General features: G+C 43.0%; 6 protein-coding genes across 9 annotated transcripts; 4 read left to right on the top strand and 2 right to left on the bottom strand.

Annotated features, from left to right (window-relative positions):
- Window positions 1–275: 275 nt before the first annotated feature.
- Window positions 276–4,978, top strand: nipsnap1 (nipsnap homolog 1 (C. elegans)). Its single transcript, XM_083674212.1, has 10 exons — window positions 276–395; window positions 1,506–1,627; window positions 2,081–2,126; window positions 2,312–2,406; window positions 2,655–2,725; window positions 2,971–3,111; window positions 3,666–3,697; window positions 3,837–3,931; window positions 4,501–4,584; window positions 4,822–4,978. Exons 1-10 carry the CDS (start codon window positions 322–324, stop codon window positions 4,884–4,886), a joined length of 825 nt encoding a protein of 274 aa, XP_083530338.1. The 5' UTR covers window positions 276–321; the 3' UTR covers window positions 4,887–4,978.
- Window positions 4,979–6,019: 1,041 nt separating this feature from the next.
- On the top strand, window positions 6,020–18,589 carry castor1 (cytosolic arginine sensor for mTORC1 subunit 1). The gene is made up of 9 exons (XM_083673854.1): window positions 6,020–6,295; window positions 11,105–11,175; window positions 12,296–12,489; window positions 13,178–13,313; window positions 13,847–13,970; window positions 14,333–14,443; window positions 14,763–14,845; window positions 15,047–15,141; window positions 17,374–18,589. Exons 1-9 carry the CDS (start codon window positions 6,183–6,185, stop codon window positions 17,440–17,442), a joined length of 996 nt encoding a protein of 331 aa, XP_083529980.1. The 5' UTR covers window positions 6,020–6,182; the 3' UTR covers window positions 17,443–18,589.
- Window positions 18,590–24,930: 6,341 nt separating this feature from the next.
- On the bottom strand, window positions 24,931–27,881 carry spring1 (SREBF pathway regulator in golgi 1). Of its 2 annotated transcripts, none has more exons than XM_083673771.1 (5): window positions 27,165–27,881; window positions 26,901–27,060; window positions 26,084–26,235; window positions 25,816–25,929; window positions 24,931–25,594 (listed from the first exon to the last, which is right to left on the bottom strand). In XM_083673771.1, exons 1-5 carry the CDS (start codon window positions 27,255–27,257, stop codon window positions 25,511–25,513), a joined length of 603 nt encoding a protein of 200 aa, XP_083529897.1. In that variant the 5' UTR covers window positions 27,258–27,881; the 3' UTR covers window positions 24,931–25,510. The 2 variants fall into 2 exon arrangements, with proteins under 2 accessions (XP_083529897.1, XP_083529898.1); XM_083673772.1 differs by having other exon boundaries at window positions 26,901–27,057.
- Window positions 27,882–27,991: 110 nt separating this feature from the next.
- On the top strand, window positions 27,992–35,880 carry rnft2 (ring finger protein, transmembrane 2). 2 transcript variants are annotated; one of them, XM_083674138.1, is made up of 10 exons: window positions 27,992–28,072; window positions 28,273–28,350; window positions 28,868–29,364; window positions 29,511–29,587; window positions 29,801–29,901; window positions 30,124–30,151; window positions 33,353–33,502; window positions 34,157–34,222; window positions 34,710–34,811; window positions 35,134–35,880. In XM_083674138.1, exons 2-10 carry the CDS (start codon window positions 28,304–28,306, stop codon window positions 35,266–35,268), a joined length of 1,203 nt encoding a protein of 400 aa, XP_083530264.1. In that variant the 5' UTR covers window positions 27,992–28,072; window positions 28,273–28,303; the 3' UTR covers window positions 35,269–35,880. The 2 variants fall into 2 exon arrangements, with proteins under 2 accessions (XP_083530264.1, XP_083530263.1); XM_083674137.1 differs by lacking the exons at window positions 27,992–28,072; window positions 28,273–28,350 and having other exon boundaries at window positions 28,593–29,364.
- A 2,330-nt stretch (window positions 35,881–38,210) lies between these two features.
- On the top strand, window positions 38,211–53,727 carry fbxw8 (F-box and WD repeat domain containing 8). 2 transcript variants are annotated; one of them, XM_083673530.1, is made up of 11 exons: window positions 38,211–38,824; window positions 38,936–39,040; window positions 39,310–39,474; window positions 39,625–39,713; window positions 41,433–41,590; window positions 41,945–42,141; window positions 42,504–42,719; window positions 47,411–47,532; window positions 50,666–50,839; window positions 51,087–51,203; window positions 52,122–53,727. In XM_083673530.1, exons 1-11 carry the CDS (start codon window positions 38,306–38,308, stop codon window positions 52,285–52,287), a joined length of 2,028 nt encoding a protein of 675 aa, XP_083529656.1. In that variant the 5' UTR covers window positions 38,211–38,305; the 3' UTR covers window positions 52,288–53,727. The 2 variants fall into 2 exon arrangements, with proteins under 2 accessions (XP_083529656.1, XP_083529655.1); XM_083673529.1 differs by having other exon boundaries at window positions 47,405–47,532.
- Window positions 53,593–60,819, bottom strand: tesca (tescalcin a). Its single transcript, XM_083673531.1, has 8 exons — window positions 60,622–60,819; window positions 57,477–57,546; window positions 56,464–56,544; window positions 55,764–55,903; window positions 54,628–54,689; window positions 54,141–54,248; window positions 53,958–54,005; window positions 53,593–53,723 (listed from the first exon to the last, which is right to left on the bottom strand). The coding sequence occupies exons 1-8, from the start codon at window positions 60,680–60,682 to the stop codon at window positions 53,640–53,642; spliced, it is 654 nt and encodes a 217-aa protein (XP_083529657.1). The 5' UTR covers window positions 60,683–60,819; the 3' UTR covers window positions 53,593–53,639.
- Between the last annotated feature and the right edge of the window lie 129 nt (window positions 60,820–60,948).

Raw genomic sequence — 60,948 nt, 5'->3', positions numbered from 1 at the left:
ATAAAACTATTTTGAAATGTTGGTCTCATCAAATAATTATTGAGTATGGAAAGAAGCTGAGCAAGTCATTAAACTCTGTAGGTATTGACCCCCGATACCCCAACCCCCCAATCAATGTGGCCAACCCCATTGATAATATACTATGTGCCCAACCAACCCCAACGCAGTGCGTCATCGCGCAAGCCGCATATATCTTTTTTAAGCACCCTGCGCGGCGTACGTGAGGTGCAGCCAGATAAGAGTACCTGTGAGCTAAACATTACCTCTGTTTACCTGTCGTTATAACTTTGGTGAGGGGTTTTGATACAGTTCCTGAAGGGGATGGCGGCGACGTGTTCAATTTTACCAAAAGGCCTGCTACTGTACAAGAATGCTGTCAAGTTGCAGGTCGCAAGGTAAAGCGAAATCATGTTTAATTTTGAAGATAAGTGATTTGATATCCTAAAGAGCATTTGTAATGTGCCAATGCGTATTCTTACACAGGCTCACTGACAACTGCAGAACTTCAATCATGCTGAACATCCAATAGGCCTAAATGTTTGATAAAATAAAAAAAACGCCAATGCATTTAGTCTCTGCATTTATAATGGAACTTTGAACTGGAATGTCAGTAGCCAACAACCTACTGTTAAATTATGAAAAGTTGCAACACTAACAGTGTCCAACTTTTAATCATTTGCTCGGCAGCACTGAACTTTGACCCGTTTCGGATTTTCTATTTTGCAGCGTTATCAGTGTGACAATGTAACCTAGACAAATGGCTAAAACCTAAAGTGTTATAACATAGCAAAAGAGGACGTGTTTTTAAAACATCATAAAACTTTACCTATTCTTTCCTCAACTGCACAATAATGGCTATCGGCATGCACTACCAGCTGTTAACACCATACAGCTTAAGGAAAACCCATATCTTGGGGAGTCTTTCTGTCTGCGGGCCTTAGTTAATCTATCACTTAAATTAAATGACTTAATCAATCACTAATTGCTTTGAGTCAGTGACACCAGAGTAGATTAACTATTTCTAATCAGTGAGTTCCTTGATTTAATCTTGTGCTATTGAGCCACGACCAAAGCCAGAGATCACCGAGAGTCTCTCCGAACTTGATAATGGGGATGACATCTTCTTCACACAGTTTACAGCGTATCAATAAGCTTCTTCAATGCTGGTGCTCGGTCATCGTACCTGGCGAGCGTAAATGTCTATTTGACTACAGTCCTACCCGTAGTGTAATCCAGGGGAGGCTGGTGGAAGTAGAAATCAGAGGGAGGGCTCATTGTAACGCATGGATTGGAATGAGGAATGATATCAAACACAATGGTGTAACCCTTTCTGCCGACTGTTGACCTACGGTGGGTACATGACCCGTACTGTTCAAAGCCATTCTTTCTTTCTTTCTTTCTTTCTTTCTCTCTTCTTTCTACAGTGGCCTTCGTCTACCTACTCTTCGGTGCTTTGTTGTTTCTGATCCTTCCAAAAACGTTTTGTTATCTCTTTTATTGTGTAGGAGGTATTCAGAGAAGAGTGACAAAGGATGGTTCAGTTCCATGTTTAAGGTGGATGCCAGGAAAGATGCCCACTCCAACCTGTTGTCCAAAAAGGAGACGAGCAACCTGTACAAAATGCAATGTGTGTATCTTCCATTGGACTACCTTTGTGTGTGTGTGTGTGTCCATAGAAAACACATGGATTAACACTAAAGGGGTTGTTAAGATATCAAATGTAACCTAATGTGGTACAATTACAACAAATTATATTAAATTGGACTTGATTTTACATTTTAGCTCAGCCTCTGTGTGACATTAGATTTGTCTCTGGTAAACAGTGAAATAATTAACTTAATTGGATGCTTTTGCCCAGAGGGACCTTAAAAAAAACAACAACAAACGCAGTACAAGGGCCGAACTAAAGGATATAAATATCCAATGTCAACGTGTCGTTCTATCTGCTTCTAAAGCAAGATTCGCGACAACATTGTATATATTAGGAGTTTAGCTGTGAACGTATTTTTGGATTGCTGATTCTAATTTCACATATTTAGATTTGATTGATGTTGGTTTGTGCTTCTGTACTTCCTCTCAGTTCACAATGTCAAGCCAGAGTGCCTGCAAGAATACAACAATCTCGAGTGAGTACATTTTGACGCTTTTTTAAAATTTTACTCATATGTGCTGTAAACGTTCTCTCTCGTTGTTCACACTGTAGCATTTGATACTGTAGGTGTCCATCTTGGACTGTGATAAAAGGGTGATACAGACGTAGATATATCGCTCCACTAATCATTTTTATTTATTTCTTCTCCCATTACCCCAGGGCTGAGGTGCATAACAAACTCCACGATGACCAGGACTATCCCTGTGAGGTAGTGGGCAGCTGGAACACCTGGTATGGAGACCAAGACCAAGCAGGTATGGGCCAGACAAAGTACAGAAACTGAGAGAGAAATCTAACTATTTAAAAAGAGGAAATTGTATATCTTGAAATCCCAAATATAGTCTAATGTAGTGGTCTATGGTCAAATAGTGCTATTTAACACATACTTTTAAGATGTGAGAGCACCAGTATGATGATGACACTGTAGAAGAAGTCCCTCTTGCTGGCACAGTCTAATGGCTTGGATGATGCAACAGTGACATCTGCTGTCTTTTTGTTGTAGTGCACCTCTGGAGATATACTGGAGGCTACCCAGCCTTGACTGAATGCTTGAACAAATTGAACAATAATAAGGTACTTCACAATAATAAAACATTGTATTTTTTAGGCCTAGAATGGGTTGATACAGCAAACAAATTTCACACCAATATCTGAAAGCATATAGAGGAGCATTGAAATCAATCATTGATTACTTTTTTATGATGAGCATGTTTTACATAATAAAAAATAAACATTTTACTGCTAGCCTCTAAGATGTTCGTATCTTCTGTGTTTTGATGAATTTATCTTTTTTTCAAACCATGTGTTTTCCTATGAAGGAGTACTTGGAGTTTCGTAAGGAGAGAAGTAAAATGCTGATCTCACGGCGGAACCAACTTCTGCTGGAGTTCAGCTTCTGGAACGAGCCAATACCAAGACCAGGACCAAACATCTACGAGATGCGCACATACCAACTCAGGGTAAGAAACTAGCCTGGGTAGGTCTTCCAACACAAATGTTAAATCCCTTTTATTATCTAGTTCAAAAACATGGAGACACCATAAAGGCCTAAATGTACTTATACAAATATAAATGGTGATTGAACAATACGTATTGTACCTACCTAAAAAAAGTTATTCTTCCTTCTTCTAGGATTGTGACTGCCAATCGCCCCTGGTCCTACCATAGATTACTTGTTCTTATGATGACTGATGGATAAATGATTCATTTACTTAAACAAATGTATTTGTTGTAAGTCGCTTTGGATAAAGGCGTCTGCTAAATGCCGTAAATGTAACGTACACAGTATACCTGCTCCCAAACACGACCAACTGGTCTGACTGTGTGTCTAAGCTTCACACACCATTGTGTGCAGTATGTTTTGTTTACGAGTATAATTATCTGCTCTTGCATTCAGCATCTATAGGACACAGGGTGGCTTCAAGTTCAAGTTCAAAGCCATGTCTGTTATAATACTTCAATATGATAATTCAAATAACGCCATTCCTGTCATCTATCTCTCCACCTCTTCCAGCCTGGAACCATGATTGAATGGGGGAATCATTGGTAAGGCTTTACATTTTGCTGATACTGCAAACAGGCCTTTGTTTGGAAAAAAAAGAATGCAGACTATCAGAGTACATTTACTGCATACAATGCCTAACCAGTGAAGGCCTCAGTGAACTATACTATATTTTCTCTATAGGGCACGGGCCATCAAATACAGGCAAGAGAACAATGAGGCAGTTGGGGGATTCTTCTCTCAGATAGGCGACATGTATGTTGTTCACCATTTGTGGGGTGAGTTGGCAGGCAGATGTCGTGGTCCTCTGTGGCTCAGTTGGTAAAGCATGGTGCTAACAACGCTTAGGTTGTGGGTTTGAATCCTGCTGGGACCATATATACTGAAATGTATGCACTCACTGCAATGTAAGTCGCTTTGGATTAAAGCATCAGCTAAATGGCATATATACAGTACCAGTCAAAAGTTTGGACACACCTTGCCAAGAGTGTGCAAAGCTGTAATCAAAGCAAAAGGTGGCTATTTTGAAGAATCTAAAATATAAAACATATTCTGTTTGTTTATCACTTTTTTGTTTACTACATAATTCCATATGTGTTCCTTCATAGTTTTGATGTCTTCAATATTAATCTACAATGTAGAAAATAATAAAAATAAAGAAAAACCATTGAATGAGAAGGTGTCCAAACTTTTGACTGGTACTGTATGTCAAATCGCAGTAATGCTATGTATTGTAACTTAGTGTAACGTAACAATGGCTTAGCACTATTTGTTAGTTTGTGACAGGCACACTAGCCTACTCTTCATTCATAATAATTATTTATGTTTTGTCTGGGTCCATCTGCAGCCTATAAAGACCTCCAATCCAGAGACGAGACCAGAAACTCTGCTTGGTTGAAGGAGGGCTGGGATTCCTGTGTTTATTACACAGGTAGGGCACTCACACTCACACTCACACTCACACACACACACACACACACACACACACGGGGTCATGCTGGTTGTCAAATCAGACTGTTTCTGAAGGCTGTTTGTAAATGCTTTAGATGGTCATGTATTGTATGACTTAAGCATAAATACAAACCTGCCTTGGGAGATTTTAAGAAATCGATCTTGACGTTAAACCATAACTTGACTCTAATCTCTAATCTCTGGCTCTATCTCCCAGTGCCTCTGATCAGAAGCATGGAGACCAGGATCATGATTCCCACCAAGAGTTCTCCTCTGCAATAACACAGATGGCTCAAGTTGTGCCTCTCTGGACGATCAAAGGAGGAGAAGATTACCTTGTGTTCATGGGAGGCTGGTGGAGGTAGAAATCGGAGGACGGGCTCATTGTAATAAATGGAATAATATTATTATTATTATTATTATTATTATTATTACTACAATGAGCCTGTCCTCCGATTTCTACCTCCCCCATCCACCACTGCTTGTGTTATAGATGTGATAAAGATGTTGTTATCCACCGTCAACAACCATGCTGAAGAGATGAGGTGTGACAAATGACAGATTGGTTATGTTTGTAGATGTTCAGACCCGCTGGACCCGTAGTAAGTCAAGCATGGGAAATAAAGTACCAGTGGTTGGAAAGAAACTTGTATTATGATTGTAATGCTAAAATTCATACAATACACATGGCTATGGAATGCAATTGTATCAGGTATAATAAACATACTATAGGTTAATGTGAACTAAGCAAATGCTGTATGCTGAAGCCCAAATACTGTATGCCAAACATTGTATAACTATATGTATGTCTATGTGTATTTGTTTTGGTTCAGTATTTTGTCATCATGTACATTGTTTCATATTAATTGATTGGTGTCACATTTAAATGTTTTATAAAATGTTCTAAGTGGTGCCAACATTGAGTTGTGTTGTTGTGATGTGAATATGCATGATTTGATCTGTCAAGTGGGAGTCAGTAGGTGGAAACATGTTCGAGGCAGACCACGAGGTAGACCATGCTTTTTCATGGTTGAATTCATACACTTAATTTGAAAAGACATGGACCGGTTTGGAGCTTTAATTGTGTGTGTGTGTGTGTGTGTGTGTGTGTGTGTGTGTGTGTGTGTGTGTGTGTGTGTGTGTGTGTGTGTGTGTGTGTACGCGCACGCGCACGCACCTAGTGCAATAGATCTACAGTGTTGCATGATAATTTCAAAAACAATTTGCAGCAACAGCAACTCATTTGCAAGTGTGTCCAAGGCGCCGATCCGTATGGATATGAAATCATGTCATCTGTAGCTTTAAGACCAGGGGGCGTGTTACAATATGGGGCCGTCTTTTATTTGAATATACAGTATTTCAGTGGAGTCGGATTGCGTCGGATTTTTTCTCTTCATCTGCGACTGATGCAAGACACAGTTCATTGACTAAAGCCTCGAGCGCATGCAGCTTGTCATTGGGAATGCAAAGTAAGACTGACAACGTTAGTTTAGGGGCGTTATTTTCAGTCGTTCCTACAGTTAGATACGCATTCAGTCAATAGCAGGGAATATTGCCCTGTTCAGAGACGACAAAGAAATGGACTTGCACATTCTGGACCACAGACTACGAGTCACCAGCATATGCAAAAGTGGGCTGGTGAATTTTACACACCCCCTGATCAAACTGATATTTCTGCGGAACAGAACAAGGTAAGATTCTCCTTTTGGGGAAATGAGGTCGCTGTCGCTACTAGTCTGTTTGCTAATCTAGTCACGCATCTGACATATAAATATGAGTTTAGCCATAACAGCGACGCTTTCAATCATCAATTACATGCCCTAGGACGCCATAGAGTTAGTGTACCCCTCGTCTCACCCCTGCATCGACTACCCTGTATCCCCTTTCCAATGTGTTCAAAGCAGAGGCCAGTGAAATGATGGAGAGATGTGTGCATTTATTGGCAACATGTAAGCACTCGATGACAATACTAATAATACAATTAGTTATGTCGATTGGTGTCTTCCTTACTCAAATGCAGGATTGTCAATAGGAAACAAGTATAATGGCTATAAAGTCTAGAATAAGTTACAATGATTTGCTATAGTAGGAACCATAAGCAGAGTTCTACAGCCTAATGGTAAACTAAATAAAACAGCTGATTAGTTATTAGAGAGTGCATGCATGTGGCAAAGCAATTCAATAATCAACCTATCCCAGATACATCCAGCTACTTCCACTTTCCCTGTTCAGTGTTCAGGCATCCACTCCCAAATGTGATGACCAAAGCACTTCATATTCAACGGGACCAATCGTTTCTGCAGGACTCTGCCCCAACATGAATGTGCAAAGGCAGACTCTAGCTGTTTAGCCTTAAGGGGTCCGGAACTGATGTCGGTGGCTGCAGTGGCAATTTTTAGTTAATCCCTGGAAATCCTCTCTTTGTTATGCAATTGTTTATTGCTCGGCCTGTCCTGCATACAGTATGCATGGCCCGGAAGAAAGGATCAACATCTGGCCACTATTATGCCTCGTCTATACATGACCAATGGTACAGAATAGAGAGGCTCAACTTGCACTGTGAGATGGTTTATCCATTTACAGTAAACAGCCAGCTACAGTAAATGCAATCCATGCCAAGCCAAGTTGAAGCGCCTATAATTCTTTAATGGTGTCTGAAAAGGTCAGGGTGAAATACATTTTATAGAGCTCACATTGTGCGACATCAAAGCAATACGATCAGCTGTCCTCAAGGACTGGCTTACTGTGTCATAAAAGTCTCACGGATCAATTCAGTTAGCCGTTTATAAGGCCTAACTCAAAGCATCATCTACTCGGCACCATACCGACAGTAGTCTTCTCCTCTGAAAGGCTAAAATGACGCTCATAAAAGCAAGAAATTGCTTGAGATAGAGATTGATCACCCTTGTTGCAATAGATTTGACAGGGCGTTCACATTTTCAAACCATTACAAATTAAATGGGCCATAAAGGTTCTGTGATGAAAGAGTTAGCCCTATCTCTCACCAAAGGACAAGTAGAAAACAAATCTAGCAAATGATCTAATAGGTTGACACTTCCTCATGTTTTAACATTGGGGATGTGTTTAGGCACGTGAGCTGCACTCTGACAGGACACATTGCTTAATAGCACCTTCTAAAGGCCTTAGTCACCCTTTCGGGAAAACAAGTTTGTCACCCTCTTTCAGTCAGACAGTCATGTTTGAATGATGTAGGTCTATACAGTAGGCCTAATGTACATGAGTGTATCTGGGCCTAGGTCTATAGGATATACTGAAGCCAAAGAACAACCAGAATGCACCAGAGTGGCCCTGCAATAGCAGTTCAGGGTGGACGTTATGTGGGTTTTTGTCTGTGTTGGCGTGCTTTGTAGTTATGTCATATTGTCCTATCCTTCTGTTGAGGCCCTGTTGTTTTTCCTGTTTTTGGGAGGGGATCAGGCTATGTGGGAAGGGGGGGGGGGGGATTGTTTCAAGTTGCCATAAATGCAATTGAGGAACATAACAACCCCAAAATGTAAACAACCTGTTTAGAGACGGCCTCATAATGGCCCTAGTTTTGGAGTCGTCCCCCCAGCCCCCCCCTTCATTAATTATTGTGCTCAAGAAGGACCACAAAATCGTTCAAAAGCAAAGTACCATGGCTGGAATCTTAACGAGGTAACCACCCAGTAGAGTGCATACAAAGCAACTAGCTGACCTCATCTGACCGATTCTTGAGCACCTTTCTCATTCAGAAATGAAAAAATAAAAAATAAAAAAAACATTCCAGATGAGCTAGTATTCAACAGTATTAGTTGGTTTGTTGAATACTGAGTAGTGGTGGTCAGTACATTATAGTATTTACGTTTTAGTCTTTGTCACTCCTGTATCCAAACTAGAGAGCTTGTGAGGACTGGTGTGATGCCTGGCCACCATTTGTCTTCACTTGTGGTGAGGAAAGAGTGACGTGACATTATCTCTCTGCTCTGGACTGAGTGTCTGCTACAGTGTCACTAAGTGAAGGCCACCTTTCTCTGTCTATCTGTCTGCACAAATGTTGATTTACAAAGGCAGTACACTGTGTATGAGTATATAACCCTGTATCTCTACCCTACGTGTGTGTTTGCCTGCCTGCATACAGTCAGTCAGTCAGACCAGGCCGGCAGGCTAAGCTCCCTTTCCTCTGCAGCTTGCTAACGAGAGGGCATGGGTCGCAACAATGCTGCCTGTGAGCCAAAAACAATGGGAAGTTTTCCACTTGTCTGCTTCAGTAGGCAGTCAAGGTTGGTGCTGCAGCTGCCTGTCTGTGCTGAGGGGGAGCAGTGGGGCTGGGAACGCTGGGTAAACTTTACCTCTATTGTTCAGGAGACCCTCTGTGAAAGTAGAACACTCATTTGGTCAGGCAGGCTTCAGCCAACTGTAAGGTTGTTGCACACACGGTTGTCCCCAAAAATGACACGAGGCGGTTTAGAACACACAGCATGTCTGTGACATCACCTCACTCTTATCACATTTCCTCAGATTAAACGTCAGTTGCAAATTTGTCTCTCTTTCTCTGTATATTGCTGCCAGATCAAAGACCAACCACCTTGTGCCCCCCACCTCTCTCTCTCTCTCTCTCTCTCTCTCTCTCTCTCCCTCTCTCTCCCTCTCTCCCCCTCTCTCCCCCTCTCCCTCCACAGATTAAATCACTTTTTTTTTTCTTGCTCATCACTGGCTAATCATAACAGTATTGTACCGACAATACAGGGTTCCACTCCATGCATCATGCTATAGAGACACATGAAACAAGAAAGATGGCTGGAATAACAAAACCATGAATGTCTGCTTGTCAATGCCTATAAAGTATTTTTTTTTATATTGCACATGTTTGCTGAACATTGCACAAACAGGAAACTAGATTAGCAAGACAAATCACAGTAGGAAGTTCAAGACTTGGCTACAGAGGATTTAGAGGTTCCTGCCCACATACTGTACTGTACTGTACTGTACACGCCCATCGCAGTAAGAGTAAGTAGAACTTTTATACTTTTATATATATATATAATTTGTCATATACCTCTTTCCACATCTATCTTGCAGGTTTTAGAAAAGCGGAAATTGGAAATTTGGAAAATGGAATTTTGTGGGTTAAAATTAAGCGAGCTGGTCACTGGCGTGGGCTATACCTGCAGGACAGGAAGTAGCTGGATGGAGAGGGTGAGAGGGCAACAGGAAGCCGCGAGGTGACAGAACACAATAGGCTGCTGAGTAAGCTCTATGGGTAGAGCTGTATTCTCTCGCTCTCTCTCTCTCTCTCTCTCTCTCTATCTCTCTCTCTCTGGATTGATTGCCCTCCCGTCTCATGGAGAGGATTAGTTTTTGCTGAGTCGTTCCCCGTACAGGATTTGAGAGTGATACAGCTGTGTGACAGGCAGGGAGGATGGACTGTAGCCTAGCAGAGACTTTGAGGACACAGGGATGTCGAAGCCTACTTCTTAAGGGAAACACTAACACTAAGGGGAAGGATGTTGCACAAACAACACATATAGTACCAAGCTTTGACAAAATAGGGTCTGTCGGCTTCAGTGAGTGAGAACCATAAAGTGCTTGTGTTGGGCTGAAAGTGAATGGGAGCGTACTGTACCCTACTGTAACTGTCCTTGACCGCTTTTTGTTGTTGTTTTCTTTCTACTATCTAGACGCACATCGCAACAAACAGCTTCAGCTGTATGACCTCTGCTCCATCACATCGCCTGCACTAAGATAATATTCCCGCATGCACTGTATGATGCTAACACTGAGTACACTAGCACTTTTGACTCCTTTTTCAGCACACTCCTCTCCTGCGAAATGACTGTTTTGTATTCTTCCCCGATGTCCGATCGCGTCCCATGAGCCTTGTGCGTCCCCGACACTTTCTGTCCGAGCCAGGCCACAGCCTTCCACAAAGGCAAGGTTGAATAGAAGTGAACAGAGTGTCCCACAAGCTACTGTCTCTGGAACCAGAAGTATTTGGGTTCAGAGGACTGGAACTAGCAGACAGCCAGTGCAGACAGCCCCCCCCCCCCCCCCACCCCAACACCTAAATATCCCCACCGCCTGGGCTACACAGCATTAATAAGCAGCCAGCATTAATAAGCAGCCACCATTGAAGCGATGTGTCCCATCCTAGAAGTGGTCTCACTTCGAGAATAAAACAGTGGGTGGTTGAGGCAGACCCTCGTTCGATTGGGTACACACATTGTGAGCAGACCGGGGCAGAGAGGGTGGGGGGGGTGGGGGGGTGTTGGCACAGTGTAGCATAGGCAATGGGCACCAGGCCTAAATCCCCCCTCCTCCATCACTATATCCACAGCAACACTCATAATGGCAATCTGTTGTTTTTGTTTGTTCTAAAAACTGGTGTTCTGTTCTCTCCCCTCCTTTCTCTCTTTGCCTCTCTCTTGTTTCTTGTTCTCTCTCCCCTCTCTGCCCCCCTCCCCCTCTTTGTATCCCTCCCTCCCTCTCTCTCTGTCTCTCTCTATCCCTTCCCCTCTCAGATGCAAGTTTTTCAGTCTGACAGAGACTCCAGAGAACTACACTGTAGTCCTTGATGAGGAAGGATTTAAAGGTAAACACATCTACTTCTCATTACGTTAACCAGCACGGCTTCGCAACTCAGTAAACCCCCCCCCCCCATACTCTAACCCTAGAAGCAAGCATCAACGCAACTTAACACATCTTTATTTTTATTGCCCAAACTTTTGCCTCAGATGTAGTTGATATTAAAGGCACACTCCTCCGCCTCCAGGCTTTAGTCTCTCTCTCTGGATCTATTTTAAGAGGTGAAAGCTGGTGCAGACAATCCACTAGGGGCTGAACCAGAACCAGAACAGTGCCCCTTTGAAAGGGGAATAGAGGAAGACATTTTTCGCAGAACTGATCACAGGATCCTGGGTCTGCTGTTGTGAACAAAAACATTAGTTCCCCAGCCAACAAGTGTTTTTTTTCTTCTTTTTTTTCTTCTTCCACTGAAGTAATTTTGCAAGCCATTTGTAATTCAAACCAGCCTTGAAATTATAAACACTGTTTAATGATGCAGTTCTAATGCAAATACAGAATACAGGTTCTTCTAACTTGTGTCTTTCTGTGAGCCCATATCTGAGAGCACCTACCTGGCCAGCTCCAGGGCAGGTCATACCCTGTTTGAGGAAGGGGGCAGAAGCATCCTGTGGGACCATGTTGGCTCTCTGGGCCCAGGGGTGAAGACCACAGTCTTACATGCCAATTTACTGCCCGTCCTGTGTGAACTGACATGACCTGACCTGAAAGATGAACCTGTTTCGCCCCTGGGGGGCGGGGGGTTTGGGGGGGGGACAACATGCCTATGGACTGGACAGTGAAAGCATAGTGTGGTGGAGGCTAATGAGAGCCACTTCCTGGTTGTAACTCCGAGCTGATGGTTATAAATAGCATTGGCATTTTAGACCCCCATACTCATATGGAGGGGAGGGGGAAAGAGGTGGGGGTAGGGTCGGATAGACGAGGTGGTGGTGGGTCAATCAGAGGAAATATTGTATAGAAGCACAACTGTCCTCAACGCAGGGCTTGGCATTATGTACACAATGATTCAGAAAGTAACCTTTTTAGTTTTCTGTCAGTCAAAGAATAAATGTACTGTGTGTGTGTGTGTGTCTGTGTCTGTGTGTCTGTGTCCTGACTGACCCCCCTCTCCTTCCTCTCCTCTCTAGAGCTGCATCCTTCTGAGCACTTGCAGGTCGAGAGCTCCGTGTGGCTGCCACTCAATGTGGTCTCCAACGGCAACGCCTCCAGCAGCTCGCAAGCAGTGGGCGTGACCAAGATCGCCAAGTCCGTCATTGCTCCGCTGGCCCAGCAGCATGTGTCCGTCTTTATGCTTTCAACCTATCAGACGGACTTCATCCTGGTGAGTCCCGCCCACTGTACGGATCTGCAACATTCAGAAAGTTGAACAGAGAAATGCAACAAAGCTGACATCAAGCCATTGTCTAGGTACCATACACAAATAGATCATGTCTGTTCTAGAAAACACATTTCTATCTGAGAGTTCTGTTACATCCTTCCCCTCCTGAACTACAGTAACCCCTTGCCTAACCGTGACTGTTGCTAGGCAATTTGCTCTGCATTTTTGTCCATTTAACATTTGAACAGGTCAGACATGAACAACTACAGAGAACCAATATCGAGCTAAGGGGTGCTAAAAGCAGTGTAGGAGCAGTTTATGGCTCACTAGGGAAAGTATTAAGTGGACATAAAAAGTAAACACATTGCCAGACAGTCCTGTCAGCAAGTATGTAAATGCTTGACACAGTTGTCCATGAGAGTCCAGTCCGTGGACCCTTTTGACTTAACAAAAAAAAACGTCGGATCTTGCATCAGATAGTATGACTCCCTTCGCCCTACCTTGGTGTCCATGTGATGCAATCGCATTTCTGTTGCATTGCAAACTCGTTTACAATGAAGTGCCAACCAAAGTGTTGGAAGTGACACACTCTACTGTGACAACTGCTCTGTCATAACATTTGCCACCATGTGGTCCCTGTCTGTCCCCCATGTTGTCCCTGTCTGTCCCCCATGTTGTCTGTCCCCTGCAGGTGCGGGAGAAGGACCTGGCGGTGGTGATCCACACCCTGGAGGAGGAGTTCAACATCTACAAGGAGGTGGCAGGAGAGTCTGTCCCCATGCTCAGTCAGGACGTCCAGAACGGATTCCAGAAGAACGGCAAAGAAGGTATGGCCAGAGGGAGAGGGAGGGAGGGGGAGAGAGAGAGGGAGGGAGGGGGGGAGAAAGAGGAGGAGAAAGAGAGAGGGAAGGAGAGAGGGGGAGAGAGAGAGAGGGTGGGGAGAGAGAGGGAGGGAGGGAGGGAGGGAGGCAGGCAGAAAAAGGGAGAGAGGGAGGGGGAGAAAGAGGAGAAAGAGAGAGAGAGGGAGGGAGGGAGGGAGGGGGGGGAGAGAGAGAGAGAGAGAGAGAGAGAGAAAAACAGAGGCTACACAGTAGAGACGGTAAGACGGACAGGGGGACAGAGACAGATGGAGAGACAACCTATTCTCCAACCAGAATCATTGTAGAGCAAGAATGATGATGGGCAACATAGAACAAGAATAACAAATAACAAATCCCCAACATGCCATGAACATGCAGTTGAATCGCTGAACTCTACATCATTTATAATGGCTAGCTGCAATAGTACACCTCAGCTCAGACCACCACAGTGGTATAGTGATTTTAGGGTTCATTCAACATTTCTCCCCGGTTCCCCTTAGCCCCACACCCTACAGTGCACCCGGTGCTGATACCCAAGAACCAGTTCTGTGTGATGAGCCTGGACCCAGACACCCTGCCTGCCATCGCCACAACCCTCATTGACGTGCTCTTCTACTCCAATAGGTGAGCAGAACACCACCCTGACCTGCCCGCTCATTGGTCAGATATAGTCTAGTACATCCCAATAGTTTAAAATGGCTTCCTTTTCTCCATTCCATCTTAAAAGATCTGAAAATAACTTAGAGTGAAGGTGCAGTATCATGTGCTTGCACTGGTTCAGTTTATTCATATAAACAGAAAAAAATAGACAAGGAAGCCACTCCAGACACTTCCTCTTTAGTTTTACAAGGTTCAAATGCTCAGTTGTAGCTTGTAGCAGTGTGTGAATCACCTAATAACCAAGGGTTGATGATTGCTTTGGGGTGATACATTCATGTTTTTAATCCTACGATCCTCATCACATTTTGAAATGTTTTCCTTCTCAGTCCTAAAGAGGGTGCCTCTTCCAACCAGGATCTAGAATGTATCAAGTTCTTCTCCTTCTCCCTGATTGATGGCTACGTCTCTCTGGTCATGGACACAGAGGCACAGAGACAGTAAGACTCTCACACACACACCCCTTTCTGTACATCTGAGCTGCTCTTAAGCTCTCACATTCCACTCTGTGTGTGTGTGTGTGTGTGTGTGTGTGTGTGTGTGTGTGTGTGTGTGTGTGTGTGTGTGTGTGTGTGTGTGTGTGTGTGTGTGTGTGTGTGTGTGTGTGTGTGTGTGTGTGTACACACCTGTGTTTGTACCAATTTGACTGTGTATTCCCAGTGCTATTGGTATCAGTATGGGCCTATGTGTGTGCATGCAAATGTACTAGGTAGAGTAGTAATTACCTGCTGTGTTTGTGTGTGTGTTCCCTTTTAATAGGTTCCCTGCTGATCTTCTCTTCACAAGTTCCTCAGGGGAGCTGTGGAGGATGGTGCGCATTGGGGGACAGCCTCTAGGTTTTGGTAAGGCCTGCTTCTGGATTTAGAAGATTGTATAGGAGGCCTCAGATCTTACTAATAAAAGCCCTATTATACACATGTTGGCCTTCGGTCATACTCTGCTGTGCACTTGGATATTTTAATCTCTCTTTCTTTCCCTCTCTCTGTCTCTATCTCTCTCATTGGATCTGTCTGTCGGTCTCTCTCTGTGTCTGTGTTCTCTAGACGAGTGTGGCATCGTTGCCCAGATATCCCAGCCCTTAGCCGACAGCGACATCTCTGCCTATTACATAAGCACCTTCAGCTTTGACCATGCCCTGGTGAGTACAGTAAGCCTTCAGCTTCCCTACACCTGATTCACCCTCATCAACCTCTATGGAAGGGACACATCCAGAGTCTGGCCAACAGAGGGCGCTGTTCGCAAGATAAAAAAGGAGATTGTGTAAAGATTTGGGATGGGGTCATTTCTGGTCACTATTATTCAGGAGTGAATAATGAATTTTACATTCTTTAACCAGATGTTGATATGATATGGTATGGTATGTTATGTTACTTTAACAGTGGTTTTTATCATATATACAAAAACATGTGTGTCGCTTTGGATAAAAGCTTCTGCTAAATGGCTTATATTGTTATCATAATCAAGTTGATACGAAATGTTATTGCTATTAGCTTGCAGAAATAATCAAATTTTCTACACAATGTTTCACACACAGCAACGAACAAAGACATGCGTATTTGCGTCATTACTCTTGTGAAACTGAAATTATACCAAACCTTAGACTCATTGCAGTGCTTTGTAATGGCTTCATGACATTCATATTCAATGACACAACCATACAATGCATCAAGCATGAATGTAGATCAGAAGACACACAAGCCTCATCTACCACAGCAGGTGTGTGTGTGGGACTGGGGCTGCCTCAGTCTCCATCTATGGTAGGAGAGCAGTTGTCTGGAAACAGAAGCTGCCAGAATGGTGTCAGAGCTAGCTATCAGTTCAATTCCTGCCTGGTCTGTCATGGATGCAGCAACAGGGACAAAAAAAGGCAGGTGATGGTAAATCATAGGCTACTAGTAGACTTTACAACTTGTATGCAGCTGTAGTTCTGTCAGCGCTGTCTGCGCGGAGCCATTTATGTTGTTACATATAAATACATATTTCACTCTTTCATGTTTCACTTCATTTTAATCAGAAACCTTTTTCAAGTGAGATGTGTGTATATATTCACTAACTGTCTGGACACTCAATCTTAGTCATTTATGTCAAAGCATAAAGATAAAACCCTTTCCAAGTGAGGAAATATGCATCTACGCCAACATCTTTGTCACACCATGCGTCACCTAAATGGGTCACACTTAAGGTTGGCGTTGCAGAGAAACGTAGATAAAATGCCTCATCTCTTTCTTCCTTGCCAATGTGATGTCATTGAATTGTCTCTGAAGTCTATGCCAGATGGAAAAACCCACAGGAAGGCAGTTAATACCAGGTTACAGAGAACCACATCAGAAAGGATGTGGTTCATAAAGACTGTGCAGATGCGTTCCTGTGTGCAGGCCCTGTAATAGTAATGTGTTCTAGTGATGCACGGGGTCCTGGGATCATGTCAGGTGGCTTTAGGTCAAATTCTTTGGGAATAAAATGTAGGCTATGTTATGGATTTGGATTGTGTTTCCTACCTTATAGGCTTAGCCAATATATTCCTCTTAAAGTAAAATGATGAAAGATTCTATGTTCACTGTTTTATCTGGATGATGTCAGGTTGAGCGGGCTCGGGCAATGTCTATGAAACTGCAGGGCAGGTGTGGGGTCCATAAATAGCCGACACGCGCATCACTAATGTGTTCATCTAAACAGTTGTTTAAGTTAAGGGGGTAGACTAGTCTTAAAGTAGTACTAAGTGCTAGTCACTTAAGTCAGACGTGTTGCCTCCTACAGATGAAACATGCTCCCCGGCTAACCACGCGCAGAACACAACCGACTATCGTTATTCCTTCAGCCTCCTCCTCGGATTCCTCAGAAGATTTTTTTTTTTCTAGCTTTTGAGAACTTCTCGAACTTCCCAAAAGCTTGATTCACCTCTTCTAGAAGTACAGCATTAGCTGGTACGGATGGCTTGAGACTACAACAGTGCTAGCGTTTATCATTGATGACATCATTACATGCAGGGCCTATGTGGAAGTCTGCCTTTTGAACAGTAGCATAGGCTTTATCGGTAGGAAAGGACTATTGATGTTATCAGCATTCTTCAGAACCTTTATCCACCTCATGTGGTAAAAAGATAAATGCGATTCATTTTTGTGACACTTGAATCATTTCCAAGAAACTTACCCATGCTTAACCACATCTGCCAGTGGTTCGGTTGACTGATATGCTCCTATCATTTCTGGATCTAAAAATAATCTGACATTATGTGCATTCCTAAACATACAGGTGGTCTATTGAAAACTGCAGTCTTGCATGCTTGCATGCTTGACCAAGATGATCAATTCTCTTCATGTCCATTCTATTCTACTCTTCTATTTTTCTGTTCTGTTCTGTTCATCCCTAGGTCCCTGAGGAGGACATAGTGAGTGTGACTGACATGCTGCAGCAGCAGAGGAAAGAGCCTGCCTGTTGATGGAGACGGAGACGGCAGGCAGTGGCGGCTTGTTCCCTGTGTCCCCTCGGTGTGCTGGGGTGGACAGGGCAGCAGACAGGAGGAGGAAGCTAACTCTGTGCCTAGACTAGCACTGCAGCGTGAGCAGTATTAACCATGAACGTGTTGCCATGACCACCAAAAGAGGCATCTCTGAGAGGCGTCTGTGAAGAGGGCCTCTTATCTTATCCCCTTGGGGGTACGCATCCCCCCCCCCCCCCCCCCCCCCGAACCTCCACACGGCGGGACTTGAAATTTGGAGTCTAGTTGTGTTTTTTTTTTTTTTCCCCCCTAAAGTTACTCGCCTGCGTGATGCAGGGCACATTCACGTCATTAGTACTGTTAACAACACGACTGAGTCTTCCAGTGCTGTTTATATCGTAACGTTAATGCTATGTGTCACAACGACCCCCTTTGTGTCAAAGGTCATAAGTGGATTCATGTGGAAGTGAATTACGTGAAGCACAATTTTGCTGGTTTAGAACCTCTCTCTCCACGGTGCTTTGTGTTTACCTGCTGTATCTTCACAAATGTTTTACTTATGGTAGGGCATTTACGTTTCCCAGCACACCCCACTCAAGCTACCCACAGCCTACCTACAGCCCAAGTCTTATTGGGGTCATTTTAGAAAGGTCAGGCTTGAAGTATAGTGGCAAACAGTCTTATGTTAATTATAAAAAGAATATACAGTAAGCTATATATCAGAATTTTATTTTCATGAAGAGAGGGGTCTGAATTTAGTTTTACTAACAAAAACCCAATGCAGGTAATGTTGCAAAAATGCTACAATATTCCATGATCATCATAGATAAAGTGCAGCTTTGGTCAGTGCCGTGATGCAGTTACAACATCATGATGCTCATTTATTTTTTTAAAGGTCAACATTTCTGTATTTTTGTAGCATTGTATTTCCTTTAAGATCAACAACACTATGTCTTATTTCAGTTTTCTTTTCAATTTATTTGCACAGTAAACAGAACTCTTTTTCATTTCCATGTAAACTTAGAATAAAGCTACTAACTCATATCATTGCAAATATTATTTTCTTTGGTACAATGACATTTTGTAGAATTTAAAAAAGTATTCTGTCAAATACGTGTAAATGTGATGCTTTATTCAATAAAGAGTATTGAATTAAATAATGACTATTGGACTTTGTTGTACTGTACATGGATTATAGCCTTATATTGAAAATATACTGTAGATCTGTAAAACTTTGGTGCTGGTTTTGGAATTCCATTCCTCTTCACTTGAATCATTCAAAAAATTCAGTTATCTGGTATTCCTCAGGAAATCATCTGACTGCTGTGGATTATAAAGTACGCAATATGTGTTAGTCATAGAAATACTGTATCAAAGTGAAACATTTCTCAGTCTACAGCTGTTATGAATTTGATAAACATTGAATATTCAGTTGCATTCCAAATAAAAGCGGCATCCCACTGAACCACAAGGTCCGGGGATGGGTGCATGTGCTGAGTGGCCACAATGGGAAACTCCCAGTTGACAAGTCATTATTTCAGGTGTGGCGTACAAGCAAAAAAACACATTCTTTTATGGATGTCATGAAAATCTACCAATCAGGTGATTTTTCTAGTAGAGTGTTGAGATCTAATTGCAGGTTGAATAGCAGGTATAGCTAACCCTAACACCCTTGTCATTTGGTTAGCCATGATGTGCCCAAATTGTCTTTCTCATTACAAGTGGCCATTCAACTTCTTTACTTTCACTGACTTTGTAGTTGCTGGAGTAAGGGTTACGACATAATACATAGTGGGTCATAGGAGTGATAAAGTATTGTTGCGTTGTTGAATGTGTGTGTGTGTGGGGGGGGGGGGGGTGGGGGGGTGCATGTGTGCATGTGTGCAGATGGGAGGAGATTATAAGATACTAAAAATACAGAATTGATGAATTCCAAGAAAACTTGTTGACGCATACAAAGGTGATTTCCTCCTTTAGTTGCTTGTTTCGATCAAACTGTTTCCAAGACAGCTTATATATATATATATCTGTGAGCAGCTCAACCCATTGCTGATATCACTATGGCTAATCAACAGCACAGAGGATCTTTAAGGCACTATGGTAACTACTACCCTGAATATACATAACATTTGTTTGTTAAGTTAACAATCATGTACTGTATGTGTACTATGTCTTTCACTAAACTAAATTAGTATTTGACAGTTTTTGTTCTAATATTGCATGTCATAACAATTAGTTTGACAAAGAGCAAAGTTCTACAGTGTATCATGTGCTGTGTCATTTGGTGCTGATCTTTATTGCTCTGCATGGGTTAATGCACTGGTTGTATGTTGTCATATTCTTAAAATATAGCCTAGCTTTATCTCTTCCATTAAAATAACCATACTCCTCCCCAGGTTTGCTCTCTGTTCTCCTAGTCATAGCAATGGGGACCACACATGCAGCACCCTACCCTAGCACTTGGTTCAAATGTACACAGTCGTTAGAAACAGCCATAAAGCTGTCGTCATTGACGTGCCATGAAGCCCAGAAACTCCTGAAAGATTATGTAAGTATGGGGACAAACTTCAATCTGTGACCACTGTTCGAACCCCATCTCTCTGCTCACTGGTCAGAGATGACTGTAGACTACCGGCTCATGCAAATGTGACTGTGGTCATCATGTATGGGTGGGACGGACCTGTTCTGGTGAAGGTCTGATGAGTTTAGAATGATGACTGTTCAAATGACATTACATGGATATGTATATGACAGCATTTCAAACACTCACTGTAGTGTTGCTAAAAATACCTACCAGTGCTCAGGGTGTGTCCCAAACAATAACTGATCCCTAGCAAAACACTTGAGCGTTGGTCACTGCTCTAAACTTCACAAACTGCATAATGTGACATTCAATTAATTGGCTTGAGTTCCCCTGCTTTCCCTGTTCCCAGATGGATACGCATGGCTTCGAATCAGATGACCCTGATGTAACGGGAGTCCCTGAGGTGACCATCACAGGATCCACACCTCAGGAGAGGCTACAGAGCATCTACACAGGAACCAGACTCTTCCAATGGCACATCTGTAAAGTAGCGGGGCACAACCATGACCTGTCAGGGGCCTCGGACATGAATGCTGCTCAGGTCCATCTCGACCACCTCTCTACACAAACAAAGAAACTTCTAAAAGTCCTGTACCAAACCCCGCCCATTGAGGAGACCATACCAGAGGTAACCTGGGATGGGGACTACCAGAAGAAGCTGTATGGCTTGGCTGTCCTGGCCAGGCACAAGGAGTTGTCCTGGCAGGTTAGGATGCAACTTGAAGACCTCCAGAAGCAAGATGTGTGTAATAAGCTTAAAGAGGGTTAAGAAGCAGGGTTTGGGCTCTCATGGGATATTATATTCCAGGATATTTATTCATGTTACATTTCTATTTATTGTTATGTATTCAGGCAAATTATGAATTAATCAGGGACACATATTCATACCGTTTGTAAAGAATCTTTGAAGTTGGATGTATGTACAGTATTTATCAAAATGTATTCCGTTTTCATTATAATTTATTATCCCAATAGTCCATAACATTGTTGTTACATAAAATAAATAGTTTTGACTGTAAGGATCTCACTTGTACTGTCCTCTGCTCTTTTAAGCTATTGTCACTGATAGCCCAGCCATTTTCTGTGTGTGTTAACTGCTGTTGGTCAATGTATCACAGGTCCAAACAGTCCTTCCATGTCTCACTGGGGCGTTGAGGGCTGTGGTTAGTGTGTCAGGAAGCAGGATGCTCAAGAAGCTTCAGAGACAGACTTTGTAATCACTCTCATCTCATGACGTCCACTGTGTATCATCACAGATAACAGACTGACACAGTTAGTTTGGTTATGTCTGTCAGTTAGTTTGGTTATGATGCCATGGAGGGTTGAATTCACCAGTACATTGGGTTTGTGTGTGTCCAGTCTGGGCACCTTTGGTCGCTAAGCTATAGTATGTCAAGCAAAGAGGCACCAAAACTGGATCTTTTCTTGTATCAACAATACACCCAATAAATACAACTTTTGATAATCATATGCATCTATGACTCTTAATTTACTTGTTTATGTTTGTTTATTTGCTTGGATTTGTTTGTAAAGCTATGCATATCATTATGGCCTACCATACACTCACAAAACAAAAACAAGCTACGATGTTCAATGTTGTTTCTACTTAACATGATCACTACACATGATCTGCCCAAGCAGGATATGTACTTAATCTGTTTCCCCTTCTCCCCTCTCTCTTCATTCTGATACAGTATATACCAGTTAGGGTAACAGCAACAGGCCACCTAGAAAACTGACTTGTCTTATGCGTAAAGACGCCTACGCCTACAGTAGGTATGTGTGTGATAACTAAAGGGAATCCAGCATGTTAAATAAATGAGCTCATGGATGGATCATTTAATGGCAAATGTCTCAGAGATGTTTACATGAAATGAAATGATTTTGTTGCATGTATATTGCTTTACACATATAGTAAGTGCTGAAATCAATACAAGGTACAGTACAATTGTACACAACAGGCCATGAAGGATGGGCTGATTACTGTTTCTCTTTACAAACCTCACTACTGTACACCTCTTAAGCTTCAGTGACAGCTATAATATGGACATTGCATCACTAACATTTACACTTGCTACAGTAAAGCAATTCAAGCTTTTCATGAAAATTAAATACCTATATAGCAAAACAGCTCAAACATCAGCCAAGCAAAATAACCTTATGTTTGTCACAGGAGAGCATAAAAAGTCCCTTTAAGGAAACCCATCTTGATTGATTTTTTGGTGGATTGCAAGATATGAAAGTTCGTCATATCCGTGGTTTTTTCACTTTATTACTAAGCAGTGTGAATATGAAACAGTTGTCTTGGTTTTAGGAACTTTTTCAATATGAAGTCAACAGCAGGTAATTATTCAACATGTGTGTCTCCAGCTATCCTTTGTTGCAAACATTTTTACATTACATTTACATTCTTTACATTTAGCAGACGCTTTTATCCAAAGCGACTTACATCAAGGACATTATTATTTTATTTTTTTTGCAGAATAGCGACAACTAACAGCAACACACTGAGTTAAACAAGATTAAATTAATTGACTTAGTCTAGAGACAGGGTTCCTCACTCAAATCCAAATGTACTTTGTTGTAAACAATATTACAGCAACATATAGAGTATATTACATATATTTCATTGGATTTCAAATTCCACAAAGATTACCTCTTTTACAAGACATCCTATGACCTTAATAACTTTCAATTGTAAAACACTGCTGTAATAACGCATCAACGTCTCTTTTCTTTTCCAGGATTATTGAAAGCCCTGTGCGTATGTGTGGTGGTGCTCGGTCTGGATGCTCTCCCTGTTCAACCGAAACATCAGGTCAAGAGGTGCAAGGCTAAAGAACTGACAGCCCACACTAAGCACTCTGTCGAGAACAGCTTGACCAGCCTTGTGAGTACAGTACAGTGGCTGTATCCCTCTGTTATCCAATAGCCTGTAGTTGGTGGTTGCATGTTTGCTTATGACATACTGTAATGCTATAGTTGCGCTGTCATACATGCATGTCTATTCCTTCCTATCAGTGAATCCTATTCTATTATTTCCTTGTTGGATCTCATTATACTCCAACACTGACTTGATACAAAACCTATGATCTGACCAAGTAAAACTAGGCCTTAGTTAAAGACTATTACCAGAGAATCTCTGATATAACCAGGGCCCAGAGTTTTTCCTGATTAGGGTGAAACAGGGTAAAAGTGACAGAACTCCTGACATCTTTCAGAAACATTCCCTCAGCCAGCTCAGAGGTTGTTTGTGGATTATTGATCGCCCCCATTACTTCAAAGATTCAGTCCATGATGAGATAAGAAAAGGAATTTACTGCACATTTCTATCACATCAATTCATATTGACTGATGTCTGTTTTTTCTCAGGATGCAGTGAATGGAAATGACATTGCACTTTGGCCTCCGGGGTTCCCAGAGCTTAAGGTCCCCGAGAACTCCTCTTCCCCAGGGGGCAGGGCTCAATGTGGGCTGCACTTCATGTTCGAGGCCCTGGAGAAAGTCCTGGTGGACCAATGTGATGATTTGAACCCTGATGACACAAAGCTGCACAAGACGCTCAGTGACACCATTACCATTGTGAAGACCCTCCTCTTGCCGTGTGTGAAGAGAACACTGGGAGGAGACTGCTCTCCGTGGCCGGACCACCCCAAGATGCCCCGGCACACCTTTGAGAGGAAGCAGTGGAGCCATACATTGCTGAGGGATTCCAAAATATTCCTTGATTGGTTGGAATCTGTGGTTACTCCAAAAAAACCACCGCATCATCCAATCCCTGTTTGAAACGTGTGGTTGGAGGACAGTCTCGTCTGTCACAAGGCAGCTGTGGAGAGACTGTCTGTGGGATCACTCTGGGAAGGTGAATGTTCTGTGCTGTTCATTGCTATGTTTGTGAACCTACTGATGTGGAAAAGTGAATGAAATGAAACAATGTGATTATTTCAATATGTTGAATATAAATATATTTAATTGAATATTTAGTCTAGGGCTTATCAGTACTTTAGGCTATTCTATTCTATTTGAAATAAACAAATATTAATTCTCTCTAAGTATTTTCTCTAAGTCAAGTGTATATTTTGTTAGAATAAAAGGGCATAGTATATGTAGGCATACATCTATTTGATATTTTCGAAGTTGATTTTGATAATGCACTTGTTATTTGAAATGATATACTTTATATGCAGATGTACTGAATATTTTCTATTGTGAGTACTTTTTTATATAAAGAAAATCAACTTGTTTCCTAACATTGTATTTATTTATTTCATTTTAGTACTGCGCATGTTGCTCTTGCCATGCTATTGGCGCTGCTAAATCAAACAGTTTGCATGGCTAGTGTAATATACACCGTCCCCAAGTGACAGTAATTAATCAAATTGCCATGGCTGAAAATTACGAGGGACCTTGATATATTTTTTAATTACAACACAGATTTAGTTTTCTCAGCTATCAGAATGATTAATTGTTTAGCTCTGGCCATGTTTCCCATGTGAATGCTCTGCAGAAGCCTGGGGCCGAACGAAGCACTGAGCGGAATCATCTGCAGAGAGTAGCTGTTTAGACTCCAATCACTGTTCTAGTTTGTAATACATGGGCAGCTGGTGGACAGAGCATAATAACGCTGTCAAACTCATGTCACAATGAGAAAGAGGCAGTGTCACAATGAGAATGAGGCAGACACAGACTCCTTATAACTTATAACAGAAAGACTCTTTATAACTTAGCTGTATTTGTCTAAATGAAACACCAGACTCCTGTAAAAAATATGTGATGCTATCATCTTCACAACCAGATATTGAGATTTTACAGCATCACATTCAATTGAAACATACCTCTTCTAAACTAGCATCCAAAATGCAGGTTTGCATCACAGGGTAGGAAAAAAGAAAGACAAGTGAACAATTTCTTTAAAAAATATTTATTAAAACGATGATCGTTATCCAAGGAGGTCTGAGAGATGCAGCATAAATTGTGAACCAATTCATTTCACAGTCACTTTATTAAATAGCTGACCAATATGCAATGCATGCACCACATACAAATATTATGACACGTTCTTTGTAGTTTTAAAAAAGCAAACGACAAGGATTAAACTACGATAATTATTATCCCTTAGTATGTCAGGCTTGAAATGAAACCTTTTACATTATGATGGAATGGCACAAAGCAAATCCCAACTGATGAGCTACTGTTATTATGAGACCTGAAGATCATCACTGATGAAGTTATGAAGCGTTCGGTGCACTTATGAAGTGTATATATTCAATCACATATTTGTCCATTGTGAGGTTAATTAGGATAAAGTTCTCGGAGACTCCCATCTCTAGTCACTGTAGCGTTGAGACCGTCAGGAGCCTGTATCTGGACACCAAGATGGGGGGCAGCAAGTCTTCTCAAGGTGTATCAAGGTGCATCTCTTCTTGGCCTCTGATTGGACCGTTAGTGTCTTTTGAGTCTCGCCAGTCCCAGAGGATCAAACAATCATATAGGCAGGAGTTCAGGCGGACTCTCTCCATAGCAATACTTCGCTTGTGGATTTCTGTAGGTATTTTCATGCTGGACACTCTGCAGAAGCAAACAAAGGGGGCACACATTAAACATTACTAGGCCTACTCACTGAACAAAGAGAGGATTTTATATACTCATTGCAAAAGGTTGATAATAACTGTATAAGCACATTTCTGAAAACGCTGTCTCTGCAGGTTTGGGGTGAGAGATTGATCATACCCTGAGATAGATTTGAGACTCTGAACTTGTGAGCTTGCAAGTTTCCTGCCGCAACTTACTTGTGAGGAAGTCCGACACTTGGCCAGGCACAGCTCAAAGTGGTCCTCCACTGCGGTGAAGAGGTTCTGGAAGCCCTCCGCAGCTCGGTTCAGGAAGCGCTCCAGAAGAGGTTGCTGAAGAAGAGCAACAGAGACGTGAGAGATATAAAGAAGTAAAGCTGTAAGTTCATGCAACGAAGGAAGAGGAAGCCGCTTTGGATAAAGGCATCTGCTAAATGCCATGAATGTGAAATGTAAATGCAGAGACAGAGGGTCTCGACTCTGATACCTTGTCAGGCTGGAGGCAACAGGACACACAGTACTCATAGATGTTGCAGCAGCCATTGGCCAGACAGCTCTTGCAGAAGTACTGTCTGGAGCTCGGAGCGTTGACATTACAGCAGCCGTTCACAAGCAGATCTTTCCTCTCACACACATAGCCTGTAGAGACATTCACATCAGCTTCTTGTTATACAGTTATGATGTTTCAGAATATCTTTTGACAGTGTCACAGAGAGGACCATAGGATTAAGGCTGTACAACCCAGCACCAACCCAAGAGTCCCCAGCTCCAAGAGCCAAACCCGGCACCAAGTTCCACATCCCCCGTTCCACACACACTGTCTATCATATGCTGTACTGTTATCTTGATGACACTGTATCCTAGCATGTACTATTGTTTATGGCAAACTCCCACCACAAAACCAGACCTGTTATTTGACTAAGATACACATTCATCCTCTCTTTTATTGCCCTCTGTGACCTGTGTGTGTGTGTGTGTGTGTGTGTGTGTGTGTGTGTGTGTGTGTGTGTGTGTGTGTTTGAATGTAAAAGACAGAGAGAGAGACGGCTTTCTATTTCACTATTGGTCTGTATTGTTTGGGTTTTATTTGAATAGTGCTTTAATTATCTATTACCATTGCTTGTATCATGTTAGCATGTAGGCTGCTGCTGTTTATTTACTGTTTTCCTCTTTCACTTTTTTGTACGACTGTTTCTTTGATTTTTATGTACAGCACTTTGAGCTGCAGTCTCTGTACGAAAATGTGCTCCATAAATAAATGTATTATCATTAATTTATTATTATAAGTGATTGACATCACTCACCCAGTTCATCTGTGAGTAGAGTCTTGCCCTGAACGGAATTTCTGCACTGAGTGATCTGTCTGCTGCTGTTGCCGAGGTTGAAGCGGACCTTCCAGGGGATGCGATGGTCCGAGTCCCTCGCCTCCAACAGGTTGCGATCACGGATGGTTCTCTCCTCCTGCTCATGTCACAGACAGAGAGCCAAATGAATGGCCTCTCAACATCATGACAGTCTGATTCGATTTGACATAAAGAGATGCCATAGAGACCAAACAGTTAAAATACCTGTTTCAGGGTGCTGGTTAGGAAGTAGATTAATGACAGTCCAAACACTACACCCAGGACCCAGCGCTTTCTTAGTAATCGGCGTAGAACCATGGAAATGACTTTATTGGGAGATCTCTGTGACCACCCAGTCCCAGAGGAATTCAACTGCAGCAATGCTAATGGGTTAGCTGGCTTAATAATTTGTGTAGTCGAGACACGACGTTTAACTTGGGTGTCTGGCTGTTAAACAAATAGTACAATCTTACAATATATAGCTGGCTAGCTGGATCACTGCCCAGCAAACGTTGGTCAACACAACATGCAATGAAAGCTAACCCATTTTATGCTGGGTACCTAGCAAGGCTAGTCTCCCTTACTAGTACTACGTAAAGGCTAAACCTGCGCAAAAAGGCTCCCGATAGAGTGATGAATGTCTTGATCAGCAAGTTAGCCAGTAGTGTACAGGGTAAATGTACTAATCGAGGCCTTTTCTCTCACATAAAGACTGCTTTGTTAGCTAGCCTGTGTGTGAACAAGCACGCTAGCCAGCCTCTGTACTGCAGCTAGCTACTGTACTGCCTTCTGCTCCTGTTGCTCAAATGATGCAAGCTAGATTAATAGCTACAGTTCTACCAGACATCTCCCGCTGGCAGTTCGAACATCGCGATGGCTTGATAAATGACTGAGAACATCTCGAAGACACACTTAAGTTAGCTGTTGTGTTGTCCCATGAAATCTGACATTCCTCCTCATCAAAACACATTTCCAAACACGGATGTGGTATGGTGGGATACAAGGCTCTGATTGGTCGACGAACGTTTTCGCCGACGTCACACAGGAAAAACATCTTCCTCGAGCCAGCTGTCAAAACCAGAAGAATGACAACGGAATGGGAATAAACACACTAAAACGAAGTCATGATTCAGGTGAGGCCAACAATGTCTGTTTTTTAAAAATAAATAAATGTTATTGGTCATATGGATAATGTAATCGATGCGTGAAACATGCACAATGAGCTATAAATGGATGTTATATGTTGCTAGCTGGTTCGCCACTACTCCTGCCGCTTTGTGCAGAGGTGTGCAGCCACTGCTATTGCCATCTATTTTTGTCTCTGCATCCACAGTATTGAATCATATGAGGATGAACTGGATGCCATGCAGAGGAGACACAGCAGTAACACGGATGGCATGCCCTCTGAAAGGTCTGAGTACACACGTACACACACACACACACACACACACACACACACACACACACACACACACACACACACACACACACACACACAGATACACAGACATGCCGATAGTATCTGCATGCATGCATGCATATAGTATCTTTCATCATACTATGTTCATAGGAACAAGAAGATGCAACACATCATGCCAATGTCAGTTTCAGAGTTTCAGATGCATACTACTGTATAACAACTTACTTAGTATCTGAGGGTCTTAGGAGAGCTTTGCTGTCACCATTCACTCATTAACAGTTTTGGGAGATTGCACACCATTGTGTTCTTACACATTTCTGAAGAGAATGTAAAATGCTAACAAAACATACGAACACATGGTAGCTCAAGCAGCCAAACCCAAGGCAGGCAAAACTACAAACTACAAAAACTACTATACTACAAAATCAAGACAGACAGAACAGAGCCTTCAAACCGTCAAAGACTTGTCTTGTCTGTATGAATCTGCCCTCCTGAAATTGCTCCACAGGAGCCGTAGCCAAACCCTGGGATCTGAGAGCAGCCTTGACGAAGGCGGTGTGTTCGACTGCCTGAAGCCCGACTCGCCCACCTCCCCTCAGCAGCTCTTCTCTGGCCTGGTGGGTGTTCCCTCGGGGTCCGTCTCCTCCACACCCTTCCAGGCAGCCGGCCTGGTCCTGGGCTCGGCCCCGGACGTCTTCATCCAGATGACCGCCTCGTCCAGAGAGGAAGGGGGGCCGCACCGCTCCGAGGGTGGGCCCTACCTCCCAAGGCCCCCTCAGCACCACCATCACCACCATCACTTCAATCAGCCCCTCCAGCACCGGACCTCCCTGCTACACTCGGCTGCGGTGTCTGAGAGGCATGGGAGCCGGGAGGAGGCCTCAGAGGACCCCTCCACGCCGGCCCCAGCACTGTCTGAACTCAAGGCCGTGGTCACCTGGCTGCAGAGGGGCTTCCCCTTCATCCTGATACTCCTGGCCAAAGTGTGTTTTCAGCACAAGTTGGGTACGGCTAATTTGAGATAAGAATTACTCCTATTCACACATCAGCCTCCGCATCTTTAATGTATTGAGGTTCTGTTTCGTATTCAAATCGGTAAAAAATTAAAACAGTTTAAAAAAAATTATGGTTACTCTTCATCTCTCTGCTAGGTATTGCTGTGTGTGTTGGGATGGCCAGCACGTTCGCCTTCGCGAACTCAACGTTCAAGCACCAGGTGTCATTACGGGTAATGCTCACGCTTCAATGATTTTTCATAACTCAATGCTCATGTTTTAACAATTGTTTTTAACAAAGTCACTGACCTTAGTCCGTCACATACGATTTCAAGGTGTCCACAGTTGTCAATTCTCGGGCACATCATTTGAGTGTTAGTGCAGACATACGTTCATACGTTTCACTGAAAGCATGTATGCTGTCTGTCCGTCTGTCCACACACCAGGAGGAGCGGTCTGTGTTTGCAGCTCTGTGGATGATGATCTTCCTGGCTGGGAACATAGCATACCTTTACTACACATTCAGCGCTGAGGAGCTGTACAACAGGTAATATAGAGTAGCCTTGATTTAATGTTCTGTCTTGTTAATGTAATGCATTATTACTCTAACCCTACATTATCAATCACCTTGTATTTAGGCCTAAATGTTAGCAGTTTGCCTCTGTTCACATTTTCTTATTTCATTTACCTTCATGTTGTCGTTTGTGGCTTTTTTAGTTCCATTTTGCTGTGGTGTTAAAGATATGATTTTCATGCTCATTTTCTTTAGGCGTCTGTCCCAATGTACCTGTTGTCCTGTGAGTATTTTGTATTTATCATTTGACCATTTCTCCCGTTTGGTTTTGTCCTCTTATGGAATGTATGTTGAGCTGTCCCTCTCACCTTCTGTTCGGTCCACCAGTGCACCTTTGTAATTAATAGTGAGTTAACAGGAAGTACGTGCTGTTTCTTTTCCCCACAGCCTCATGTTTGCTAAGCCCAACATTAACAGCTTTGACTTCTTCGATTTGATCTGGGCTGTGGGGATCACTGATTTTGTTCTCAAGTACTTCACCATCGGCCTGAAATGCTTCATCCTGTTTCTGCCCAAGATCCTCCTGGCTTTCAAATCCAGGGTAAGAGCCCTTCACTCTTTAAAGTTCATTGGTGATGTTTGAGAGGAATTATGTAATGGACGCTTGCTTGCTAGTATCTAGGACATATTGTTCCTTGGTTCTCGGTGCTTTGGATTAATAGATATTTGAGTGCAATGCTGCATCTAGTGAGGTAACACTGTTTGAGCAGGAATAAGCTCTGTATTATGTTTTATATTCATAAAGGCTTTGGTCATGTCCTGGAGGTCACAGTGTGTATCACAGTGTGTTGGTGTTTAATATTCATTAAGGTTTAACTCATCCTGGGGTGTGTGTGTGTGTGTGTGTGTGTGTGTGTGTGTGTGTGTGTGTGTGTGTGTGTGTGTGTGTGTGTGTGTGTGTTTATACAATGCCTTTGGAAAGTATTCAAACCTCTTCACTTTTTCCACATTTTGTTGTGTTATAGACTTAATTTAAAATGGGTTGAATTAAAAGAATTTGCCATCAATCCACACACAGTACCCCATAATGACAAAGCGAAAACAGTGCTTGTGCTGCATTTGCACCAAACTTAGTGCTTGTGTAATGATTATTTTCCATTAAGGGATTCTTTTTGGCCAATTGGTTTTGGACCAATTTTGTTGAGTGACTGAGATGATGTTGTCCCATCGACTGTGCTTTTTCCTCTCCACCATTCAACTTTGTAGATTTTTGTAAGTCTCCCCAGGCCTCAGGGTCGCATTCCTGAGCAGTTTTGTTCTTCTCTATTTGTTCAGTTTGTAGTGACAACCTTATCCACACAGTGTGTAATTGATTCCTATGCAAATCAGAGACCCTATAAAAACCAAGATATTAATTACAAAATAACATTAACTATTATACTTGCATTAAGATGGACTCAATTCAACTTATTGAGTGATTTGTTGATGACATTTTTGCATTTTAGCTAACTTTAAGAGCAAAAGGTCTGAATACTTATGTACATGAGGTATTTCTGTTTTTCAATTTGAATACATTTACTGAAATTTCTAAATAACTGTTTTCGCTTTGTCAGTCTGGGGTATTGTGTGTGGATTGATGGCAAATTCTTTTAATTTGATCCATTTTAAATTGAGTCTATAACACAACAAAATGTGGAAAAAGTGAAGGGGTCTGAATACTTTCCGAAGGCACTGTATACAGGTGTTGGTGTTAGTTTATTTGCATAAAGCTTTTGATCTTGTCCTGGGGGTCACAGAGTGCGATTTGGATTTTATTTTCCGCTGACAAGCAGGCCAATCAGAGAGCGAGGCTGCTGCCACTGAGCTCATCTCCCCCTGCGGGGGGGGGGGGGTGGGGGGGGGGTGCAGGGTGGTGAGGTCATCCCTCCCTGGGGCTGGACCATTACTGCTGCTCTCTCCCCTCCCCCTCCTCCCTCAGCTGCTCGGGAAGCCCGGGCCACACAACTAAACCAACCAGCCCCACCACCACGCTTAGCTATACCTCTCTATCTCCCTACTGCCCCAAACCATGTCCTGAACCAGGCCCAAGTGGCCCACATTCAACCAGTGAAGTCATGGCCACAGCGTCAGCCATTCCACTTCATTACTGCATCTAGTGGAGGACTGACTAATGATCTCACATAAGCACTGAGCGGCACACATAGTCAGCACACCTAGGCTATTATACTAAAGCATGCAAGCACGCAACAGGCCACCAGATATCAGACCCCTTTGCATTAAGCTTTATCAGACTCCTTTTGCATTAAGTTTTTGGGTCGTGAAGTGTTTGATTTAGTTAGCTGTGTTTTTGTTTTTGGTTACCTGACTCCTTGGCTCATTTTAGGGTCTGTTAGTGCACTGCCACTCCTGGGTAATGCATTTTCTAATAGCAACTGTATACATCCACCTGGAGCCAAATTTAATGAGAACATGTTTAGTGCAGCTGAGGGAGGATAAGATAACAGTAGCACACCCAAACTGCTGGTTCAGTTCTGATTGGAGGGTTCAAGAAGTCAGCGGCATTAATGAAAAAAACAAGCAGGAAGTCCCAGGAAGGGAGTTGCCACTGTGGTGCTGCTCAAAGTTGTTGGCTGAACTCCAGTTTTAAGTTTGACACATCAAGGGGGTGTGATTGGATGTGAGAGAGTGGAGAGACAATGGGAAAGATGAATTGCCTGCTTGCGGAGGTCTCCCGCCCCCCGTCTCACTGCTAAAGGGGCTTCATCCACAGTCATCAATCTCTGTCAGGTAATATCCAGGATGTCATTATGCAAGCTGTGGATGCCATGGGCCGAGGGGAATCGGTTTCTCGGTTTGGGCCTCTGTTTGTAACCCACCCCCCTACACACACACACACACCACACACACACACACACACGCACACACGCACACACACACACCACACACACCACACACACGCACACACGCACACACACACACTTAGCATACTCTGCAGCAACAGGAACTCTTTTGAAGAGTGCCTTGGTTTCACCCGCTATCCTTCCCCCCCTTGAGGCATCCGTTGGAGAGTGAGGAGTGGCCTCTTAAAGAAGGCTGGCTGGCCCCCGCAGGTTGGCGCTAGGGCTAAGCTGTGTGGGTAGCAGGTGGAGAGAGAGGCTGCCAGTTTCCCTTGCAGTGTGGGGAAATTGCCTGTACCGCTGTGAAGCTGCACAGCCCTGGACGACAGCCATGTTTGGGCTGGAGCGTGCTGCTTTAAGCTCCTACAATGTGCTGCTTGCAAACAGGCCTTAGACGCTGTCTTATCTGTTCTGACTCTGAAAGAAATAATACAACAGTCGATTTGGTGCTACAAACCCCCAAAGTCTTTCTCACCACAACCACAGCCTTTTGATGCATGGCCATTGTGCAGACAAAGTAATAATACCTGTACTATATGCATTATGAATGGCTTATAACTGTCTTATTAACATGTCTCTGTGTTCAGGGAAAGTTCTACCTGGTGATAGAGGAGCTGAGTCAGCTGTTCCGGGCCTTGGTGCCCATCCAGCTGTGGTACAAGTACATCATGGGAGAGGACCCGTCTACTAGCTACTTCCTTGGAGCCATGCTCATCATCATATACAGCCTCTGTAAGGTAATGACTCAATCTCGCAAAGTTTGTGTGTGTGTGCGCGTGTGTGTGAGGGGGGGAAGTGTGTGTGACCTCTTGACATAGTTTCAGAATGAGAATGGTTTTATTCAGAAATGGAAAACGATGTGTACGTGACATCTGTGTGTGACGTATATAAACATTGATCAGAAAAGTTGCAAAGTGAGTCAGAGCTCTTCAGAAGGGTGTGAGCAGAGAACCTAAAGCCTGCAATTGCAAAAAGCCTAAAGCCTGCAATTGCAGCTAACAAGAGGAACTAATACGTCATGGTGTTAGTCAATGAAAACCTAATTATTATTGAGAATGCTGCAATTGCAGGCTTTTGTTGCAGTTTTACACTAACACACCTGATTATTGATGATGAGTTGATTGGTTCGATCTGGTGTGTCAGTGCTTGGCTGGCGCAAAAGCCTGCACACCGCGTTGCTCTCCTGTACGAGGTTTGGTCTGTCATGGAGCATACAAAATAGTATGTGTGCATAAAAAGATCCCAGTGACGAGTGTGCTCTCACTAACAAATGAGAAGGAGACTGATAACAGGTCGAATGTGATCGACAGGCAGATATGGTGTAGCTAGCCTGATCACACACCAGAGTAGAGGTCAAAGGTTAAAGGTACCCTGGTGTTCTTGTCTTGCAGTCGTTTGACATCTGTGGGCGAATATCAGCCATACGCAAGGCCATGGTGATCCTCTGCAGTTCTCAGGTGAGAAAATATGCACTTCTGTAGTACTTTCTGCAATAAAAAGGGTTTGGGGGGGCGCTTAGTGGCATAGCACACTAATGCACATAGCACATAATCGCAAGGTTCCTGGTTCGATTCCGACCCTCGACATGTATTGCATGTCACCCCTCCTCTCTCTCCCATCCTTCCTGTTAATCTCTACTGTCTCTAACCCAATAAAGCAGAATGCCCAAAAAACATATTTAAAAAAAAAAAAGGGGGGTTTGAGCCTTTTCTCTAACCCATTCCACTATGCATTTATTATAGCCTAAGGATTAAACCTTCATCTTTCAGTTTGTTAATTTACAGTACAGAAGCATGCTTACTAGTACTATACACTCAAGTTTCTACTATTAGAAAGCAAATCGTATGGTACTGCTTATGCACAGCTGCTTATGCACAGCATCAGAATATAGCCACACTGTAAGTTGTCTGACGACATACAAACCTGATGCTCTCGGTCCCACAGAGTTATGGTGTGAGAGCCAGCAGCCAGCAGTGCAGCGAGGCAGGGGACGTGTGTGCCATTTGTCAGGCTGACTTCCGAGACCCCATTGCTCTGCTCTGTCAGGTGAGGATGCACATTTGAAACCATAGCGTTACCATTATGTTTACCAATCTAGTTTAAACTATGAGTCATATACATCAAGATATCACGTTAACTAACCCCTTACTGTGCAGCAGCGAGCCTCATTTCTTATGCAGGGGCTGTGATAGCTTTAAGACTGAGAAGCAGAAAATAAAGCGAGAAGAAAATCCTCTTTGTTTCTCACTATTGACACCTAACTAAATAAATAATATAAGCTCAATTAAGCTCACTCCTTGTGGTAAAGCGACCCACAGTGTCTGTGAAATTAAACCCCATGTGTTTATCTCTCCCTCTCCCCCTGTAGCATGTCTTCTGTGAGGAATGCCTGTGCCTGTGGTTTGACCGTGAGCGAACGTGCCCCCTGTGTCGCTCTGTGGTCATCGAGACCTTACGCTGCTGGAAGGATGGAACCACCTCTGCCCACTTCCAGATTTACTAGTGACTTACGATGGAGCCCACCAGACACTGGACAAGGGAGGACAGGCTTTGTTTTGAGTATGCCCGTGCTGCACAATGCACATAGTCAGTCATTGTAGATAGATACCCTCTTCACACTGTCTCACTTGTCTAGGAGGTTAGCCAGTTCTTGCAAAGAAATGGACGGTGTTCACTCAAACTAGGTCTTGAATCTCAGTGTTAATGGTGCCGCAGCACATGTGCTACGGGTCTGTATCGTTTACAGTAATATATCAGTGCATAAATTGCTTGTTTGCTCGTGTACGTACTGCACAGTAGTCCTAAACCAGAGATGTCCTTCTATAGGCGAGTTTGTACCATTTTATCAAAATAGTATCAAACTGTTGGTAAGTTAATTTGTTATTTCACCTTGTTTCCACTGGAGATGCTTGTATATGATATCATGGAGACCACAATAAACCTTCTAGAAAAACTAATACTAGTTGTAGGCTACTTGCTGATGACGTGTGCTGTACCGCAAATCAGGTTTCTCAATGAAACAATAATTGAGGCAGTTGTTCAGCATGTGTCAAGTGTTTTATATTGTCATGTTAAATGTACTTATTACATAATAATGACAGTTGTATAAAAGTTGTTGGGGACATTTTTATTGTCAACTCTGCACATAATTCACAAGGTAATAAATATTACAAATAGCATGTAAACAACACATTCTTTATAAAAGACTCAGATTCAGCACTGCAATTGAAAAACTACAGTTTTGCAATATATAAAAACAGCTTACTGTAAACATGGAACAACATGCCCTTATGCGCAATTATTACAAGATTTCATTAAAATGATCTGCGTTAACACTGCCTTCAAATTGTCCAAGCCTATTACAAAAGTTCCCTAAAGTAGAACAGGTGACATAACCTTTCTTTCCTCAGTCATCAATGTTTGATACAGAGCCCCCGCCCACACCCTACTATATCTATTGGGAATTAAGACTGTAAAACATTACGCATCTATCAAATTGCATTTTCATATTCTATTAACGGAGACAAAGCTCTTTTGCATTACCTAAACAGTAGCTTATTAAGTACAGTGCAATATGAAGACTGAAGCATTTTCTCCACAGAGCACCACTTTCAAAGACGCTTATATAACAACTCCACATGACCGTTTGTTTATTGTTTCGGTATTTTTTTTTGCATACAACATTTTAGTTTATTATAACTAGTGCATTTGTAATTCAAGTGTAAGGTCAACAACGACGTACACAATGACGGTCGCGTGGCGATCTTCGTAAGTTTTTCCCTCCGTAAACGCCTGGGGAGGATGACATCACCTTTTCATTCTCAGAAGAGCCGCACTAGTATTCTCATGTCTGCTGCATCCTGCTTCCCACAGATTTAAAGCAATGTCTCAATTCTCCAAAAATATATTCACCCAATACACGATGTTAAATCCACAAGTCTGATGTAGTCATAAACAGAAAAGTGACTGAAGGTATTACTTATTGACCACCGAGACATGATTTTACGGTGTCACCTGAACCCAGGAACACGACATTTTCCTTTATTACACAAAGTACAAAGGAATTTCTAATTGGATTTTCCTTTATGAGAACCTGTTCCTAACAGTTTCGCCAATTTATTGACATGGGTAGTAGGCTATCTCTGCGCACATTCTGTGAACGTCGGCTCGCTGGCATCCTTTTTCTCAGTGCAAATATTCTGACAGCTCTCTCCATGTCCTCAGGATCTTGAAGGCACCATCTACAGTGGATACATGTTTTATTTTTGTTGTTGTTGCATCATTCATATTTATTTGTATAATACAATCAATATACCTGTTTTTTTTGGTTAATCGCAATGAGTTTTGCTTACGAATAACCCAAACATAAAAATTATGGAAATAAAGAGGACCAAATAGCCTTTCCCAACTATTAGCCTATACCAAACATGCTACTGTTCTGATCTCCCAGAAATGGGCAATTCTTCATATGTCAGTCATCTGAACAGCGTAAGCAAGTTAAAAATGCTCTAGGACCCTGGCTTGCATTACTCATGCAGGTTCATGTGCACGCACCTGTGGTCCTTACCTGTTGCTGGTTTTTCCCGCCGTAGGAACTTACGCCTACAGGTGTCGCTTTCTGACAAAGAGCACGAGGACTGTGATTTGTATTGCTGTGCATAAAAAGCATTTCATGTTGACTTTTCTGTTCAAGTCCGTTCTCTCGCTGTAACTACTGTCTCTAACCGCCCAGCTTTTCTCCAACTGGTCGCCGATCCTCCTCAGGCGCGATGCGAGCGACTGTACCACGGAACATGGTGAAGGTCCTTCGGCGCAGATCGAGTCGCCGGGAAGAAGCAACGGCTGGTCTATCGGGAGCCAGCACATATTTTCTAAATCTCTCAGTTGTTTGTTTTCGCTGTCCTCTCTCTCTCTCTCTCTCTCTCTTTCTCTTTCTCTCTCACTCTTCCGGAATATGATCCCCTTTGCTGTCCCGATCAAATCTGGACTGTGTTTGTTTCTGTCTCTCCGCTGTATTATTCATTAAAGTGTCACATGGTGTGGGGGTTTACATCATCTTTTCCCAAAAGAGAGAGGTAATCATTAACTCTTGAAACCCTCGTCTCGCCTGATCTGACGAGCCTTTTGTTTGATCGAATTGATAGGACGTAGGCTATAATTGAATACTCATATAGGATTTCAAATATTTTAACAACATTATATTTCTGAGAGTACTGCACTTAGAAATTATTCACAATCGGACTAATGTTCTTTGTGATGAGTTTCCATCCACAACATATTTACAGTACCTGTTGGTATATTTGTAAATTACAAATCGAAATCATCTTCTGCTGAACGCTGCGCCTATAATAAACGCTGCGGAATTAAAATGTGCGGACCTTTTGACGGCGAAATGTGTCTAGCCGGACCACTTTTAGTGTTGGACATCTGTTTGTTTTGTTTTGTCAAATGATGTTACCCAACAATTCAAGTTAACTCCACACCGTTTAGGTTTACAAAACAATAAGTGAAATATGTTGGGTCATCAATGCTAGAAAAATATGGAAGAAGATGAACTTCTAGCGTTCAGAGAGGATTGGAAGAAGGAGTTGACGAATACAAACGAGAAACATCAGGACTCTAACGTTACTCATACCCCCGGTGATTCTCTTGGCCTACCAAGTCAGGAGGACTCAAAAAATCGGTATTTTGAAGATGTATATCAAAACAGAAGTGAATCAGAAGGAAGACAGGATGTGTGCTCCACATCATCACAACAACAAAGGACCAGAGTCAGAATCATCCGAAGTCGCCAGAGTGCACCATCAAGTAATGGAAGGGAAGATGGTGAAGTGTCAGCTGGAAAAAAATTCAAGGACCAACCAGACTATGTGTCAATTGCAGAGGGCTTGCTAGATGGAAGGACAAGTCCCTTGCTGGACAGGATTCAGAAGGAGAGGACACAAAAGAAGAGACAATACCACAACGTGACAGACGCTTGTAGCATCTCCTTGCAACAACAGCCTCAGAGAAAAGTCAACAAGGGCGACAAATTAGTGGATCAATTCATCCAAGACCTTGTAAGATGATGATGATGATGATGATTGTAATTGTCTTCCTTGTGGAGGTCTAGGCTATTAGTTGTGATTGATGGGAGAACAGTGAAAAAATGCTTTTTCCTTTTTTTGCAGAATGAGATCAATGACATTCCCTTCTTTGACTGTGAGTTGCCCTACGAGTTAGCGCTAAAGATATTCCAATACCTCAGTCCGATTGAACTGGGACGATGTGCTCAGGTAAACCATTACGATCAATCATTAGTCACATACAACTCTCATATGACTCTTCTCACACAAAGCATGATCATCTGTAACGCTGTTGTTCCTGTGGAGGAAGAAATTGGGTTCCTCCATTCCTCATTCCATGCATTACAATGAGCCTTATCCCGCGGATTTCTACCTCCACCTGCCTCACCTGTGTTGTTCAGCCTGCTGGATGTAAGCTACAGTAGTAGCCTATAGTGAAGATCATTTGATGCATTATTTCATCTCCATTGCTTTCACAGGTGAGCAAAGCATGGAAGGTCCTAGCAGAGGATGGGGTCCTGTGGTTCAGGAGGTGTCTAAAGGAGGGCTACCATAGTGGTGCCAGTGTCTCAGACTCCCCCTGCTGGAAGAGCATGCTACGAGACTGCAGGAACTCTGAGAACACCGTCCGCTCTAACTGGAAGGTACTGGGGGGGGGGGGGTCAGGCTCAATTGGAGGGTGTAAACTAAACAAAACTAAACTGATGTACAGTACAATGCATTTGAACAATCACAATAAAAAGGAATAAAACATAATCTTCTTCTTCTTCTTCTTCTTCTTCTTCTTCTTCTAGAATCGGGTTGGATCCATCAGTCAACTGCAGTTTGAGCTGGGCAAGGTGCTGTGTGATGTCAGTTCCTGTGACAGCTTTGTTGTTGCAGGGTAAGATTTCAGGAAGCCTGTATTGGGAGTATCACAATAGAACATTGGTGTATCACAACATCAAGCTGTGTTGAGTCATACATTTATTTTCTGTCTACTGTAGATGGCCTAATTACTCAAACCATTAGCAATAGCATGGATATTGCAACCTTCCACAGCACAACTTTATGACTTGTACATTGCTTATCTGCTTACTCAAGTCAGTCAGCAGTCTCACCCTAATGAGTGGCGATGGAAATTATGCTACTGCATTATGGCTTTATGACGTGTCTTGCTTGTTCACATGATTATTTTCCTTTCCTTTGTTTTTGAAATAGTTGAGTTTAGCTTCTTACCATTTCCTTGCTGTATTACCATTGCTGTTACTATTGCTATTGATTCTCAGTGAATAAATCTCTTGTGGTGAATTAAAATAGCTTGGATAAGTGAGGTAAGGGTGATGGCGTGAGAACTCGACTCCTGAAACGAGCGTGGTAAACGCTCCACCAGGAGGCTGGGGCCCCAGGGACGGGTCTGATTAAATTCTCCCCTGGCCCCAGTCAACTCTGAGCCTCATTAGAGAGCTAGGCTAATACAACACACCGCTGCGGCTGCTTCTGCTGAGGCTATCTAACGCTGAGATCTGTATCACTATTCTGTCTGACTGACTGACTGACTGACTGACTGACTGACTCAGTCAGTCAGTCAGTCAGTCAGTCAGTCAGTCAGTCAGTCAGTCAGTCAGTCAGTCAGTCAGTCAGTCAGTCAGTCTGTCTGTCTGTCTGTCTGTCTGTCTGTCTGTCTGTCTTTCTCTCTCTCTTCATCCCTCCTCTCTCTCGTTTCGAGGCAGATGCCTGCATAGACGTGGTAGCAGCTGAGGAGGTGGTGACGGCGGTAGCCGTGTTAGAACCACACAGAGAGAGCTCAGAGAGATAGTTAAAGGGTGTATTGGACTCAGCGTATATTGGAAGTAGTATTGTAGCTTTGGCGGTACAGTCGCGAGTTAGTGACTCACACAGAGGGCTCTGTTATTCTGGAGTTGAGGTGTGGAAGTGGAGTGCGTGACACAGAGGGTAGCGGAAGGGGAAGAGTAGCATCTGATTATTGCGGTGTCACTATAGTTTAGTGAGGCAGTCTTGTTAAAGGCCACCCTGTGTTCTGGGACTGTGTTGTGCTCCTGCAGAGTGGGAGGTAGCGAGCTGAAATGGTTATTTTGGCAGTCCTTTGGTCTCACTCTGTGGTTCTCTGGAGCTCTCTCCAGCAGCCCAGCACCAGTCCTGATCCCCATCCAGAGAGGTGTGTGTGTGTGTGTGTGTGTGTGTGTGTGTGTGTGTGTGTGTGTGTGTGTGTGTGTGTGTGTGTGTGTGTGTGTGTGTGTGTGTCTGTGTGTGTGTGTGTGTGTCTGTGTGTCTGTGTGTGTCTCGCTCTCTCTCTCTCTCTCTCTCTGTCTGTCTGTCTGTCTGTTTGGTGTACTGACTGTGTATGTGTGTTGGTGTGTGTGTGGTGTGTGTGTGTGTGTGAGCCCAGGGCAGCTGGTGCTGGGGTGCCTGCTCTCAGGCCTGCTGCGAGGGACTCAGCTGCCACCCTACCCACTCTCTAGAAAGATAGTTCACTGTTCACGCCTGGAATACTGAGCCTCACAGACACTCTTGAGACACAGTTGTAGTATATGCTGGGGCCACTCCACACATAACGATTGTCAATCAACCCACTAGTGTCTTGGTTGTGTCTGTCCTGTAGGTACACTTCAGGGGACGTCAGACTGTGGGACACCCTCCACTGGGACTCCCCAGCCTCCTATCTGAGGCCCAGCCTGTTGACAGCAGACACCACGCCCAGGCCACATGTCAGTCATGTCAGGGTCAACAACACTGTGACTGTGGCAGCCTACGACGATGGTGAGTAGAAGGACTATCACCCCTTGTGGTTATAGTGAGTACTCTTCACTTCCAGGTTAACTGTTTATTTGAGGGGTTTTTTGTACGTACATGAGACATATTTTACAGATAACCTACTTACATGTTTGGTGTGCTGACTATGGTCCTCTGTGGCTCAGTTAGTAGAGCATGGTGTTAACAACACTAAGGTTGTGGGTTTGATACACTTTGGATAAAAGTGTCAGCTAAATGGCATATATTTATATTATTTATTTACATCAAACCTTGCTTGGAAGACATACAGTTGACACTACATTGATTAATTGAGATCACTAGCAGTGGAAATGTTTGCGTAGCTGACTCCCCTGTGTGTAGGGTGTGTGGATGTGTGGAGCACAGAGACAGGGCAGGAGCCCATCCACCACTACCAGAGCCCTGTGACGGTGCACACTCTGGCTCTGAGCCCTGAGAGCCCCACCATGGCTGCTGCTGCCGGGCTGGACGTCCGGCTGGACCGCCCTGATGACCGGGGCTACTGGAGGACTCTGTGTCAGGCCCAGCTGCCCAAACCGGTCAGTCTCTCTCTCTGCCACCTGGGAGTCTGGAGACTGTAGAGGCTGTTGACCCGTTGTCCACAACAAAACAGCCTCATTGTGCTTGGCTTTTATACATGTAAACCACTTACCGCTATTTTGCTGGTAAAGTGCTCTATAAAAAATGTTTGCAACCAGATTTTTCTACAGGAACAAAATAATTGCAGAATATAGAGAAACAAGTTTCATGTTTGAAACACGGAAAAACATCTAATCAGGATAAATGGTACATATTTACAGAGTGTCATGGCATGTCTTTGTTTAGGTGTTTTATGCATTGCTGAATAAAACAGATGCAAACACATAGTGAATGAATCTTTCTTATATATCCTCCATACCAGGTGGAAACCCTACTCCTGGTGCCAGGCCAAGAGGAGCGCCCCCTAGTGGCCATGTCTGCTGGGGAGAGTGTGTACCTGCTGGCCCCGCAGGACGAAGCCCCCCGGACGCTCCACTCTGTCTACGGCCACCCGGTCACCTGTCTAGATGCCTCTGGCTCCCAGGCTGCACTGGGGGTCAAGAGCTGTGGCTGGGCCATGAACGACGCAGGCAACAAGGTGGGCTCATCAAATCAAACCCAACGTTTATTTATCACAGCTGCAAACGTACAATGACATGCTTATCAACAGTCTGTTAACATAATAATACGTTCAGTTTGTGGGTCTTGAGTCTCATGGACTCAAAGCACTTTCCATGTCAAAAATATGAAAATAAAAACATATGAGGACAGTTACAGAACATACAGCCCTATACATTAAGCCTGCCTGAACAGGTGGGTTTTTTAGTAAGGTCTTAAAAGAGTCAACACTGCCAGCAGCTCTGACATTGTGTGGGAGAGCATTTCACACATGAGGGTTAGCAGATAAGAAAGCTTTGTCACCCATGGTGCGGAGTCTGGTACTGGGGACAGTGAGGAAGCCACAGTCAGCGGAGTGGAGCGGAGGGAGTGGGTGGGGCAGTATGGCAAGAGGAGCTTGGGTAGAGAGGCTGGGGCAGAGCCCTGTAGGGTCCTGTAAGTGAGGAGCAGGACTTTGAAGTCAAGCCTTTGATGGACAGGTAGCCAGTGGAGGTCCTGGAGTACAGGGGTGGATGTGATGGTGGGTGGGGGTGGATGTGAGCAGGTGGGAGGGGAGGCCGAAGAGCAGAGCATTGCACTAGTCCAAACGTGAGGAGATGAATGCGTGTATGAGTTGTTCTGCATCAGAAAAGGAGAGGAATGGGCAATATTCCTGAGGTGAAAGAAGGACAGCTGTCATGTTTTATTGATGTGGGTCTCAAATGAGAGGGTTGTGTTCAGGGGGACTCCCAGTTTTTTTGGCTTGTGTGGAGGCTGTGACCTTCCCATCCAGGCTATGGTAATGTAGGCCTTTTGTTCTATAACAGGGTCAATTTAACAGTTGCAAGCCAAAGTTTTTCTGTGCACTCATAACAAACATGTTTTTATCCAGAATACATTAGGAGGGTGATATCAATGCCCAAAGTGAGTTTTAAACCTGATTAGGTCACCAACCCTACGTCCCTAAGCAGTGCTCGAACCTGAGTCTATTTACAGTTATAATCCCCCCCGGGGTTGTGCACCTAACCCAGCCCTGGGACCCTGGGACCCTGGGAAGTCCACGTAGATCTGGAGCAGCTATGAGGGACTGTAAGTGTAGACATAACCCCAGCTCCTTCTGGGCCTGGTTCCTAATTACTACTGCAGAGTGTACTCTCATCTTGTTGTTCCCAAAGAAGCCTTTGTTTGCTTCTAATAATGTCACGTTTCTAAGGACCCTTAATTGAAGCTTATACCTTTATTTAGCCCTCTATTTCTGTGCCCCTGACACATGGTCTCCATTTGGAGCAGGTGTGGTATTTACTTTATATAGAGTCATACAGTATTTCAAGGCAGAGCTTCGTCAAGAGGGATGTGCTCTTGTGTCAATAGGCATCCTGAGTGGCTTACTGTTTCAAATGGCTACTTCAAAACCTCAGCGTTGCTCTCTGAAGTTGGATGTTTTATTTAGGTTTTTAATAACAGATGTTGTTACTTAGGTAATTGCAGAAGTGGCCAGCGGACGGTAACAAATGGAAGTGGACCCTCTCTCCTCTACTCTGTTAGACAGGTTTTTGGCAGCGTTGTCACTGACATCATCCCCATTAGAATGTCCTCATCTCTGTCCCCCTCTCTGGATGAACCACTAAAGCACGGCATCGTGGACCTAAGAGTTAGGGGAAGTACAACTTCTCTGCCGTTGTTATTCAAAAGCTTTTCCTAAAGGAAAGTTAATGTACTGTGCTGAAGTGTGCCATTGTTCAAAATTAAGAGTGATTAGTACCACAGTACCTCGATAGTATATGCCAATTCATGATTATCACGTTTTCCTCCGCTGATTACACACACACACACACACACACACACACACACACACACACACACACACACACACACACTTTAATCAACTTAACAAGTCTATCGGTCTCATAGCGTTTCTGACAGCATTTTCATACTGCGAAGGGGAAGTAAGAATTGCCAACATGCGCTGGCGAGGCAGAAAGTGTTTATGCGATATTTAATGAGAAGACATATGCCTAATTAAAACCTGTCAAAGAAATGGAGGTGGCATCCGGGAATTTTCTCTCTCTCTTTTCACACCAAAGATCGAGTCATCACTATGATTTATTGTTTTTTGGCTGATAGTTCAGATTAACCGTGACAATGTGCCACTATTGGGTCACCGTGCCACTATAGTCTCCCAACCACAAAAAATATAAAACAGAAAAGTGTCTGTCTGTCTGTCTGTCTGTCTGTCTGAGAGGCAAACAGACAGACACTGGCAAACAGATGCCAGTGTTTGCCTGTCTCTTTGCCTGTCTGTTTGCCTGTGTGCCTGTCTGTCTGTCTGAGATCGTCAGTCAGTCTGTCTCATGTGTGGCATGGCCAGAGTCAGACTCCAGGTCCTCATTACCAGTCCCCCTCCTCTGCCAGACGACCTAGGGGGCCCCGCCGGCCCAGACATCTGCTCACTAGGCTACTGGGCGTCCACAACGCTCCACCAGGCTCAAGTTGGCAAAACCGCTGGTGCCGTCTGTAGCTCTAACAGAGAGAACACAAGCAGATTAGTTGATAAGAAGCATGGCATGTTGTCATTCCTTCAGCTTAGCATGGCCATGCTTCCCATATGCCAACAACTACTAGCAGGGTTTCTCCACACTGTTGTGAGCTCATTGTCCCCCACGATGAAATCGGGGAGTTGGACTGTGGGTCTGTCTCCGTCTGTTGATGTTCGTACGGCACAGGCGATATCTCAGACACCACTGGGACAATGTTGACGAAACTTGAGTGAAGGATGCATCTTGCCATAGAGTTCCGGTATTTACAAAATTACTGATTGGTAATTGGTAATTGGTAATTGGTACACTGATTGGCCCAAGGGGGGTGCTGTAGTAAACCACTGAAATTCCGAAATTACACTGATTGTCACCAATTCACACAAGGAGGGACTTGTTTATGTTCATGGTCATGTTTGTTCATGCTTTTGAAACTAGAAGTACTCTTGTTTTTAGCATTGGCCTAAAAATGGCACCTTGAAGTAAAGTGTAATAATGAAATTGAGTGTAACAACATTTGTCTCCATTTATAAACAAAGGGAGTCGTGATGGCAGCATCTTAATAAAAATTACAGATAAGCATTTTTTTTTTTGTCTAAATACCCCACAAGGAATCGAACAATCACGTTAACCCAATTACTTTTTAGTAGCCAAACTCACGATACCTTCAATGAAAACCACGCCGATCTCTCTAAGCTGTTTGGACATTAGCTTAAACTGCCCCTCTGCCCCCCTGCCCCCCTCAGTGACAGCTCCTCACCATATTGGCTGGTTTGGGGTGCTTTTTAATCAAATCCCCTCCCAAACTCTGATGATTCATCGAAAAAAAGACGACAGCCCCCTCTCCCTTTCCCCTTCCCATGTCCAAATCCTATCAAGCTGTCATTTCAAAGTCCTGTGTGTGGTTTTGGCTTTGCTTCAGTGCAGCTCACAATTAAGGCTGCCTGCCTTGCCCAAATAGGAGACACAAAACAGCTGGCACTTTCTCAAGCCTTGCATCATGCCGCTCCCTCTCTCCTCTCCTCTCTTCTTCTCTCTTCTCCTCTCTTCTACCCATCCTTTGTTTAATTTCTTTATCTATCGCTTCAATTATTCATAGCCAATTTTGCCTGACCGCGGGCTAGTTTTTTTTTGTGTCTTGTTTTTCTGATAACAGCTACAGCCTCTAATTGACCAATTATTGTGCTGCCAGATTACATCATTTTAACTAATTTAAACAACGTTTTTATTATCAAGCTGGAGAGGGCACGATGGATCGTTCTTTTTAATTAGAATATGCTCTAGGGCCGACACCCCTCCTATCATTTTGAAACATAATACTGCAGTCTTACAGAAATAGTAAACTCTTCACACAGTATATACAAGGTCGTTGTTATGTTTATTGACAAATGACAGGATTATTTTATCAGAATGTGTTTATATTTCACAGCATTTAAAAACAACTTCTTGGCTGAAATTCTTCTACAGTGTCCATGGTGATTGGTTTATTGTCTCGCATCCTGATGACCTGTTGATAACAGTGCTCTGCTGGCCTCTCAGAACCCATCCTGCAAACCCAGAGCCTGGTGTTACACAGCATCGCCCGCCTGCCTGGTAGCACTGCTGCAGACATTAATTCACGGGGAAATGTGTGGGGAAGGAAAGTGTTTTGATGAGTCTACAGTAAAAACTCTGATAGATAAAGTGTTAAGAGATTCTCAGCGGGCTTTTGACTCTGCACACTTCTGAAGGGCATCTTGGGAGATTCATAATGGCATGCATTATTCAGCAGCGCTAAGACTGCCACTAGCTCTGGATTGTGTGTCTGTGTGTGTCTGTGTGTGTGTCTGTGTCTGTGTCTGTGTGTGTGTGTGTCTGTGTTTGTGTCTGTGTGTGTGTGTGTGTGTCTGTGTTTGTGTCTGTGTGGTACTTAAGCCTAGAGAGTCGTGAGGAGCCTTCATCTCTCACAGTCACTGGTTTGGACCTGCTGGTGGACTAAGAGCGCATCTTGACCCGGCTCTTGCCAGGACCCTGCTCTTCCCAGGAGCCATTTCTATAATGACTCACTCCGTGGAGCTGAGCCTAGTCATATTTAGATGTACTAGTTCGTAGCCAGTCCTGTCTTACTGACCGACTCTTTCTCTGGTGTTGTTTGTTCTGTGTGTTGGTTCAGATCCAGGTGTACAGCTTGGAGACGGGTCAGTTGGAGGTGTCCGTAGGGAACTCGGCGGGAGACTTCACATGTGTCAACCTGAGAGACAGTCCGCCTCACCTGCTTGTGTGTGGAAACAAAGACAGGAGGTATGGGACTGAATGTGTCACTACACCTGCTTTTTACGCTCTCTCATACACACGCACGCACGCACACACACACGCACGCACACACACACACACATATACACACATACACACACACACACACACACAAAATCAATCCCTTTTAATGTACAGTGCTTGTGGCTCCCCTGGGTAAACTCACCAGGAGGTAGTCTCAAACAAAACTGTTTATCACAATATTTCTCAGCAGCACACAATTACACCTGATCAAGGCCGTTGGAGAGAGAAGGTAGAAATCACAGCGGATATGCAGGGGAGATCAGGTGTTTGGAAAGTTGTGAAAAGGAAAGCCACAATTCAATCTTAGTGTTTTTCTCACCTCCTCTGGCTTACCTTGAAAAACAAAGCATCAAAAGGGTTTATGAAAGAGAGAGAGAGAGGGAGAGGGAGGTAGGGGGAGGTAGGGGGAGGAAGAGGGAGAGAGTGTGAAAGAGAGAGGGAAAATACATAATAAGTAATTGGAAGTAAAATGCTGGGCTCTTTGTAGTGAGCGATGACTGTGGAGGGTGTCTATTATCTGTAGCCCATCACCCGGGGGCGTGTGTGTGTGTGTGTGTGTGTGTGTGTGTGTGTGTGTGGGAGTCAACGGGAGGCAGGAGCTGCCAGCCTGGGCACGGCTGTCCAGCGGTCCTTCCATTGAACCGTTAACACACACACAAACACACACACATACATCTGCAACCTGGCCCTCAGAATGAGGAACAGACACAAAAAGAGCCATTCTCTTCTGCACTTGTGTCTGACAGCGGGGGCACGGGTTGGCAAGTAAAGAAAAAAAGCTCTGGCACCGACTTTCCTTTCCCAACCAACTCCTGCTGTGGCTTCTCCACCAAATTCATCAGGCCTTTAAGTACAGTCAAGGGGGCCAAAAACAAAGGTGGGAAGCCGGCAGGCTCCCACATGGAGTTGGACTGCTGTATTCTTCCTGGTGCCCCCCCACCTTCTCCCTACAACCACAGACAGACAAAGCAGGAGCCTCTTACCTTTGTTCCTCACCCTGATGAAGTAGTCTTGTAAACAAGGAGTTGGAGGCCAACTTGGCTTTGTCTGTTTGGCCCCCGTCTGATGTGCTCTGGGGCTGGGGACAAAGGGACACCAGGGAGGAGGGATGTCAGTGGGTCTGGCCCTCCATTAGGGTGGCCAAAGGCCAAGGCCTAATGCATCTCTTCCTTTCCTTTCCTCCCTCGTTTTTTAGTTTCCAGGCAGCAAATGAGGGGTCCTGATAAGGCTGCGGCCGTCTGGAATAGTGCCGGACCAGGCTGGGCAACATCTGAGCAAACAGGAAGCGTCCACACATTTGTGGGTCGAGGGAGAGAGCGAGAGAGTGCCATGCAAAGTCACAGTCGTGCCCAGTGGTCCTCTGCCCGTACGGAAAAAAAACACGACAACAAAACAGAGCTAAATAGCCATGGCTTTGTCTGCTTTAGTTGTCTTTGTGTTTACTCTTCATTCACTAGCATGTGTGTGTTTCAATGTCACATTCACCGCGTGGCGAGAAAGGGACCGTTACCTAGCCTAATTATCACCTTGCCTCAAATGACCTCCGCTAATGTGAATATGACATGTAATATGAACGTCTTACAGAGGTACCAGCCGTATGATATAACTCCATTCTAACCTCCAAGTACAGCTTCTCTCTCTCTCTCTCTCTCTCTCTCTCTCTCTCTCTCTCTCTCTCTCTCCCCCTCCCTCTCCCTCTCTCTCTCCCTCTCCGTGTTCTAGTAGAAAACCACCATGTTGATTAATTGAAAGTAGCTTGTTTACTGGCAGCTCAGTGAAGACGGGGATCGCTCCAACATTAGATTGATGGCCCTCTGAGCCTGCCAGTAACTTTTAATCCCCTTTGCAACAGCGTGAGCCTCCGTGAAACAGCACAGCACTCAAACAGCATGTCTAGCCGCACGTCTATAGTTACAATGCTAATGGCCATTTAGCCGTGCAACCCCGATTCGTTTAATTTCTTGATGCGGAAATTAAATCGGTTCACCCTAAAATGAATTAGATTTCGGTAATGAAAGTTTGGAATGCTTTAGCATGGAGTCATCCTCTGGCTGCTCTGGGACCCAATAAAGCCATGATGACAACAGATGGAGCAGAAGTCCATTGGGCATGTGTGGCTCGTCAAACCGTACCCAAGAATCCTCCTCTTGGTATTTTATTAATGCCACCGCCACCGTGTTTAATCAGCTCAGAACCACCTAAAGTGTTCGTAACTCATTCGGTGGATAATGTTGGTAGCTAAAGTAATTAAATGTTTGTTCGTAAGAGGAACAAAGTGGATGAGAAGCTCTCAATGCCACCAGCTGCTGTCATTTCTACTTGTCTTTATTGGCTCATGTTTTCTCTCATTATCCTTGACTGACTGTCTGTCATAGCTTTGTTATATTGTTCTGAAGCACGAATATCTGGTATCCTAGACAACATGCACCGTTTCATGTCTTCACTAGACTATGTGAGTTTCCCGCCTGTGTCTGAGTTACAGTACGTAATCATTTACGGAACAGACGTACACTCACTGAGCACTTTATTAGGAACACCTGTACACCTTCTCATGGTGGAGGTGGTGTAATGGTGTGGGGAATGTTTTCTTGGCACACTATGGGCCTGTTAATATCAATCAATCATCGCTTGAATGCCACAGCCTATTTGAGTATTGTTGCTGACCATGTGCATCCCTTCATGGCCACGATTTACCCATCTTCTAATGGCTACTTCCAGCATGATAATGCACCATGTCACAAAGCAAAAGTCGTCTCAAACTGGTTTCATGAACATGACAATTAGTTCAGTGTTCTTCAGTGGCCTTCCCAGTCACCGGATCTGAATCAAAAAGAACACCTTTGGGATGTGGTAGAATGGGAGATTCACAGCTTGAAAGTGCACTTGAAAAATCTGAAGGAACTGCGTGATGCAATCATGTCATCATGGACCAGAATCTCAAAGGAATGTTTCCAACGTCTTGTGGAATCAATGCCACGAAGAATTGAGGCTGTTTTGAGAGCAAAGGGAGGCCCTACCCAGTATTAGTATAGTGTTCCTAATAAAGTGCTCTGTGAGTGTATTTAAAGATTACTTTCCGTTCCCGTTTTCGTGTCAGGGTGAGGGTGTTTGACCTGCGCACCGGCTGCTCTGTGACATCACTCTACGGCCACCACATGGGCGTGACTGCCGTGCAGGTGGACGATTGGAAGATCGTGAGCGGCGGAGGCGAGGGATTGGTCTGTGTCTGGGAGATGAGGATGGGGGCCAAACTGTGGGAGATGCACAACAGGTGGGTTAGACTTTTTTTTAAATTCTGCATCAATTGATTAATCTATTTCCTAGCTCCACCAAAAGGGCAGGGAGAATACAGGCTGATTCTTAAGATATTGACTTTTTTTTTTTTCAATATGTTAATAGATATTCATGCATCGGTAGTTCATCAAGGTAGTCCAGTGTTTGTAGCGAAGCAAACACGTATTGATCCCCTCCCCAGTCCCTTTCTTAATGTGTTTGTTGTTTTGGCCTCTTGATTGCAGGCACCCTGTCAGACACACACGGTTCAATACCAGCACCCTGGTAACGGCCAACATCCCAGACGAGAAGTCTCCACGCGGAGCCTGCATCACTGACGATGACCTCACCGCCCACCGCAGGTGACTGATCACCCCCCCTCCCTCAGTCCCTCTCTCCTCCAACCCCAGCAGACTGGGTAATGCCTATGCTAATCACTATGTCCCATCCCTTGGTTGGAGATGAGACCTGTCCTCATAGCATTACCTCACTGCCTTTGTTAGACTTTTTCTGCCTCACGCTGCTTGTAGTCTCCTGAACAAAAGAGGGTTAGCTTTCCCACTTCTACACCATAGCTTCTAACAGAGAGACTCCACACCTAGAACTCTCTTTAGGCGACACCCTGGCTCCTCCTCCTCAGACCTCTTCACCTCTTAACACTCTATTGTACACTCTATTTTACACTCTATTGTACACATACTGTACACTCTATTGTACACTCTATTGTACACTATATTGTACACTCTATTGTACACTCTATTGTACATGTATTGTACACTCTATTGTACACTCTATTGTACACTATATTGTACACTCTATTGTACACTCTATTGTACACTCTATTTTACACTCTATTGTACACATACTGTACACTCTATTGTACACTCTATTGTACACTATATTGTACACTCTATTGTACACTCTATTGTACATGTATTGTACACTCTATTGTACACTCTATTGTACACTATATTGTACACTCTATTGTACATGTATTGTACACTCTATTGTACACTCTATTGTACACGTATTGTTTTCTTCCTTTCTCTAGCACTGTGACTGCCGATGGCAGTTGCTCTTATTGAAGGTTTTATTGTTGGTGACGGATGTATAGTGGATTCACTTACTTGGACAAATGTACTTATTGTAAGTCGTTTTGGACGAAAGCGTCTACTAAGTGACTTAAATGTAACTGTAGACAGAGCACAGACATGATATGTCTCATTCTATTTCTATGACACATCTTTCTCCTCACCTCGTACTGTGTGTCCTCATTGCAGACACAGGGGAGTCATCTGCCACTATGACTTCTCAGAGGACTCGTCCTACCAAGATCACATTCTGCCCATCTGCCGGTCCAACTACACTGAGTCCTCTGGGTACAACTACAACATCGGCCTGTCCATGCCCTATGACATCCTATCTGGCTCTCACCCATCCCACTGACCCCTGCAGTACAACCAGCCCTGCAGACTGTGTGGGCGCCTGGACAATAAACAATGTGTAGGCCTGCCTGGGCATACCAGCATACCAGCTTGAATTATATCTGTTTGATTTTCCAAACCGAATTTGATTTTTTAATTCTATTTGTGAGGGTAGCTAGCTGCCCATATTTTAAATAAGAAAGATCATGTTTCTGTTGAAGATGTATGGTAAAGATCTGTTTGTACAATTTTGTTTTAAAACTGCTCTCTACAGTAAGTACAAAGTGATGATCTAAAATCAATTAATTGTATAATGGATGTGGTTATGAGGAAGGGTATCATGTTCTGCTAAGTAGATATTAAACTTGATACGAAAATTCACAAACAATTATGTCATTGGTTTGTCTCATTGACCTTAACGCCACTGCTTACGGTATGCCTGTTTTCACAAGATGAAAATAACAACAAAACACCCTCAACTCATCATTAATTTATTTTACATACATGTTTGTGTAAATTAGTGCACATGCTGGTACAAACTCTGGAGATAAGGCACACAATCCATTGTTTTCAAATAATTACAGGAACAGTTATTTTACACAGACAAAGTACAAACAAGTGGTTCCCCTTTGGTTTTCAAGGTCAGGAAGGCGATTGGCTGTAGAGATAACTGTGATTGCTGGCCCTCATGTTCCAAACAAAAGCAGCCCAGTGGTAAATGTTTACTTTTAAGGGGGTACAATTTAAAATTGTTAAAAGGCACAGAAATAATTAGGCTCAGTGGAATAGATAAATTAGACCTGATTCTATTCTCAAACCCTGTAGGAATGCAATGTGCCCCCTGTCTCACGCTCTGAATGGGTGCCAGAATAAATGACCCCTAGATGCCACCGCTGATCCACACAGACGATCACACAACATGTCATGTGAACCTCTGTAGCCTACAATACATCTTCTAGCTGCTCACATGTACAGAGCTTTGACGTGTGTGTGTGAGAGAGAGAGAGAGAGATGTAATTTAAAGTTTTAGCACAGTTTTGGCCACTCACATCAAACGTATATTTGTCAGTCACATTAGTTTGTAAGTCACATGCAAGCACGATAAGCACGATACTAGATCTAGAACCTCAGTGAAAATGGATATCTTTCTAATAAGTAAAAAAAAAAATGGTTTTACAAAATGTAAAACGTCAGTTATATTGTGCATTTGTATATGTTTACCTTTGGATGATCAATTCTCATGAATTATTCAGAAATACATATGAAAACATTTTGTGCATATCAAAGAAATGTGTCTTCATTCCAGAGGAAGACTGGAGAGATTCTGCTAAAAACAGCAGCTCCATAAATATTTCTTTAAAAAGAGAAAGAGGCTCATTTTCCACAACGCATAGTTGTAGTGTCCATGTTTAGAAAGCGGATGTGCATCCTCGACTCAATCTCAATGTTTTTTAAAATCTGTGGAGAAAAGGACAATATGTGGAAGTTAGGAACACACAGTTGAAATGAGGAACGCATAAAAGAATAGTTTTATGAAGCTCCATTGTGTCATGACATTTTGATGGTTTCCTCTCTTTGAATAGACTGTATGTAAAAGTAATACAATTACATTCTACTTTAGCAAAAGGGAATTCAAATGGCCAATAAGTTTGGAAGAGAATGAATAGTATTGGATATCATACAAACACACACCTGTATAAAATGATCAAAAGTGATTCCTTCATAGACTTCATCTGGCTCCTGAAAATGATAAGCAACAAATAAATCCACTTAAAAATCATATCCATGTTATATACACATAATCATTTATTATGTGACTTATGTATTATCGTAAAACAAATGTACTGTAATAAAGTCAGTGATAAATTCTATTACCATGTGTCTAACGTTGGTGCTTGCCACCTCCAACATGGCGGCGTCAGCAATGGCCTTGGCTGTTTCTTGTCCTATGGCTCCACTTTTAGACAGCAGCTCCTCCACCACCTAGAGAGAGAAGACACAGTCGTAATGTTATAAAGCTTCATTAATAAACAGTCGTAATGGGCCATAAAGCTTCATTAATAAACAGTCCTGGAGGTGATTAAAAGAGCAAAGAGGACCAAGGCTCTCTTCATACAATTAAAATACCATTTATTCATGATGTAGTCACAAACATCAGATTCATCATGTAGGTAGTCATGTAGGTCAGTGGAGGCTGGTGGAGATAGGAATCGTTTGTAATGCATGGAAGGGTATGAGGAGTGTTTCCTTATTCCATTCCATGAATTACAATGTGCCCGTCCTCCAATTTCTACCTCCACCAGCCTCCACTGGTGTAGGTGAACTATGGTGAGGGCAGAGCGGTGGTAATGACTTGACTTACATGTCTGTACTCGTCCAGGGTGATGATGCCATCGTTGTCTGTGTCATGCATGTTGAACAGAACTGGAGAGACACAACACAATGAAAGTTGGAGACAACCAGGGAGAAATAACAAGCTAAATAGTAAGCCTTCCGGAACTTACTTGCACAGAGCTTTGTGTATTTCAGGGTTCTACAGTATAGTATCTTTGATATGGGACATTCCATTGTGGAATGGGAGGGAGGTTCACACATTCCCTAATGAGCCATTCCACATCTGGATGGACGAGGACTGGAGGGATGTGTTGTTGTGAGACACAGCCATAATAAGGAAAAAGAGCCAGACAGGCTCTTTTTCCTTATTAGGCCTTGAGGCCTTATCTATCTCTACTGAAGTGAAAGTACTGTACATTAGAATGTGGAAGTTTGGCTTTAAGAATAGCCCTCAGGATGTTAACCCAGAAGTAGCCCAGACAGTTAAATGGTCTTGAACTGTAGTTCCTACTGTTTATTGTTATAAACGCTATTGCAAGGGGTGTTGATTTTGAAATTCGTCAATCTAAATCTTGGTCAAATATTAATTTGAACAAATCAGAAATCTGTGGCTCAGTTGGTAGAGCATGGTGCTAACAATGCTTAGGTTGTGGGTTTGATTCCTGCTGGGACCATATATACTGAAATGTGTGCACTCACTGCAATGTAAGTCGCTTTGGATAAAAGCGTCAGCTAAATGGCATATATTATTATATATATTAAATATAAACAATAAGTACAGTACCAGTCAAAAGTTTGGACACAAACTTGCCAAGACTGTGCAAAGCTGTCATCAAAGCAAAAGGTGGCTACTTTGAAGAATCTAAAACATAAAACATATTCTGGTTTGTTTACTACATAATTCCATATGTGTTCCTTCATAGTTTTGATGTCTTCAATATTAATCTACAATGTAGAAAATAATAAAAAAAATAAAGAAAAACCATTGAATGAGAAGGTGTGTCCAAACTTTTGACTGGTACTGTATATTATATAATATAATATATATATATATATGTATATATATATATATAAACAATAAGTATATGGTAGCCATCAGGCTCTGAATGAAGCCTTGTGATTGAAGAGTTTGAGGCTGGTGGTAAGAACTGAGTGGTTCCTCACAGCGTAGTTTCTCCATCCTCAAGCTCTCCTTCTCCACGTCCGTCATGCGCAGGGTAACGGGGCGGAAGTGGGACATGACCATCAGGAACCCCTCGAAGCCGATCTCCTGGACGGAGCCCACGCGATTCCGATGGAGGTTTCTGAGTCAGGGACAGAGGGGTCAAAGTTACAGGAATTCAGAGTGACTGTTGTGTCCTGAACATGCTGCTAGACTTTCTTTAACAAAACTGTTGTGTGTGTGGTAGTGACATGGTAATAAAAACGTTGGTGCAAATACAAGTTTTTTCCAATGTTCTCAGATCATCTGTCTGGTTTGGTCAGGAAACTGGTTATTTATGCATTTTTATCAAACATTTTAATCATGTTTAAAGGTGCAATCTGTAATTCAAACAACAACAAAGCAGGCTCCCTGACACCTTTTTTGGTTAACAGCTGAGGGATGGGGCTGGAGAAATGTTAACCAAGTTTTGAAGCTATGCAGTGGTTGTTTACAATTACATTGTCTACAAACAATGGAGTAAAACAAGCTTACTGTATATTTTGGGTTCTGATGGGGTAAGACAGTTGAACTAAGCTCGTTTTATTCTTCAGTTATCGATGGCTATGTATAATTAATTTAAAAGTCCACAAATGTATGTACCAATTGCAGATTGCACCTTTAATGTGACTGAAAAGCACTTTGGCACTTTCACCTACCCACCTATTATCAAAGAATGCTTCAATAATCTGAGACCGGATTGGGTTGTTTTCTAGAGCAGGGATCTTCTCTAGGTTGTCTCTACTGCAGTTCAATGAGACAAGAAAGAAAATACTGTTATTAAGACATGTTCACCTCTATGAATTAAAACAAGGTTCATATTTCTAAAAAATTACTTTTCTCATCACTGCTGATTTAAATGCACCGCAGTGTGAAGAGATGAGTTATTGTTTGTGTGTGTGTTTGTTTGTGTGTGTGAATGTACAGTATGTGTGTGTGTGTGTGTGTGTTCAAGATTCAAGATTCTTTATTTGTCACGTGCATACAGTGAAAATATACAGTGAAATGTATACAGTGAAATGCAAAAGTGACAGTGCCACAGAGTAGTGCAACAATACAATAAGTTTTAAAATAGAATAAAATAAAATAAAATAGAAATACTAAAAAATATACAGTATGAACAGTATAAACAGTATAAACAATATGAACAGTATAAGCAGTATAAGCAATATAAACAGCAGATGGATGGTTATGTGTGTGCATAGGTGTTATGATGTCAATGAGTGTGTGAGTGACTTGAGGGGGGCACTGGTGGGGTCATCGTTGATGATCCTGATAGCGTGGGGGAAGAAACTCAGTCTTAGTCTCAGCGAAGGCGTTTGCCTGACCACAGCAGCTGTGTGTGTGTGTGTGTGTGTGTGTGTGTGTGTGTGTGTGTGTGTGTGTGTGTGTGTGTGTGTGAGGGAGTGGGGGCGTTGTTGCATTGTTTCCATGTAACAGCATTGCTTCATATTTCTTTGTGTAATTCATCACTACTCAAGGCAACCTGTCAGTGATGAGGTGAGACTGTGAAATGATGTTGCTACTTTAGTATAGCCAATAAAGACCTGCAAGGTGGCAGCCAAAGAATTGATATTGTGTGTGTGTGTGTGTGTGTGTGTGTGTGTGTGTGTGTGTGTGTGTGTGCGTGCGCGTGTGCGTGAGTGTGAATGTGTTACAGAATTAGGGGACAGTACCTTATTGTGTCCTCATTGCCGCTCAGATGCCTGAATCTTTTGTGGAGGTTGCTGATCTGCTCCAAAGAAACTGAAAAGAAACATCACCAAACCCATGAGTCCAGAAAAAGACAGGTTTGGAGGAGGAGAGACATACTTTGGGGGGACCAGATACTGATCAGAATTAAGCTTACCAAAAGCAGGGTTCTAAATCATAATAACTAGAGTATTTTAGGGACAGCTACTGCAAGCTCCTACCAACTGCCTAAACAGGTTTGTATTGCATTGATTCAACAGAACTGGTATTATTGGTACACTCCCATCTTTTACTCTGCATATTGTAACAACATTAAACTCCACCCAAACCACCAATATCACCCTCAAGTAGGTCTCACTTGTGTAATTTGTGGGAGGCACTTGAGCAACTAACTCAGTAAAAGTACTGTATACACAGTGGCACGCCTTCTGGCACTAATTGGCTTGAAAGTATAATGGACTTAATGGAATTATAATGGAAATGTATGCCTCATTAGTTCTTCTACATTCCTTTCAATCTACTTAGGGGGATGGACTGAACAGTAATAACGCAGTGCATTAAGGCCATTAAATGTTTCCACACCTTTGGGATGTGGTAAAATGGGAGATTCACGGCTTGAAAGTGCACCTGAAAAATCTGCAGGGATTGCGTGATGCAATCGTGGACCATGGACCAGAATCTCAAAGGAATGTTGCCAACATCTTGTTGAATCAATGCAGAGCAAAGGAAGGCCCTACCCAGTATTTGTATAGTGTTCCTAACAAAGTGTTTGGTGAGTGTATATAGTGAAAAAATAACCATATTAAACACACTACATAACATTAAATTCAGGTAATAAAATGAAATCAACCATGGGAGCACAATACAGTCAGCCTGTGGAAAAACAAATAAACAGTCATCTGGTGTGATTGTACATGCATGACATTTCAAAGGGTTCTTTGAATTATTAACTTACTGTGTGTGGGCTAATGTTCTAATAAAATATAAGAGTGGCCATTGTTTCACCAGGAGCATTTCATAACATAGTTACAAGGTCACAGGGTAGTTAAAGTAGTTAGAAAACAGTTCTTTACATTTTGAAGGGGATATTATTTTTACTATTTTGACCTACAGGAGTACTGTAGCTTGTTTTGCCCTCAGTAATGGTGGTTATCCAAACATAACCATGTTTGGATGTTGGCCGTTGCAACAACTACTATAAATGACCACAGACCAAGACCACATAGGCTATAGTCTCTTGTACAAACAGGTTCACTGTACATACGTATGTGGGTAGTGTCTATTCTGAGGAAACAATTCACTCTTATTTAAAGTGTATTCTATTTAATATCTAGTTCAGTTTATTTTTAGTTTACTTGCACAAATAGTAAAGACACCAAATAAGTACACAATTAAAAACAGGATGCTTAGGAGGAGCGGAGGAGGTTTGGTGTGGTCTCAGTGGAAAACTAAACAACTAAATGATTGTCTCTCTCTCTCTCCCCTCCCTCCTCTGAATGATCTGTTTTAGTCCTATCTAGCGACATTGTACTGTGGGCTCATTTAGCAACAGTTAACTCATGTTTGTGAAAGGATGTTTCTGTACATGTTGGCACACTGCAATCACAGCACAACAGTGCTGGTTTCGGTCAGGTGGTGGGAGTCCTTTGATATGCAATATTGATTAAGCGTCAATGTCAGGGTCAAGTAAAGACTTGTCTGTGAGATAAGCCAATGACATTACATTTACATTCATGGCATTTAGCAGACGCCTTTATCCAAAGCGACTTACAACAAATACATTTGTTTAAGTAAGTGAATCATCTATCCATCAGTCATTATAAGATAAAGTAATCAATGCTCAGACCAGGGGCCATAGTCAAAAGTCAAAGTCAAAGTGGCTTTATTGTCAATTCTTCACATGTCAAGACATACAAAGGAATCGAGAGGACGTTTCTCACTCTCCCACGGTGAGACAGATAAAGTGCCCAGGCACAACAGATAACACATACTAAAAGTAAAACATTCAATAGGCAGTCACAATGCTAGAAGAAGGATTTTTAATTTTTTTATTTGATTTTATTAGACCCGTAGTAGGTATTTATCAGAGATTGGAAAGATTAACAGGGTCATTGCCACACCAAGAGCAAAGAACTGGCTATAAAACAGCCATAATCGTGTCCCAGAGGGCATCCTCACAATAGCTTATATTTGTGTGTCATGATTGACTTTTTTTTCCTGGAATTACCCATGGTCATAAACACCAGTTCAAGTACCGCCATAGCACTCAAGAAAACAATATAGGTTTCTTATATCTTACTTTTAATAAATCCACCTGACTCGATCTCCATGCTACACATTGTTTAGACTCAATATAGTGTTCAATGAAAACAATCTAACTCTTGGAACTATCATTCCGATAGTAATACTGTTTTATGCCTTTATTGCACTCTCTCACCCCTCCTGAGGTGGAGAGATCACAGTCCTATAGCAGATAAGATGAGTTCTATGTTGCAAGACACATTTACTGCAGCAGTTACAGACAAAAGGAAACCACTGTGTGCAGATGTAACTAAATTGGGCTACGTTAAAATAGAAAATAAACACGACCACTACCATGACACTACCAAAAGTAGGCTAATGTATGTATTTCCTTTGTGTCTTATGGATTATGTTTGCTCGTCAGCAAATACATAAATGACACATAGTGTACTGTATATGTATCTTAACATTGCTATTATGTTATATAGTTTTTCTAAGGTATATAGGCTCCTTTTCTATTATCTATCTATCTGTTTCAATAAACAGTTGTTCTGTCTCCTGTCCTGAAATGTTTTTCGATTGAGTACCACCCTCTGCTTTCCAGTGGAATGACAAGGACAATTCAACTATTGTTCATTTAAAAAAACTAAAAAACCCAGCTGGAACAGTCTTTTTCGGTGCTTTGAAGACCTGTGACGAAACTCACTATTTCAGCTAGATTGAATCAAATAACAACGTATTTCACTCTCTTCAATAGGCTATTCAATATCCACTTACAGCTCTGATATTACAAGCATAACGGAGCCTACCATTTGACCATCAATCATGTTTGAATAGAGCAGTGGAATAGAAAATCAGAGCAAGATTGAGAGTATTGCCTATACTTACAGCCAGTTCGGTCAGCTAAATCCTGGAACTCATGTTCAGCGCGCGACTTAGAAGCTCCCATTGCAGTTATTCCCAAAGGAGCGACAAACGCTCAAGTTCTCCCTGGAGCGACAGCAAACGCGTCCTTGTGCTTAGTGTCCTTGTGAGTTGTGTCAAATGTTACGCTGGTTGTTTACAGTGTCAGCCGACTGTCCCGCCTGTCAAACTTGCTTTCTGTAATAAGGAAGTCAAAAAGACACGCAGTATTTATTATGGTCAGTCGGGGAAAAATATGCAGGGTTGCCATCCCCATGGTCGTAAACACTGTGAAAGTGTAAAACTGTTTCA

This window comes from Argentina silus (assembly GCF_951799395.1).
Source record: "Argentina silus genome assembly, chromosome: 7".
In the NCBI taxonomy this organism is placed as follows: domain Eukaryota; kingdom Metazoa; phylum Chordata; class Actinopteri; order Argentiniformes; family Argentinidae; genus Argentina; species Argentina silus.
This window is presented reverse-complemented; position numbering and strand designations above follow the sequence as displayed.

Excerpts from the sequence above, each read along its gene's own strand:
- fbxw8 (XM_083673529.1), top strand. The coding sequence starts at position 38,306 with ATGGAAGAAGATGAACTTCTAGCGTTCAGAGAGGATTGGAAGAAGGAG. Across the intron at positions 39,041-39,309 it reads AACTGGGACGATGTGCTCAG|GTGAGCAAAGCATGGAAGGT; the intron begins GTAAACCATTAC and ends TTGCTTTCACAG. Across the intron at positions 50,840-51,086 it reads CTGTGGGAGATGCACAACAG|GCACCCTGTCAGACACACAC; the intron begins GTGGGTTAGACT and ends TCTTGATTGCAG.
- castor1 (XM_083673854.1), top strand. The coding sequence starts at position 6,183 with ATGGACTTGCACATTCTGGACCACAGACTACGAGTCACCAGCATATGC. Across the intron at positions 11,176-12,295 it reads TGATGAGGAAGGATTTAAAG|AGCTGCATCCTTCTGAGCAC; the intron begins GTAAACACATCT and ends TCTCCTCTCTAG. Across the intron at positions 13,314-13,846 it reads CCAGAAGAACGGCAAAGAAG|CCCCACACCCTACAGTGCAC; the intron begins GTATGGCCAGAG and ends GGTTCCCCTTAG.
- spring1 (XM_083673771.1), bottom strand. The coding sequence starts at position 27,257 with ATGGTTCTACGCCGATTACTAAGAAAGCGCTGGGTCCTGGGTGTAGTG. Across the intron at positions 27,061-27,164 it reads TAACCAGCACCCTGAAACAG|CAGGAGGAGAGAACCATCCG; the intron begins GTATTTTAACTG and ends CTGTGACATGAG. Across the intron at positions 25,595-25,815 it reads AGTGTCGGACTTCCTCACAA|AGTGTCCAGCATGAAAATAC; the intron begins GTAAGTTGCGGC and ends TTGCTTCTGCAG.
- tesca (XM_083673531.1), bottom strand. The coding sequence starts at position 60,682 with ATGGGAGCTTCTAAGTCGCGCGCTGAACATGAGTTCCAGGATTTAGCT. Across the intron at positions 54,249-54,627 it reads CCCTGGACGAGTACAGACAT|GTGGTGGAGGAGCTGCTGTC; the intron begins GTAAGTCAAGTC and ends TTCTCTCTCTAG. Across the intron at positions 54,006-54,140 it reads GCACCAACGTTAGACACATG|GAGCCAGATGAAGTCTATGA; the intron begins GTAATAGAATTT and ends TATCATTTTCAG.
- nipsnap1 (XM_083674212.1), top strand. The coding sequence starts at position 322 with ATGGCGGCGACGTGTTCAATTTTACCAAAAGGCCTGCTACTGTACAAG. Across the intron at positions 3,112-3,665 it reads TGCGCACATACCAACTCAGG|CCTGGAACCATGATTGAATG; the intron begins GTAAGAAACTAG and ends CACCTCTTCCAG. Across the intron at positions 4,585-4,821 it reads TTCCTGTGTTTATTACACAG|TGCCTCTGATCAGAAGCATG; the intron begins GTAGGGCACTCA and ends TCTATCTCCCAG.
- rnft2 (XM_083674137.1), top strand. The coding sequence starts at position 28,716 with ATGGTAGCTCAAGCAGCCAAACCCAAGGCAGGCAAAACTACAAACTAC. Across the intron at positions 29,902-30,123 it reads GCTGAGGAGCTGTACAACAG|GCGTCTGTCCCAATGTACCT; the intron begins GTAATATAGAGT and ends CATTTTCTTTAG. Across the intron at positions 30,152-33,352 it reads CCCAATGTACCTGTTGTCCT|GGAAAGTTCTACCTGGTGAT; the intron begins GTGAGTATTTTG and ends CTCTGTGTTCAG.